The sequence below is a fragment of the Haliotis rufescens genome, unplaced genomic scaffold (assembly GCF_023055435.1).
Source record: "Haliotis rufescens isolate VD_foot unplaced genomic scaffold, xgHalRufe1.0.p SCAF_8, whole genome shotgun sequence".
Classification (NCBI taxonomy): domain Eukaryota; kingdom Metazoa; phylum Mollusca; class Gastropoda; order Lepetellida; family Haliotidae; genus Haliotis; species Haliotis rufescens.
In genome coordinates this window covers 16660969-16733057 of record NW_025964372.1, presented here as the reverse complement: position 1 = coordinate 16733057, position 72089 = coordinate 16660969, and the positions used below count along the sequence as shown (strand labels likewise).

The following is a 72089-nucleotide window of genomic DNA, read 5'->3' as shown; positions in this document are numbered from 1 at the left end:
CTGCTGTTGAAATCGATCCCATAGCCTGGTGATGGTGCTGGGTGCTACATTGAAACCCTGGCTACAGCTGATCGGGATTCCCCTGTCTGCAAGCGGCCTATGACGTTGCTCTTTGCACTTCTGTTAAGGCCCGGGTACGATTCTCCACATGGGTACAATGATAGATAGATAGATATTCTTTATTTCCTCCATTTCATGAAGAGTACAAGGTATACAGTGAAAGGACAACATCTATAGTATAAATGTGCACACACACATACATATATATATATTACATATATGTCAGAAGTAGTTCATATACATAATATCATATTGATTATTTGTGTTATTAGATAGACAACTAGCATGTGTTATTTACAAATGTACACTTGTTTACAATACATACATTGTTTAGTATAAGCAGCTTTGGATGACTTCATCCCACTTTTTTACTGCACCACCAATATTTATCATGCTCTCTGCCCATACATTGTAGTCTAATTCTACTTCAAGTTGTTCAGGTAAACCGCCAAGCAAAAAAGTCAGAAAGGTGTCATCGTCTGCCCAGATTCTCACAAATATTTTAACATCAAGCAAATCAATGATTTTATCAAACATGATATTTCTTTCTTCTAAATTCTTTTGACATGACATGAAAACATGTTTCACTATATCATTCGCAACTGTTCCACAAATACATTCCTTTGATTCCATTGGCATTGAACCTAAGCGAACTAGCCTAGCTAAGGAAGTAAAATATTCTGGTCTATCGAGAGCAAGTTTCCATAATCTATGTTCTCGTCCAGATCGTATTGTTAGATATCTTGACAGAGATAATCTGCTCAGAAACGCATTGTTTAGTAATTGTTTTTCGTGTAGGTGAATCTTTTCTTTCACCAGTTTTGACCATAATCGTTTCTTGATGAAATTTGAACACATTATATAATCATTAACCTCGTCAGATAAATTATATTTGGAGACAAGATGTAGCATGCTAAAGATGGGTGATTTCGTGTCCCACTTGTTCTTATTAACTAGTGTTGTTTTATATTTAAACTGTCCAAGTCGGGCTAGAAACATTTGTTTGAAAATATACATTAGGTTTGAATTACATAGCTTACCAAGGAGCAAAAGCTTTTGTTGATCAATGTATCCTTGTACTGATATAGCACCAATTGTGTCCCTCTCTATTTCTTTAGGCATACGCTTATTAAAACCCTGGAGTTTCTTACAGAAATAGCGTTGAGTGATTTCTAGCATTTCATATTCCTTTAATGATAGTTTTCCCCACACATTACATCCATATAAGCCACAGGGTAATATCACTCGTTGCCAGATGCGCACGGCGGCTATAGGATTAAGTCCACCAAAGTACAGGCCAGAATCATGGTTTACATTTATCAATTTTCGCAGTTTTTCACATGCTAACCTCGTTCTTTCTACCGAAGTTTTAGCAGTACTTATGTACACTCCCGCATAGACAATTGCCTTTTGAACAGGTAATTTTATCTTACCAATGTAAAGATGTTCAGGCGACACTATTTTTTTACTACATCCAAAAGTTAGGACAGCACTTTTGAACACATTGTATTTTAACTGCCACTTGTTACCATAATTTTCTGCAACGTTTAGGAGCATTTGAAGACCTGTTGTGTTACAGCTGATCAAGGTCGTGTCGTCTGCTAACAGTATTCCTGGGCATCGTCCCCATGGGAGACATAGTCCACAATCGGAACTGCTTAGTTCATGAAGCAAATCGTTTATATAAAGAGTAAAGAGCCATGCTGATATGACACGACCCTGACCTACACCCTGTTTAACAGGGAAAACATCAGATTTGAAGCCAGCAAAGCTAACACATGAGTACATAGAATTGTAAGACAAACGTAGAATTCTCCATAATTTACCATTTATACCAAATTTATGTAATTTGTAGAAGAGACCGTCAAGCCAAACACGATCGAAGGCTTTCTCGTTATCGAGGAAGGCACAATATACTGGTGAGTTTCTTTCGTTAAAGTATGAAATACTTTCTAGAAGAGTGAGAGCCGCCGTTTCAGCACCAGCATTTTTTCTAAATCCAAACTGTAGTGGGTGAGGGAAGGTTACATCGTCGCTTGTCCATTTTTCGATTCTGTTGAGAAGCATTCTTTCGAAAAGCTTACTTAGGACTGAAGTTAGTGTTATGCCCCTGTAGTTAGATGGATCACTTTTACTTTTTCCTCGTCCCTTATGTACTGGTAAGATTTCGCCAATATGATACATTTTGGGTATATATACCTTGGCCGATCACGTGTTGCTGCTGTTGAAATCGATCCCATAGCCTGGTGATGGTGCTGGGTGCTACATTGAAACCCTGGCTACAGCTGATCGGGATTCCCCTGTCTGCAAGCGGCCTATGACGTTGCTCTTTGCACTTCTGTTAAGGCCCGGGTACGATTCTCCACATGGGTACAATGTGTGAAGCCCATTTCTGATGTACCCTCCCGTGGCATTGCTTGAGGATTATCTAAACCTCGACGCAAAATCCATACCCACCCACTTACTAATTAAGCAACAGATACCAACTTAGGAAGGTGTCGTTCAATGGTACATATGACCAAGTCCTCACCTATACATGCTCTCAAATAACTTGAATATTCCTGATCTCGGCGTTCATCACCGAAAAACAAAAGTGGGTGTCAGGAATTCCTTCCAGCGATAGAACATAATTATAACATCTTAGGACATGGGGTACCGACTACTTCTGTGTACACTGTTGTAGCTCTCAGTCTACACTGCAGGTATGACAATAGCCAACTATATCAATCAAAATCGCCATGTGTTCTCAAATTTGCCTCTGTTTGATGAGACACTGGACCTTTGCCTTTTTGAATACAATTGATCACCTTTGTGGACCTCTTCTCGCATAGCCTGTTGTGTAGCCCCCCTATACATCTCTACTTCTTTACCTGTCAGGTGATATAGAAATGAATGTGAATATAAGTTAAGAAATGAAATAAGCTCAATGAGAAAGGTAATGAAAATTATTCGTGGTGACGTTTGTTTGTTTGTTGAACGCCTCACTCATCAATATTCCAGCTATATGACGACGGTCTGTAAATAATCGAGTCTGGACCAGACAATCCAGTTACTGACATCATGAGCATCAATCTACGCATTTGGGATACGATTACATGCATCAACCAAGTCAGCGAGCCTGACCACCCGATTCCGTTAGTTGCCTTTTACAGCAAGCATGGGTTGCTGAAGACCTATCCTAACACGGATCTTCAAGGGTGACGTCACAGATCTGCAACAGAAACTAAATATATCAAAGGAAGAACAAAATGTTATTCGACTTGACATTTGTCCTGTAAACAATCAGGTTCATAATGTGTTTTATTATTTCATTGGGTTGGAATCACGAACAGAGGGCCCCGCGAGAAGTGGTAGGAGGTGAGGTGTAATTGGGTTTAACGTCGCGTCCAAGATTATTGCACTTATATAGCGACGTGCATGCACGTGTATGTGTGTGTGTGGCTGCTTGTACTAGTCCGGACTGATGCCGATTTATAGTGCTAGCTCACTGAGATACCATGCCGCAGTTTAACATGAATACCCCACTCAGACACAGTATACTGACTCCGAGCCGACCAGTCCTTGTTTTAGCCCCTTAATGCCGAGCGCCAGACAGGGTAACAACAAGTACAATCTTTTAACGCCTTTTTGTATGACGCGGCCCGGGATCGAACCCTGGACCATCCGCTCTCCGGGCGGACGCTCTACCACAAGACCACGGAGGCGGTCAGAAGTGGTAGGAGAAATAACATTATTATTTATGGAATTCCAGATTGGTCAAATATCTGATGATGCTGTACAGTTCTTGAAAAAGACATTCTAAAAAGCATTGCAATTTGTCAGCAACTCTGTAGCCTGGTGGTTCACTCACTGGGCTGCATCTACAAAGGTTGCGTGTTCGAAACTTTCGTCATTTAGGAGATAAACCTACTGTGTTTTGAAATTTGATGTAGTCCCACTGTAGAATAAATACCTCTATATTATAATTTTGAACCGAGCGCTTTAGCGTGTATTAGAGGAAATATAGATATGTTTTACAGTTCACATGGGGTGATCGATCGGCAGCCATTTTCTGTGAATCGATATGTAGGCTATCTATGTATTCATACGCACGTTTTTTTGTGAAAAGGCTTAATATATTTGAAAGGGGTTTCCGTAGCAAAAAGGAAACCTCTTTTTAACCAATCAGAATCAAGCATTGATCAATGTCATGGTAGGATTGATTTTACATTTCATTACATGTAACAATCTGAATCTGAAGTTGTATTAATAAAATACCAGGGATATTATAAAGCATTATGGAGCATCCTATAAAATCCCTGTTTGTGAGATTAAAACTGACTGGAGAACATTCCCTCACTGGTGGACTGACTGAAGAAACTTGGATTAAGACATTTGAATCAACAGACTCTTTCCCTGATTACATAATGCAGAAGCCAGCATAGCAAGGACTGGAAGATTATCAGGTGGAATATGTGTTTATATACGAAAGTTGCTTAAACGATTTATCATCAATACATGGATGAAAGCGAGTGGCACGCATATTCTGTTTGATAAAACTTTGTACTGATGTGTGTCCATAAAACCAGAAGGTTCAACATGGTATGATACTTGTGCGAACTCTCGCAATGGTATCGCGCTATTCCAGGATGAACTCTTAGATATTCTAACCAAGCAGGTGACATGTCCTGTATATTTTGGCGGAGATTTTAGTTCCAGAACTGGAACAGGGCAATATGGTGTAGAAGACGATATCGTGGAGTATACAGAAGGTCAAGACAACTCACACTGACTTTCTTCTTGACATGTTTGACCTCAAACGATATTCAGCGGATAAAGTTTTTCATGATTTTGGTAAGTGTTTACTTAACTTATGTTCGATATTGAATGTACACACCATGAATTGTCGTTGTGGTAGTGACACGGGCTAAGGAAACTTTATTGGTAATAGAGGAGCTAGTGTAATTTATTATTTTCTAGGTACGGCAGATATGTTTTGACATTTGTAAACATTTCACCAGTCTTGTCATCAGTCACAGCATCTTCCGCTTAGTATGTCGTTACGAGCGCTTCACTCTGCTTCCGTGCCTTCCTCAAATGATAAACCCCGGATCTTTTTTAGATTCAAGTGGGAAAGAAATAAGAAAGATATGTATTTAGCAAATTTATCATCGGAAACGTTATCCTCCCTTTCTTAGAAAGGCTTTTTGAAAGCCTTGTTTTTTTTATACTGAAACTCTTGTGTTTACGGTGAAAATATGTAAAAGCACTGTGAGAGAAAATAACCATTGGCTTGACTGGGAGTGTGAATTACATAAAAAGGAAAGTTGTATCAACTTTTTCAGAAAAAAGAAGGAAAAGGAAGCCCTCTCTGCATATACAAGAGTTCGAAATAAATATACGACTACATGCGGACTGAAGAAGCAATTATTTTTCTATCAATACAGAGAGATGCCAAAAGAAACACTTCTTCGGCAATATTACGAAAAAATAACTTTAAGACGTAGGAAGTAATAGTATAGAAATAGACGATTGGTTGAGAAATTGTTTGATCAAGGTTATAGCATTGCAGGCCTCAGTAAAGCTTTCAAAAAGTTTTATAGTAGACACGTGGAGAACATTTCCAAATTTGACGTATCAGTGACAAAAATGATGTCCGATGAAATTCCCTATTTTGACTTGACTAGATCTATCTATCTATCTATCTATCTATCTATCTATCTATCTATGTATCTATGTATCTATCTAATGAAGGTTTATGTCTTAGGGGAGATAACCCAGTCCTCACCTATAGCTGGTCGACATCCTACAAGTTCCGCTAGTTCGTCCATGAAGTCGACGTAGTCCACCTGGATTGTGTGTCGCTGGGACTCGACATATCTCTCCGCCATGGCCGCCTCCTTCTTCCCAATATCCGCCCACATCTCGTGCTTTGACGGGAGACTGCACGTGCCCTGATGGATAGAGAGCAAGACATGGAATACCATGGAATACACACTTTTCAATACGGTTTGGTTTAACATTCACAGAATATGGTCAGATCAGGTTTGTCCAGACAATATATGAGTGACAAATATTTTCCCGTAAAAACATTTTCCAGTAAGTAACCAGAAAAAAAGAAAATTGCTTACTTTGAATACTCTGGTTGCTAGGCGACACTGCAATTCCACAAGGGGCATAAGGGCGCCGAGAGGTTGAAAACAACCAATCACCACCAATGTCTGTTTCGGCAAGTCAGGTGGAAACATATACTTGAACATCTTGACCTTATTCTTCTGAACATCGATCACAGACTTGTCAATAAACGGGAAGCCGAATATATACCCTGTAGCAAGTATGACAACGTCTATGTTATCTTCCACCGTCCCGTCAACAAACTCCACGCCAGTCTTGGTAAACCTCTTGATGTCAGTCTTAATCTTCAAATGGCCAGTCGCGATTCTGTTGGGCATGTCATCGTTTACTGTAGGATGTTGGGCAAGCACCGAGTGTTTAGGTTTCAAGGAGTATAGCTCGTGGTCGAAACGTTTATTCAGGCGTTTCTGAAGTATACCGTTTACTGTTTCCAGGGACAAGGCGTGTCGAATCTGATTGGTAAAACGTGTTGATAGAATCAAATCGGCAGGGATACCATTGTCAGCAATTCTGTTGAGCACCCAGGTACCGCGCCTCGTGCTAAGAAATACCTGTGGAAACAAGAATCTGGTGTTCATGAATTTTAGAAACGCATACATGGGATCCAATTCTTTTTTTAACCGTACCTTTAAATATTTTGGAGACAACATGGTGAATGAATATCAATCCGCCCACAGCCAGTGTGTGCGTGCGTGTGTGCGTGCGTGCGTGTGTGTGTGTGTGTCATTTAATGTCCTCTCGCACCTGTCCCACCCTGCTCAGCTCCACAGCTGCGTCCCCGCCTGAGTTGCCGATCCCGACAACCACCACCCTCTTCCCAGTGTACCCAGTCCAGTCCTTGTAGTCCTGAGAGTGAAGGATCTCCCCCTGGAAGTCATCTTGGCCTGTAAAGTCCGGCACGTTCTTGCTGGCGTGATGACCGGTGCACACCATCACCGCGTCAAACACCTGCGTCTCCTCACTTCCGGTCTTGTGATCTCTGACCTGCAGATCCCATCTTCCGGTCTGCTCGTAGTCAATCGACTTCTTCACGGACAGGATCTCTTTGTTGTATTGGATATGTTTGTTCAGGTTGAAGGCATCTGCGTACATCTTGAAGTACTGCCATACCTGGAGTCGGAAAATTTTACAATAAAGTCATGAGGTCACCTGAATAGTTTTTCTTTAGCTTTTGGTTTGGTTTGTAGCAAAAAGAACCGCAATTCTTATGATAAGTTCTTTTACACGCAAACCTATAACAGTGCATGAACCCTGATATATATTTTTTAATTTGACAAATAATAATAATAATAATAATAATAATAATAATAATAATAATAGGTCGAGTGTCTGGTGTCTATTACGAGTTATATCCCTTCTTTGTCCCTCCCATCAGGCACCTCTCTTATCCCCTGCCTCGGGAAGATTCACTTGAGAACACAGAGTCATGTGCATAGTATCACAATTGCGTAGATCAATGCTCATGGTGTCAGTCAGGGGAGGCTTGTCTGGTCCAGAATCGATTATTTACATACATATTGACAGGTATTCGTTAACCGTTCGCATGTTTTGTTTGTTTGTTGTTTCACACCACACTCAGCAATATTCCTGCTACATGACGGCGGTCTGAACCAGACAATCCACTGATTGACACTGTTATATGACAGTTTTAATGTTAAACAATGATTGTAACTGTATTACATTGAATCTGTTGACATTCAGTGAAAGTTCATTGACCAATGATTAGTTGTCACGAGTGTAACAGTATTTAATGTCAGCAGTGGTGAGGAGGTTATTATATTTAGATGCTCGAATTATCTTCAAACGTCCGGAAGAGCATGGATGAATGTCAAGCGATTTAGAAACATGTGGATATTCTGTGATGTTCAAATGACACTGGGCTGGTCTGGCACTGCGTAGAAAATGCTGGAAGATGGTTAGATTATATTAGTGGAATGGGCGCGTCCCTGTCTCATCTCACATTTCATCTGACATTACATCAAGACCAGCCTTCGTGTGAAGATCACTTTTCACCATTGGTGTTCAGCCTAGGCCTATCTCGGAAGCTTGACCACTGTTGCGGCAAGGTCATTATTATTCTGGCCATTCTCATTTCCACTGCTCTCACATTTTATACTGCCATTGAATATTGTACTCCCACTCAATTTTGTATTGCCATTGTAATTGATGTGCAGTAATTTGTATTGATTTGTAAACCTAGTTAATTGTGTAATACAATTGTTGATTGTATACCATTTGTTGTTCGTTTGTTGGTTTCACACTAATTTGCGTTAACAGATTGTTTCATTTTGGGAATCGACACGTAACAACTTCCTGAGCATCGAGCTACGCAATTGTGATATGATGCATCAACCAAGTCAGAGAGACGACCTTCCGATTCCGTTATTGCTGCATTTTTACGATATGTTTAGCAATAAAAAGAGCCATCGGGTCCTGTCTAGCATGTATGTATGTATGTATGTATGTATGTATGTATGTATGTATGTATGTATGTATGTATGTATGTATGTATGTATGGATGGATGGATGCATGGATGTATGTATGGATGGATGGATGCATGGATGGATGGATGGATGGATGCATGCATGGGCGCAGGCAGGTTGGCAGGCAGGTAGGTAGTCGAATATATTTTTTTTCTTGTACCAAAGAAAGATGTATGTGCGGTGGTGGTGGTGGTGGTGGTGTGTGTGTGTGTGTGTGTGTGTGTGTGTGTGTGGTCAGACGATCCGCCAGGGGTCAGTCCGTCCGCCAGTGGTCAGTCTGTCCGTTAAGCAGTGAAATCTCCTCTTCTTCAGGTAATATGTTATAAATGTGGCTAGATATAACAAAGAAAAAAAATTGAATTAAATTGAAAATTGTCACCACAGTAGAGCATTTCAAAATGAAAAGTGTTCTAGTGGCAACAAAATATGGTGGCGGTGCAACTTTAGCAGTGGGCGGATGGTGAGAAACACAGAGTTATATTGTATCACGATTATGCATGATGACATGCAACAACCATGTCAGCGAGCCTGAGCACCCGATCCCGTCAGCCGTCTCGTGCCCGTTTGCTTGTCCTGAAGTAGGTTAGTTATCAGTAGATCGTTATGTGGGTCACAAAATAAGTCGAGTCATCATGAAGTGAGATAACGCTTAGCGAACACGTGCTGTGCTGAGTCAGTGAGTGAGTGAGTATTGTTTTACGCCACGTTTAGCAATATCCCAGCAATATCACGGCGGGTGACTCTATCTTTAATATGCTCGTCATAGAAAATATATGTCAGTTTGGAAAAGAGAAGGCACCCTGTAATCATTTACATGAAGTATAAAAACTCAAAGGTTGGTTGGTTGGTTGGTTGGTTGTTTAACGCCGCACTCAGCAATATTCCAGCTATATGACGGCGGTCTGTAAATAATTGAGTCTGGACCAGACAATCCAGTGATTAATGTCATGATTCACGCAATTGGGATCAAGTAGTCAATTCCCTTTCACTGATTTACCTCCTAAACTAGAAATAAAGGAGACCAGTCAGACCACCTCTTCTATTTCATTTTTAGATCTATGTATAAAGATTTAGAGTGAGTGAGTGAGTTGGGTTTAACGCCGCTTTTAACAGTATTTCAGTTATATCAAGGCGTGTCAGCTTAATATGGGAGGAAAGTCCGAAGTGATACAGGTCTCAGACGTTTACCACTTCGGTGAAACCCAAGAGCACGGGTATGGTGCTGACAAACCTAGAAACATAATTCGGGCGAACCGGGATTCGAACCCACAATCATAGGTTTCTTGCGTGCCCAAGGGACGCAACTCTGCAAAGCGAATCGCGGCGCCTTAGACGACTGGGCCCCCCGTGCCCCCAGATTCAGAGTGACAAAACGCTCCCCACAAGACTGTATGACAAGAGGGATGACTTCAACATACCAATAGTCAACTTTCCCTTCATGTCGAGAACATTAGGCATTGCTGCTGTGCATGTGCAGCTCCGGGAAACTAAAGACAAAGCGCCTGAGAAACCCTCTCGATCGTGGTTTGCCCCGCTTGACAGGGAAAATATCTTTGGCGTAAAACGGGCTTATTTGCATAATTTATGCACAGGGAAAATGAGCAAAGAATGCTGATAGTGCCTTATACTGATTGTAAATATGAGAAAAATGTTAATCAGTCCTAGCGCACAAATTGGGATAAACAAATTACTAACAAGTTGCATAACATTCTGCCAATCGGAAATAATAACAAGCTCAGGGTCACCTGTCGTACTGATGATTTTACCATTAATACAATTTCAATAAAATTTGCAATCCATATAGTGCCCCATTCAATGTAAGCAAACATCTGCACATGCGATATAAGCAATGCATTTACCTGCGTGTTATGCATGAAATTGGGGTACTCTTTAGGTATAGGAAAGTCGCTGTAACACATCATCTCCTTGCTGGTGTTGATGACAGTCGACTTCATCACGCATCCCTGATCCTCGCGGGCTTTTTCCGTAAAATTCCATAATCCCCCGAGCTCGTCAGTTCGCTCAAAACAAAACGGCTCCAGCTTTTCGTCAACACAACATTTGATGGCAGTGAGACCGCTACATCCGGCTCCAATGATCGCTACACGCCTAGCCATTTTGAATCTTACCAAGGGTGTGATTGTGTAGAAAGTCACTTTGACTTTGGAAACATGCACTTTGAACAATGTCTACGTGCAGACTGGCACACAAAGGGCAGTTACTCTGAGGGTTTTGTTTGGCGGTAGAGTGCATGTCTGACTTTAATTACTGAAGTTGTCTGCCAACCTCTGTCTGTCTCTCCTTATTTGTCAGATACCTTGAAATCGGTTGAGTTCTCGCAATGTCAAATACACAATGCTCGTTACCCAAGTGTCAGATACCTTGAAATCGGTTGAGATCTCGCTACGTCAAATACACAATGCCCGTTACCCAAGTGTCAGATACCTTGAAATCGGTTGAATTCTCGCAACGTCAAATACACAATGCCCGTTACCCAAGTGTCAGATACCTTGAAATCGGTTGAATTCTCGCAACGTCAAATACACAATGCCCGTTACCCAAGTGTCAGATACCTTGAAATCGGTTGAATTCTCGCAATGTCAAATACACAATTCCCGTTACCCAAGTGTCAGATACCTTGAAATCGATTGAATTCTCGCAACGTCAAATACACAATGCCCGTTACCCAAGTGTCAACTGGTCTTGACCCCATGAGTCAACTGGTCCTTACGTCTGCCAAGACTGTTGTCTATCTCTCAGGAAACATGTCTGCGAGGTGGAGGAACAGCACCAAAGTCCAACTGAACAGTTTCATTTTGTCTGCTTTTTTTATTTCCATCATGATCTCGATGGAAAATGTTTGGATTTCGACTGTTGAAGCCTCCAAGGCTGTTGTTGGTTGTAGGACCGAATGTCTCAGGGTGGTTCCAGAATTCAATAGTGAAGAGTTTCTCATCGTCAAGCCAGGTTTGGACAATGCAGTCATTGAAGCGCACAGCAGACAAATCTGGGGTGGTTTCCATAGCCTCTATCCATCCATCTTGACCTTGAGGGATGGGAAGAAGGGGCAAGGCCGAGGCACGACAAACCCACTTCTCAACCTCGGGATCATCCCAGTAATCCCCCACTAGTCCGAGGGTCTGGACCTTTCTCCACACAGCTTGCGCATATCATTGTGGCAGACATGTCAAAATCTGTCTGGAGAGAAAGGTTGACCTATAATACGCTGAACATGCATCTTGCGGTTACTCAGGAGACGACGACAGGCAACAGTGTTAAGGCTGGGCATCAGGGCATAGACAAGAGGATAACATCATGATCCTACTCTGGCATGAATGATATGAAGTCGATCATGACTGTAGAGCCCGCAGTTGTGCATCAGTCGCAAAGACCCCCATCCTGTCTTCATCACATCCGTCATAATTTATGGCAGCGGTCAGTCCAGGTACCCTAAAACAATCAGCCATGTGCAGGTGTATAGTGTAATGTAACACCATAGCAAGTGACACAAGTCTATACATGTCACTTCATCTTTATAGTGCTATTTCAAGACTGCAACAGGATATATTGTGGTTTGGAGAAAATAAACTAAACAAACATGCGTCCAAGATGGGGATCATCCTGGCTATCTTTGTCACTATTGTCGGTCACATGTCCAAACATGCAGGGGTTCACTTGCACTTCTTCCTCAGAAATCACCAATTCAAATCACCGGGGGCATCCTACTTGTCCGGCACCTTTTGTCTTAGTAGTAAAATCGCCCAGGCGTACTAATTGGTCAAACAATAGAGGGATTAGGGGGGCATCTCAAGATGTGGACAACAAGATTGTTTCCCTTGTGTATGGACTTCTACCGGACAAGAATTAATCAACATACCACACCTTCTTTGACACCATCCGACGTGGAGCAAGTGAACATAACATCAACCTAGCACCAACAACTGTGTTCACTGACTTCGAAACTGCTGCACAAAACGCTGCTTCCCAGTTATTTCAGTGTCAATTGAAAGGATGCCTCTTTCATTTCCGACAGTGTATCTGGAGAAAGGCGCAGCAATTGCGGTCTCCAACAAGCCTTCCAGAACGACAACAACGTGAACATGCTCATAAGACGTGCTGCAGCATTACCCCTGGTGCAGATGTGTGATATCGACGACGTGTAGGTGAAGACCCTTGATGAATCAGATCTGGACAATGAAAACATTGTGAACTTTGCAGACTATGTGACCGAGGAATGGGTGGACAAAAACAACCGTGCTATGTTGAATCACTTCCATACCACTGGTCCACGTACAACCAACCATCTTGAAGGTTGGCACTCCAACCTAAAGAGGCTTGGACACAGTAACCCAAACCTGTAAAAATTCATTGAAATTATCCAATTTTAGCAGGACAGTAATGAGATTGTAATCATGCAGCTGCAGTCTGGTAGTTTGATGCCGCCAAAAAAGAGGCGGTATCTGAATTTGGAACAAGCTCTTGAAACAGAGAAGCGACTTCTGACTACAAATCAGAAATCCAAATACCAGTACCATGACGCAGTGTCGCATCTTGTTGGTTTGTGAATTGTGAATGTATGTACAGAAATCATATTATATATCGAATAAATAAAGAAACTTTTTGTAATACAATGGGAAAAGTATTTCTGGTGATACTCTTGTATTGTATTTTTTGTGCATTTTTATCTAATAAAAGTATAATTTGAAATATATACAAATGTAGTTTGTAAATGTGTATGTATGTGATATTCCACAATTTGTGTATGGATATACTTGAATCTTTATTTTTAAACCAATATCAATGGAAATAAAATGTTGAGCAAAAACACTTTCTTAGTTTCTATGACTGAGGCCGGACTACTGGGGACCATCACTGAGAGACTTATATTTGAGACGACCCCTCGTCTTAAACACACATGGTGGGGATTAACTGTTTGCCGGCTGCCGGACAAGTAGGATATCACCAAATCACCAAATCGCTTCCAAGAAACATTCACATTCCATGATAACTTGTAAACTAGTGTCACTGTCAGGGTTAGTTATATCGGGATGTTGATTTGAGCTAACGATATTCCAAGAAGGAACGAAGTTATTACTATGATTCATCATTTTATATACAGATCAGCCAATAGTTTAAACAAAGAAAAATCTTACAACAAAATAAATGAGATGAGTACTGTAATGTGAACAATATACGCAATTAAAGAAATAGCACGTTTTGCACATAGTTTTCTCACTGAATATTGACCTCAATAAATGATATATTTTAATCCTTTAATCCCACTCATAAGAATGAAAGTGCAGTGTACAAATGGCCATTGCGATTAGTGGAAAGGGGAACGTCTAAGGGTTATAAAGGGTAGAGAATAAGTTAGCTTTGCCGAGACCGTGTGCAGCCGACCATGAACGGAGGCTTGCCTGCAAGAGTGCGATCAGAGGGGCGGCTTGTAGTGCGATCAAGTGTGTAATTCTTGAGGTAGCTTGTGCAATCAAGCGTGTAATTTTGGAGATAATTTCCTCCAAGAAGACCATAATAAGGAGTCTCTGTATATAAAAGCTTTACCTCCATTGCATTTACATTTCAGCCTTTGATATTGATAAACAGGAAAAACGTGCAAATAGACCTTATTTAGGTCGTTTCGAATATGATATTTGCATTAACGAGGTTACGATCTATCCAGTTCTGCAAAGTTGTATATACCCATGAGACTTGCATTTTAAGGATTTATTAGCACGAGGCAATAACAACAAACATAAAGCATTAAGGATTTAAGTACATGATTAACAATTAAACCTGTGTTGTCAAACCATGCATGAGTGGTGTCTCCTTGGCTAAGTGTAATCACTGACCCGTATAATCTGTTTGGAAGAGATTATTAATGGGCAATAGAGTCTATGCGTAGGGAAAACTTAAGATAGTGCTACAATATAGAGTTTAGTACCAGTGTATTCAATCAACTTCTTTTTTTCAATAAAGAAATGTAAGTGAACTAAGATAGTTTGACAATATAGCTATTAATAGCAGATAATAGATTAAATTTTATCAATTATGTGTTATGTCAATCATTAGATTGTCATGCATGGCATCAATATTTATCAAGATACCATCCTATATTGAGCATACAATTTATTCTTAATTTCTTACCAGCACTAGTATCCTAGGTAGACGTTGGTGCTCTACCGGATAATTCTCTTATTACAACACACAAGTCCGTCTGTGGGTCCACAACGTTTATTCGTGTTCTTATGTCTATATAACTACATAGTAGTATGGCCAAGCAGGATCTCTGAGGCGTAATAGAGCCAACCTGCCTAGCCGCTGTCCGAGGGTCAAGTCCCGACTAACATGTACAGAAAGCGTACTATCTTTAACCCTCACTGTCAGACTGCCATGTATATCGTATTACGTTACATACATGGTCAGCCTGCAGTATCCCGCACCTCATCCACAAAGTTAAGCTTCAGTGGCCAACCGGCCATTCTCTGGCATTAACTACAACCAGCTGACCCGCACATGACTCTGTGCTGCTGGCCATGGTAATGATACCCCAGCTGCTGTTATAATTTGTATTGGCAGCACTCTGTTTATTTAAATAGATATAATCAACTTACTTAATTAAGGGAATATATAAAACGTATATACACTCCCTGTTAAAACATATAGACTCCCTGTTAAAACCTATATACCCTGCCAAACTGCCTATGATACTAGCTATAGACATGCTTGGCGTGCTTGTTGTCTCCCCTGTTCTGTGAACATTTTTTGAACGATGGGTCTATGATGCCAATCCACATAAATTTATATTGTTATGCGTTTGTTAGTTTGATTGTTGTTTAACGCCGAACTCAGCAATATTCCAGCTATATGACGGCGGTCTGTAAATAATCGAGCCTGGACTAGACAATCCAGTGCTTGACGCCATGAGCATCGATCCACGCAATTGGGATATGATGACATGCGTCAACCAAGTCAGCGAGCCTGACCACCCGATCCCGTTAGTCGCCTTTTATGACAAGCATGGGTTGCTGAAGACCTATTCTACCCCGGATCTTCACGGGTCATTACTATGCGCCAACACGATATCCTTTACAAATATTATGTGGTACCACATGCCATCATTACTTTGTTGCTATTTTATAAAATAATCTCTAAAGCAATTTTTTAAATAAAATAGTCTCTATTGTTGTTTCTCTCATGCAAACCATTATTTTGGACATATTTATGTTCAATATTTTTTCTAAGTTCTTCGTTTTTTTTACCAGGTGACCAGATTGAATACCCTTTTTCTTTTTCACAAATGTAAAGAAACTATCGATAACCATATTTGGATGGCTTGACAACCATGATAAGATATATGCCTTGTGGTATTTCTCGCCATTTGATAATTTTGACTGGGTGCATAAATTCTTTGGCAGCTTTTTCTTCTTTTGCTGGCTTGTAATTGTTTATTGTTATAGAGGTTATCATGCTTGTGTGTTTTGGGATGGTAAATATCCTGTATTAGGAATAAACATGGTATTTAGCGAGCCTTTGCGATAGTTGGAAACGGTTTAATATTTCCATAACTAATGAATTTCATCAGGCTGATCTGTTATTTCTTCCACATGATAAGGTAAGACGTAACACATATAAATATGCTTTAACTGTAGTAGATGTAACTGGTCCATATAAAGAGGCTGAACCATTGTAACCTCAAAAGTTTCAACTGAAGTAGCTAATGCACTGGCTCGCACAAATAAATGTGGACTCGTATATGTTCGTAGGGATAGATACCCTTTCTCAGCAACAAATGTCGAGTTAACTGATTGGTAACTTGATTTGTTATAACAAAGTCATCAGGATTGTTGCATCAGCTGAACTGTCTAGAGAAGATTACAGAAACTGTAGGCTATATATGAACTTTGTTTTGTTCTCACTATCTCATCTTGTCTCTATAGGATGTATAGTTATTACAAACATGACAACTTGTTGTCTTCTCATCTTGTCTCTATAGGATGTATAGTTATTACAAACATGACAACTTGTTGTCTTCTCATCTTGTCTCTATAGGATGTATAGTTATTACAAACATGACAACTTGTTGTCTTCTCATCTTGTCTCTATAGGATGTATAGTTATTACAAACATGACAACTTGTTGTCTTCTCATCTTGTCTCTATAGGATGTATAGTTATTACAAACATGACAACTTGTTGTCTTCTCATCTTGTCTCTATAGGATGTATAGTTATTACAAACATGACAACTTGTTGCCTTCTCATCTTGTCTCTATAGGATGTATAGTTATTACAAACATGACAACTTGTTGTCTTCTCATCTTGTCTCTATAGGATGTATAGTTATTACAAACATGACAACTTGTTGTCTTCTCATCTTGTCTCTATAGGATGTATAGTTATTACAAACATGACAACTTGTTGCCTTCTCATCTTGTCTCTATAGGATGTATAGTTATTACAAACATGACAACTTGTCTTCTCATCTTGTCTCTATAGGATGTATAGTTATTACAAACATGACAACTTGTTGTCTTCTCATCTTGTCTCTATGGGATGTATAGTTATTACAAACATGACAACTTGTTGTCTTCTCATCTTGTCTCTATAGGATGTATAGTTATTACAAACATGACAACTTGTTGTCTTCTCATCTTGTCTCTATAGGATGTATAGTTATTACAAACATGACAACTTGTTGCCTTCTCATAGGCTCCCCAATCATCCTTTGTCATACACATGGATTTCGTTCGCGATAGATATCCCCTAAATATTCTCTCTTCATTTTGTAGATATTCTGGTAGATTTTCTGTAAGCATATGTTTTTCCATCATACCTAACAACTGCATATCCAAATCATCAAACCTTGAGTTGTTGAGTTTTATATCTGCATTCAGTACTGTGTTCAGGATTTTCAATCTGCATTTTAAGAGCGTCAAAGTCAGTGTAATTAATGTATGGTACTGGCATTTGATTACGATACTGATCAATTTTAATATATTTTTATCCTCTTTCGGCATATCAATGCTTATAATAGTCTGCCTAACGTCTCTACAGTCTTGTTTGTGTGATTCTGAAAGATCTTGTCAACAGTACCAATGCAGACTTCTTTCACAGAAATATTTTTCCTTATGAGTTGTTTGGTTACATAATAGTCTATTTGAACTCTTTATCCATGTATGATGATAATTACCATCTTTTCAACCAGAAATAAATTATTCTGGGAATATTTTCTGGGGCAGAGCGTATGTGGTGTACAACAGCTCTTTTAGAATGTCCAAAAACAATTATTATTATTATTTTTTTGCTTTTCTTCCTTATTAATTTGTGAGATTGGTGTAGGTGCATCTATGCCTTCAAAGTTGAGTCCACCATTTCCGGGATAGGGCAAAGGTCTATCTAGACGGTTTTTTAGAATCCACTGGAAATAAGGCAGACTTAATGCCAATCTTAAAAAGTTATCATCATTATGTTTAACGTTAATTGTGGCTTGCTTTTTCTTATAATATCCTCTTAGGCCATCCTGTTTTGCCAAAGCTTTCAGTTCTCTGACAATTGTCATTGTACATTATAATTATATGCAAAGTCAATCTCAAAATGTTTTTTCTTAAAGTATGATAATACACAACTAGTCAAAACACTTTACGCGTCTAAATATTAATTCTACCCAATAAATTTCGCTCCTGGAGGTACTACCTTTCCTTGCATAAACAATCTGATTTCGTATTTTATCATCTCCATCAGCTTTACATAAACAATACCTTCCTTTGACTCCAATTCCGCATACAGATCATGTCTGGTTTTCGTATTGCCATGAGAGAGAGAGAGAGAGATTCTTTATTTCCTCCAGATGCGATTCCGAAGATTACAATGAATATATATTCAATTACACGCAGTTAACACAATAAAAAAAAGGCACAACATATTTACAATTACACACAGTTTATCAAATTCAGATACCTAAATGATGACAGATTTTCACTAGAAGATATATATCAGAAGATGCTTAGTTTGTACAGATACGAGGAGAACTGAAGTATAATAGTTTCCCAGGTGTGTTGATCCAGATTGTGAGTAAATTTTGTTTCAGCCCCAAATAAGACTGATAACATATCTGTTTCATCTTGCATTTCAAAATCAACATATTTTTGAACGTCAAGTACGTCAATGAGAGAAGAGAAAAACGCATTTCTTTCTGATATCAGCGCTTCACAATGTAAAATAACGTGGCTGTCATAGTCAAAAGCATGCCTATTACAGAGCATGCACTCTTTCGAAAGTTTACTACGTGATGAGACTTTCACACAGAGTTGTAAAGCAGGTCGATATTCCGGGTACAGAAAAGCTAATTGCCAAAGTACATGGTATGTTAATTTCGTATGAATTCTCTTATAACGCAAGCCACAGGTTTTCCCATCAGCACAGACTTGATGATTTTTCCCAATTTTCATTGTTGTACACTATGTGAACATTTATCTCAATGCGTGTTGAGATCTCATAGCCGAGTAGCGCAGTTGCTGTCTAGCCTAGTACAATGAATGTTATCTCGCGACTTTCTTACCCTCTGACGGTGTATAAAACGGAGAGAGCATTGGCTTGAGGCCCACTGGATCCTGTTGCTTTCCGTAAATTAGATTGTATCATGCATGTCAGTTTCAACATCATTAAAAGTTTGAATTGAATGATTTTGTAGACTATGACAGCTTATAAGTAAAACTTTCTGCAAAGACCACTTTGGTTCTTCACACAGTGAACACTGAATTGGTGCAATAGCATCTCCCATAGATAAAGATAATTTGAAAGACATACCAAAACATGCTGAAGAGGCTTCAGATGGGCTTGAAGACCTCTTGGCTACCTATGATGATTCTTCATCCCAGACATCTTTGCAGTACAGTATTAGAGAATTACGAAGTCTTGACAAGGCAATGCAAACAATGCGGGGATCACTCCTCAATAATAATGCTAAGCTAGATGAACTTGACAAGGATATAGCTTCTGAGAAAATATAACTTACATAGGCAGAAGATAATTTTAGTAGTCATATTGCACAAAGATTGCATAGCTTGGAAGACGAAAGATAAGCCCACTTGAAAGCAGCTTCCACTAATAGAGAAGCACTTCGGTCACAAATCAGTCGAATTCCGGTAACTATTGGTCAAGTTCTCAATAGTGATACTGCCCTGGCTGAAAGAATTAAAATATTGTTCAGAGAACAGGGGATTACCATTACCAGTATTTTAACTGCTTTGGGATTTATTATATCAACTTTGGTTCCTGCTGTTACAGGTGGTGGTAGTTCAGCCCCAACACTGCCTTGTGATTGGGATGGCACAAAGGAGTGGATAAAAAAGCATATAAAGTCATTTGGAGAAGCTCTTGGAACAGATATATATATATATATAATAAAATAATAGTCCACGTTAGTCCATCATCTTCATTATATCAGTTTCATACATAGTACAGTTTCATACATACACACTGAAGAGCTGTCATGAGACATCGAAAGTACTATGTATGAAACTGATATAAAGAAGATGATGGACTAACGTGGACTTTATTATTTTATTATATATTGCATGTACACCGAGTGAACATTTACCTCATTTTTGTATATATATATATATATATATATATATATATATATATATATATATATATATGCAGACACACATCATGTTCCCCGAACTGATCCCAACTCCCGCTAATCAATTGATGTGACAGGGGAATAATGCAGTGACTTTGTGAGTTGTGTTTCAAACCGATTAGACTGTATTTCACTCATATCAGGGCGTGTCAGTTTGACGTGGGAGGAAATCCCCAAGTGATGCAGGTCTTAGGGGTTCAACATTTTGGTGAAACCCACGTGTACGGTATGGTGCTCAGACCATAAAAGCTGGGGTTCGAACCTTCGGCCAAACGTTTTTGGCATCCTTAATATACTGATTGTAAATATTAGGCAACATGTTAATCAGTGTTGGCAAACAAACTGGGATATACAAACCACTAACAAGCTGCACAATATTCAGGCTAACATGACTTAGTGAGTGAGTTGGGTTTTTCGCCACTTTTGGCGATATTCCAGCAACACCATAAATTGGACACCAGAAACGGGCTTCACACTTTGAACCCACGTGGGGAATCGAACCCGGGTCTTCGGCATGACGAGCAACCGCTTTAACCACTAGGCTACCCAAGGCGACGAATATAAACAATAACAATATCGGTGTCACCTGTCGTAGAGATGATTTTACGATTAATATATTTTCAATAAAATATGCAACCCATATCATGTTAACAAACACCTGGCCACCGGACAAAAAGCAATATTAACTTGCGTATGATGCATTGAATTGGGGAACTCTTTGGGTGTAGGATAGTCGCTGTAACACATCATCTCCTTGCTTGTGTTGATGACAGTCGACCTCATCACACGCCCCTGATCCTCGCGGATTTGTTCTGTAAAATTACATAATCCCCCGACCCAATCTCGTCATTTCGCTCAAAATAAAATTTCTAGAACTTTTCGTCTACAAAACATTTGACGGCAACGAAACCACAAACCCGGCTCCAATGATCGCCACCCGCTTAGCGGGTCAAGGGCATAGGTATGGCTGGTACTTGGACCACATTCAACAGTGTCTGCTTGTGATCCGACTGTGCATGTCCGATTTTAATTACTAAAGCTGTCTGCATAATCTCTGTGTGTTGGTGCATAGTGCATCTTGTATTTAACATATTGAGGACACTGCAGATCCGTAGTTAATATGTGCAGCCTCGTGCTAACCACGAACCAAGGCACAACGCGGTCAATATTTTTTGCACATGCTCGGGTGACATTATGGTGTTTTTAAGTTATGAAATACTGTATTTATCTGACAATATAAACTCGTTATCTCACTCGAGAAAAATAACACTTAATGCTGGCACTGCTTCACTCAGAAACGCCTCACCCACAACTTGTTTTGTATAGTTTCCTGAAAACAAGGCTTAGGGCCCTTCTTGGAGACCCTAAAAAACTGACTTCCCCAAGCTTGATTTTTCTTGAGTTTTGATTACAAAACCACGAAGAATGACTTGGGTTTTTTTATAACAAATTCCCAGGTTAATTAATTATGACGTCAATCCCAACTGTACTGCAGAGGAGTCGTCGCGTAATTGTCAAGTGCGGGATTGAATACACTCACATGAAATCGAAAAATAAATTAATTAAATAAACAGACCAACCGATTGCATAAAGGCGCATTGACAAAGATAAACCAACCGGTAGCTGAAAGATTTATTAATACTAGGCAATAACAACACAGCGCGAGTTCCACTAACAGGCGAATATACATAAATCAACAACACTGACAGTAATTTGTCAGTTTTAATACACAGCTGACGCGATCTAAATACACGTACAGAGCGTTTTTTTCGATTCTGCACAGGTATAGGTTTCTGCGGCGACATTCTAAACAGATTAACAGACACCGGATCAAGCCACCTGTTGTGTGACCAGCTTCTGTATCCAAAGCTAGACAGCCTCCCCCACCTTTGAACTCCCATCGGTAGTGGTTCGATTTGAGAAAATACGAATTTAAACATGGATCAAAATTTTGTTTGGCGTACATTTCCTTTTCAGATTTTCCTTTAAAATATCACAGTGGAAATCTGAAGCAACTTGGATAAAATATGAAAATTGTGTTGTTGTTCCCATCGTGACATAGTCATTTGAATCACAGTACATACAACACTAGTCCTCTATTGACTTGAAACACACAACAATTTTGTCTTACTGAGTAAACATAATGATAACGCCATGTTGTTACTATTGATTCTGAGCCAGGAATTCACTGGCCGTTGTGAACGTGCATTTTAACAAGTACAACTGACGCAACTCTAGGCCATTTTGCAAAAAAAGAAATGTTTCAACCATCTGGGAAGTCAACAAGTCTGAGAAATCACTCGAAGTTGTTGATTGCGCTGTGCAGAGTTAAGTCCCTTGAACACGGCAGCAACCTATGATCGTGGGTTCGAATCCCGTTTCGCCTCTATTGTTTCTCGTTCTGTCAGCACGACACCCGTGGTCGTGGGTTTCAACACAGTGGTAAATGTCTGAGAGCTACATCACTTAGGACTTTCCTTCAACATTAAGCTGACACGCCGTCATATAACTAGAATACTGTTCAAAGCGGCGTTAAACCAAACAACATATTCGAGTGATATCTCATTCAGAATGAGGTACTCCAGTGGTTGAACTCCATTGACTTACTTTCCCATCGAATGTTTGACAAGTTTAATAGTTTTATTTTGGCACTGATTTCTTCTACAACGACTGCTTTTACCCTCACGATTCCCGAACTTGTAGCTACCCAAAAAGTTAGACGGGCAAGCTACAAAGACATACAGGCATATAAATGCACACAGCACATGCAAAAGTGTGTAAATATAATGTAAAAGTTACTGGTAAATTCAGCAGCATGTTCGTGTATAAAAGGCCGAAGAAACGGTAGTAATGATATTTCCCTGATCTTGATTTCCCAAGTGTAAATATTTGGATGTAAGACTACACACAGCCACTAAACAGCGCTCTACAAACTCCTGACATCGCTTTTAAAAAGTTGGTAAAGGATGGCAATGACCAGCACCAGCAACACCAGTGTGAGGAGTCTGTGGGACGACTGTGTCTCTGTGCCTTCAGGGAGAGGTCTGGTCTTAAAGGGGTACTCCATTCTATCTGTCTGGGTCATGATGGCCTCCCGGGCCCCCGGCCACGTGCCCGGCCCCCTCAGGCGGTATTGGTAGGGGGTGGCGGGGCCGAAGTAGCACTTGAGTCCAAGTTTCGGGTCGGTCAAGAGAAGACGACCTAGAATAGAATTGTTGGATGTATGGAAATCCGAGATGGTGTTCTCTTTCTAATGAAACTCTCATCAACTAACAAGGTCATATTCAAGGTCATTTAAGTAAATTGAAACATTATTTCATTGTTGTCGGATTGTTTGTTGTTTAATGCCACACTCAGCAATATTCCAGCTATATGACGGCGGTCTGTAAATAATCGAATCTGCACCAGACAATCCAGTGATAGATATCATGAGCATCGATCCACGTGAGATCGATCACATGCATCAACCAAGTCAGCGAGCCTGACCACCCGATCCCGTTAGTCGCCTCTTTCGACAAGCATGGGTTGCTGAAGACCTATTCTACCCCGGATCATCACGGGTCTGGATCGATCCTTATGGTTTGTCTGGTCCAGACTCGGTTATTTAAAGGTTGCTGTGAAATAGAAGGAATAATGCCGATGCGACGTTAAAAAAATCCAAAACAATCAAATCTGTCAGTTGTTTTAGTTGGTATAATTCCTTATCTTCGTATTCATGGCATTTGAATCTTAGGAATGTGTGTCAAATATGGATTTCTTCCAGCGATGGTCGATTAGGGCGAGATGGATTGTTAAGGTCAGGTCAGGTCAGGTCAGGTCAGGTCAGGTCAGGTCAGGCACAGCACGGCACGGCACGGCACGGCACGACACGACACGGGCACAATTAGGAGATAAACCTAATGCGTTTTAAAATTTGATATTGTCCCACTGTAGAGTTGAGATAGGTTTATCTCCATTCTACCATGACGGCACCAACGGTTTGAAAACGGTGCTCTCTTGCAACGTGTAACAACACAGTAACGCAGGTCCGCAATCTTAGAATATTCCGAGAAGTGGTCACAGGTAGTTATATATGTAAGAATTATTACTAAAGTTCAAGATTAAAAACACCATAGTCTTAAGTAGTTCAAAATAAGTGTTTAAAACACATAGTTTTTAAAAAAAAGTTGACCCAAAAAAAACACTCAAAACTTAGTCCAAAGACAAATGTGTTAATTTCTACCACCCCGTTCTGCACTGGCGATGTCTTTTATGCGAGAGAGGTCATTTCTTGGAAATCGAACATGCCATTTCCATCGTTGGGGTGACAGGTTGAACAAAAAGGTCTTAAAATGCTAAACGTATATATTTCTACAACAAACTTAATGAATTAACATTATATTATACATTTAACATGTTTAAGTGTTATTAGTTAGTTAGCAATTACCCCCAGTAAACAATAATAACATCAAAATACATGTCTCTCCACCCCGAACTTGGATGTGGCAGAACTTGACCTACATCACAGTTACTCACACCTCACAGCTGTCAATGGCTGACAATCTTGTTTACATTCTCTGTAACTAGTTAAATGAAGCAAGATGACAACCCCGATCTATGATGTGGTTCAGCATTAACGCTTTTTAGCCTTCAGACGAGCCGGACATTTTGACACGAGGTAGGGCCTATTTGCATGGTGTGACCTGTCAATTTCAAGATTTCATGAATTCCAACCCAGAATGTAAATTAAATGAGACATTCGTGGCCCAGACAAAGTGGGTCGTGTATGATTTTCTGAATTGTGCGTGTTCTAAAATGAATTTGATCAAGTTTGACTTCAATGATGTCGGGACATTGGTTTCGTGGCTTTTCGAATGGACGAGTATTTTCTGACTGATGGACTTTCAAATCATCTTCTGCTAAAGCCTTACGGAGATGGCAACGAATATCAATCCTATGAAGGTTTGTGAACAACATGTTGCCATGAATAAAGTTTTGCAAAAAAAATAATTTAATATAATGTTCTATTTTACTTTAATTGTTGGTTGTTTCAATGAGGAAATAGCTTAAATTGCTCCGATTCTGGTCACCATAGAACATTTTCCTAATAGTTTCATAAACATTTCTTTTGTTTGCAAAAGACATGCCTTCGTAAATCTTTTAATGTCATCATCGAAGCAGTCAGGGTTGCGGGATAGAACGCCCAAAACATCCGATATCAAACCACGTGCACCGAATTTCCTCTATTTGACGCTATGTCGTCTATTAATTTCGCGAGAGTACTTGACTCGGCGTGTATCAGAGACCTGGCTGGTGTTAGAGACCAAGCGTGTATAAGAGTAAATATTAGATAGTTTTACAGTTCATATTGGGGTGTTCGATCGGCGGAACATTTTTTATGAATCGATATGCAGGCTATCTATGTATTCATACGCACGTCTCTTGTAAAAAGGCTTAATATATTTAAAAGCGGTTTCCGTAGCAAACGTCTTTTTGACCAATCAGAATCAAGCATTCATCAATGTCATGGTAGAAATAGGACATAAACCTACTGTGTTTTGAAATTTGATGTAGTCCCACTGTCGAGTAGATACCTCTTTATTTTAATTTTGATCCGAGCGCTTTACTCCTGAACTCGCCAACTTACTCACTTCACCCGACATCCCAGGTAAGGTGTTGTACTAGGAAGAAACAACATCACTAACCTATTTATAAGATAATGGAGTGGGGGGGACTTGGGTTTGATTCCTTACAAATGTACAATGTATGAAGCCAATTTTCTTGTGCCCCCTGCCGAGATATTGCTGGAATATTGCTAAATGCGGCGTAAAAATACCATACTTGCTCAGCTACATATATAACAACTGAAGTGTGGTTCTAAAGGGAGATAACCCAGTCCTCACCTATAGCTGGTCGACATCCTACAAGTTCCGCCAGTTCGTCCATGAAGTCGACGTAGTCGACCTGGATTGTGTGTCGCTGGGACTCGACATATTTCGCCGCCATAGCCGCCTCCTTCTTTCCAATGTCCGCCCACATCTCGTATTTTGACGGGAGACTGCAAGTGCCCTTGTGGACGGGGAACAGGACATATGGAATACCATGGAATACACAATCATTAAAACCCCGGATATACATTTTGGGGTAAAAAACATGTTGCAAATGTCTTAGTTTTCTTAACAATGAAACACTACAATACGGGACAAAAATCAGGTTTGTCCAGATAATTTATGAGTGACGCATTTTCCCACATAATTTTTTTTCCAATAATTCATTTTTTTTCTTACTTTGAATACTCTGGTTGCTAGGCGACACTGCAATTCCACAATAGGCATAATGGCGCCGATGGGTTGAAAACAACCAATCACCACCAATGTCTGTTTCGGCAGGTCAGGTGGAAACATATACTTGAACATCTTGACCTTATTCTTCTGCACATCGATCACAGACTTGTCAATAAACGGGAAGCCGAATATATACCCTGTAGCCAATATGACAACGTCTATATTATCTTCCACCGTCCCGTCAACAAACTCCACGCCAGTCTTGGTAAACCTCTTGATGTCAGCCTTAATCTTCAATCGGCCAGTCGCGATTCTATTGGGCATGTCATCGTTTACTGTAGGATGTTGGGCGAACACCGAGTGTTTAGGCTTCAAGGAGTATAACTCGTGGTCGAAACGTTTATTTAGTTGTTTTTGAAGTATACCACTCAGTGTTTCTTGGGGCAAGGTGTGTAGAATCTTTCTTAAAAAACGTGATGCTAGTTGGAAATCGGCAGGGATACCATTGTCAGCAATTCTGTTGAACACCCAGGTACCGCGCCTCGTGCTAAGAAACACCTGGGGAAACAAGAATCTGGTCATCATGCATTGTAGAAACTCATATATGGGATCAAATATGTTTTAACGACTGTACCTTTACATATTTTGGAGACAACATATTGAATCAATATCAATCTCTCACCTGCCCCACCCTGCTCAGCTCCACAGCTGCGTCCCCGCCTGAGTTGCCGACCCCGACAACCACCACCCTCTTCCCAGTGTACCCGGTCCAGTCCTTGTAGTCCTGAGAGTGAAGGATCTTCCCCTGGAAGTCATCTTGACCTGTAAATTCCGGCACGTTCTTGCTGGCGTGATGACCGGTGCACACCATCACCGCGTCAAACACCTGCGTCTCCTCACTTCCGGTCTTGTGATCTCTGACCTGCAGATCCCATCTTCCGGTCTGCTCGTAGTCACGTGACTTCTTCACGGACAGGATCTCTTTGTTGTATTGGATGTGTTTGCTCAGGTTGAAGGCATCTGCGTACATCTTGAAGTACTGCCATACCTGGAGTCAGAAAACTTGACAATAGAGTCATGTAGTTCTGTCAATCACCTGAATAGTTTTCTTTCAGGTTTTGTTTTAGTTTGTAGCAAACTGAACTACAATTCCCAAGATAACTTCTCTTTTATACACAAACCTATTGCAATGTTTTAACTCTGACTTTGCCAATGGATTCAAGTGGGGCTTAACGTCGCGTTCAAGATAATTGCTCATATGTAGAGTCGTGCGTGTGTGTGTCTGTGTGTCAAATTCTATTAGTGCGGACTAAAGGTGGTTTTGTAGTGTTATCCAACTTAGATAGCATGCCGCACCTTAACATGGATACATTGTACTGATTCCGATCTGACTAGTCTCTTCTTTGTCTCCTTAATGCCGAGCGCTAGGCAGGGTAACAACAAGTACCATATTTTAACGTATTTTGGAATGACGTATTTTGGGATCGATTCCCCGAGCCTCTGCTCTCTGGTCGAACGCTCTATCCGCCAGAATACTTTTCATTTTGAAATGCGCTGCTGTGGTGATAATTTTGAATTTATTCTGAAATAATTCAGAAAATAAAAAGCTTACTTTGTTGTGTCTTACGACATGTAGTACATATTAGTATAACGTTAATCATATATTGACATATTTTCAGTAGCAGTGGAGAATTTTTAGTTTCAGGACGGGCTAGCCATGGACAATGGCCATTATCATAAACTCACTTTGCTCTGAACTGAAATGTACTTTAACTTAAACTCAGGGCGCGATCAGCGACATTTGAGGCACATAATGACATATGCATATACATGTACATATAAATATAAAATAAAAACAACATCTGGCGAATGATGCATGTATAGTTATACACATTCACTAAGTAACAGTACCTGTATTCAATAAGGAGAGAGACCGCCTCCGTGGTCTAGTGGTAGAGCGTCCACCCTGAGAGCGTCATAACAAAAGACGTTATAATATGGTACTTGTTGTTACCCTGTCTGGCGCTCGGCATTAAGGAGCTAAAACAAGGACTGGTCCGCCCGGAGTCAGTATTCTGTGTCTGAGTAGGGTATTCATATTAAACTGCGGCATGGCATCTTAGTGAGCTAGCACTATAAATCGGCATCAGTCCGGACTAGTACAAGCACACACACACAGACACACACAGACACACACACACACGTGCATGCACGTCGCTATATAAGTGCAATAACCTTGGACGCGACGTTAAACCCAATTTCACCTCACCTCACCTCAATAGGGAGAGATATATGTTGACTACAGGAACATGCTGTGTTTACAGTGTCTAACATATAAATACTGGTTAAATGTTGATAGAAATATTATGCATGCCAGGATGAATGGTATGGTCTATTACATGTTCAAGTAGAAACTGTATCTGACATACGGACCGCCTCCGTGGTCTAGTGGTAGAGCGTCCGCCCGGAGAGCGAAAAGGCCAGGGCTTCGATCCCCGGCCGCGTCATACCAAAAGTCGTTAAAAGATGGTACTTGTTGTTACCCTGTCTGGCGGTCGACATTAAAGGGCTAAAACAAGGATTGGTCGGCTCGGAGTCAGTATACTGTGTCTGAGTGGGGTATTCATGTTAAACTGCGGCATGGTATCTCAGTGTGCTAGCACTATAAATAGGCATCAGTCCGGACTAGTACAAGCAACCACACACACACACGTGCAATAACCTTGGACGCGACGTTAATCCCCATTTCACCTCACCTGTATCTGACATACAAGTATGAATGGCAGAGAATGTGCACAAAAGTTGGATTCTGGCACAAAACAATTGATTTGAAAAAGACGTTTCTTGACAGAGAGATTTCGTCGCGTTATTATTTCTCTAATAGAGAGACGCACATGTGTGTGGCTGCTTGTACTGGTCCGGACTTGTAAAAACGTTGGGCAGTTAATCTGACTCTGAGCCCACCAGTCCTTGTTTTATCTACGAGCGATGGGCAGCAACAAGTGCCATCTTTTAACGTGTTTTTGGTATAACGAGACCGGGGATCGAACCCCGACCTTCAACACTTAGAAATACTGGGGAGGGGCAAATTTAGGGACGGGTGGGTAGAGAATAACACATTTTATCATAAATGTTTTTCGAATGGACTGGTGTCATATATCAGACCAGACAATGTTAGTGATTGACATCATGAGCATCGATCTACGCAATTGGGATACAATGACATGCATCAACCAAGTCAGCGAGCCTTACCACTCGACCCCGTTAGTAACCTCGTACTCTTTCGCATGTACTAAATTGCGTTATCAGTAGCTCGTTATGGGGGTCGCAAAAATGCTGGGTCATCAAGTTAGATAATGCTTATAGTGAGTGAGTGAGTGAGTATTGTTTTACGTTCAGCAATATGCCAGCAATATCACGGCGGGATACACCATCTTGATCATGATCGTCACTAGATAGCATATGGAAGTTTGGAAAAGAGAGAGCTACGGTAGGTACAGTATGGTCGTTTACATGCAGTATAACGTTTTAGTGAATTTGTGTGTCTAACGAATTGTTGAGAGATTACATCATACATCTGCTTAATGTATGTAAATATCTTTTACTGTAAAAATGTACAGGAGAGAACTACAACACATCATGCGGCCCCGAATCCCCTTCTCCGCCCTTATCTTAATCCATATTGATCCCAATTCCCGCCTAATCAGAAGACGTGGCAGTGAGTGAGTTGGGTTCAACGCTGCTTTTAACAGTATTCCCGTTATAACGCGGCGTGTCAGCTTAATGTGGGAAGAAAGCCCGAAGTGATGCAGGTCTCAGACGTTTACCTCTTCGGTGAAACCCACGAGCACGGGTATGGTGCTGACAAACCTAGAAACATAATTCGGGCGAACCGGGATTCGTAACCACAATCATCGGCTTCTGGAGTGAAAAGGGGACGCAACTCTGCACAGTGAATCGCGGCGCCTTAGACGACTGGGCCACCCGTACCCCTAGACGTGACAGAGATAAAGTGTAGTGAGTTAGTGAGCGAATCGTGATTATCTCCGATTAAACAGTATTTTAGGGATATCATGGTGTGTCAGGTTGGTGTGGGAGGAAAGCCGAGAGCGATGCAAGTCTTAGATGTTCACCGTTTTGGTGAAAGGACGGGCATTGTCCTCAAACAATAGGAACCAGGCTCGGACCCGCGACCATACGTTTCTGGTACGCTTTTAGGGAAAGTAACTCTGACAGGGAATCAAAAGAGGGTGAATGTTGGTTGATGCCGCAGTTAACAGCATCCCAGCTATACCACACTAATCTGAAAGTAATCCAGATTGAACCAGACAAATATATATGGGACCATCCTTTGATATACCTCGGGTGGCCTGTTTTTAATACATTATATTAAACTGAAATAAATTGTCATTAAAAATATGCCCCAATCCACACTGAAAAAACATACACACACACACACAAAAAAAAAATTAAAAATAATAATTTGTTTGATAGGCATTACTTAGAAGTTGACGGATGACAAGATAGACACAATATTTTCATGGATAACAACTTCTTTAATACAGTATTAAAGAAGTTGTTATCCATAAAAATATTGTGTCTATCTAAAAATAAAATGTTATTTCAAACAAAATTCCTACAGACACCGTGATGATTATCATCATATTGTTTTGTTGACTTCTAAGCCATGTTTGTATAAAAAGGTAACAGTAAAGAACACGAGGAAGAGAATAAATTGATGTCAACATATTTATTATGAGGAACACAACGTTTCGGAGTATATGCTTACTCCTTCATCAAGTGAATGAATGCCATGAGGCAGAGAGCATTTATATGTTCATGTAAGGACAACAACATTTATAAGATAACAAAAGGTGGAAAATAACAAAGGGTCCATTGTCTATTGCTAATCACCTATCAAGGCCAATCATCTGTTGGCTTCCTTTGTTAGTTTCTACCCTTTGTTATTTGCCACCTTTTGTTATCTTATTAATTTTGTTGTCCTCACATTAATATCAGTGTCACCCGTCGTAGAGATGATTTTACCATGAATACATTTTAAATAAAATATGCGACCCAATCGATGTGAACAAACACTTAATTGACCACATGATCTACGGTTACCTGCGTGTTGTACATGAAATTGGGGAACTCTTTAGGTATAGGAAAGTCGCTGTAACACATCATCTCCTTGCTGGTGTTGATGACAGTCGACTTCATCACGCACCCCTGATCCTCGCGGACTTTTTCCGTAAAGTTCCATAATCCCCCGAGCTCGTCAGTTCGCTCAAAACAAAACGGCTCCAGCTTTTCGTCAACACAACATTTGATGGCAGTGAGACCGCTACACCCGGCTCCAATGATCGCCACCCGCTTCGCCATTTTGAATCGTTCAAAGGGTATGGCTGGTGCGACAAGCCGCTTGGAATTCCACCTGTCCCACTGTCAACACTGGTTGAGCTTAACCGACATTGATGACCTGTTTCCTCTCTGCGATCTAGCACACAAGGACAGATAACTCCGAGGGCTTCGTTGAGATGACAAATTAGTTTCGCGGTAGAGTGCACGTCCGATTTTCATCACTGAAGCTGTCTGTGTGTTGATACATATTGCGTCTTGTATTTAACGTATTGAGGACACTGCGGATACGTAGTTAATATAAACCTCGTTCTAACTATGACCACTGGACAACGCGAACTTTAAATATTTCTTCTACATGTTAGGGTGACATTTTATGTTTTGTTTGTTTGTTGTATAACGCAGGATATTCCAGCTATATGACAGCGGTCTGTAAATAATCAAGTCTGGACCAGTCGATCCAGTGATTGATAGCACGCACATCGATTCATGCAAATGGTATACGGTGACATGCACCAACAAAGTCAGCGAGCCTGACCACCCTATCCCGTTAGTTGCCTCTTACCACAAGCAAAGTCGCCTCTTACGACAAGCATGGGTTGCTGAAGACCTATTCTATCCCGGATCTTCACCGGTCTTTTGTCATGTACTTCAGAGATGAACTACTGTATTTATGTGACATTATAAAATCGATATCTCACCCGAGAGAAATAGCACTTAATGCTGGGACTGTTTCAGTCAGTAAGGTCTCACCCAAAGTGGAGCCGACTCGTAATTGTCAAAATGTTTTTAAGAGCTTGATGGAAAACACACACGTGAAAGCAACAACTAATAAACTAAGATAAATAAACAAACCGATTGTATTAAGGCGCACTCACAAAGATCAACCTACTGAAAATTTACTTTAGGCAAACGCAACCAAGCTAAAGAATTAAGGATTTAAATACGCAATAAACAGACCCACACAGCGTGAGTAGTGTGTAAGTATGGTTTTATGCCGCTTTTAGCAATATACCAGCAATATCACGGCGGGGGACACAAGAAATGGGCTTCACACATTGTTCCCATGTGGGGAATCGAACCCGGGTCTTCAGCATGACGAGCGAACGCTTTTACTAGGGGTGTTACGATAAATAACAAAATCGACATATTGCAATTGGTAAGCACTTAAAGTCAAAAATCGATTGTTAAATCAGTTTCCGATCAATAGTATCGATTAGAAGACAGTATTTTATGAAATTTACAAATGTTTGATGAAATATGCCACTTCGGTATGTACTTATTTCTCAACAATACATATACCTCGCAATCAAATATGAAATTAAGTTCATGTTCAATGCTAGTAGAATTACACATCCTACAAATTCGGTTAACAGTTATAGCTTCTTTACATCTGATATTACAACGCAACGGCAGTTCATGCAATCTCAACAAACATATATATCTTCTTACTTCCCTGACATGATGTCCCTGATGTTTGTAACATAATAGTACAGTGGACAATGACTAAATAATCGTATGATGTGCAAGTCGATTTGACCTACATGACTTGGACTTGCTGCTGACACTCTGTAATATAATACAGTTCATAGCGGGTTTAAAGGGGCACTGATCTAACGCAATTCCCCGGACTGGTTGTTGCCTTTGTTATTGTTTTTTACCCCGTGAGTACCCGGATGATACGCAACGCAACTGAGCGTGACCAGAGACTGGGCTACCGTCTGCAGGGACAGCTAAATAAACTTGGACGGAGGCTGGAGGGAATATTTGTTTTACGCATTTTTGCATAAACACTGATTGGTTAACTGTGATCTATAAAGATTTCGACAAAGGGCGCATGTTAATTAATTTCTTCAGCCTAAACAAGCAGACAAAGAGAACGGCGGAGCTCATCGGATGTCGTCATTTGAAAATACCCCAGATGGTTATAGTTTAATACTAAAAAAAGTATCCATGCAGTGAAAGCATTTTCGGATTTCGGATTGCGTCGATAATACGATCACTACTCCCTTGTTGACATCCACGTTTTCTCGTATAACCCTACACTTGTGTATTTGTCGTCATTCACTTAATGCTCAGTGAATGAATTTATTACAGGTACAATTAGTGGTAGCACCACTTAGATTACCTGACAAAGGTTCCCATGTGGCATTTATTGTGTCTGGGGGTAATTATTCAATCTAAATCCAGGTTTGAAGTGAGGTGAAATGTGTGTTATGTAATATGCAGGTGGCAGACCAGCAAGAGGTGAATGATCAGTTGATTTACTTTTTTGGTAAATCAACGCATCGCTCCTAGTCATCAAAGGATTAACAGAAAATACGTTGATTGATTAATCACTGTTATCTTGCACAGTGGATATGTCAAAAGTGAGTGTTTACATATCTAGGTTTACTAAAACAAAGGGAATACACTCATATCATGGCGTGAAGTGCCGATGTAAAAACAACATACTTTGTTCAAAGGGTTAACTGATAATAGTTTTTTTTTACGTTGATTGATTGATCATTGTTATCTATTACTCAATGGATTTTTTAGGAACCGTGAAAATAATTGTCAGTGGGCTTTCTCAGCGGACCCTTGAGACTTGACACCTGAAACAATCCACGTGATCAGTTGAGAAAAGAACACGGGTTATAATATCCCGAAACGATATATAACTTTTAAAACATTTGATTGTTACAGAGACACGTGACATCGAATAAGTTTCTTTGTACAGCTGCAGACGAGTGGGATATTGTTCCTTTGTGTGGATATTCACGGATACATTCTTCGAACAAGGAAGCTGCCTAAAATTTATACACATAAATTTGGTAGGTTGTAATTATGGTATTTGCATTTTGTTTTCCTTCATTTGAATCGATTCGTTCTTGTTTCTCTACGTCTTGGTTGGTAAATTCTTCAATGCCCAATAGATGTTGTTTTCACTGGTCTTTTCCTTTGTAAGCGTGTATATATTACCGTCAATTTGTAAAATGTGATTCTCTCAGGCAATTTATAAAATGAGTAAATATTTCAGTCATTTTGACTAAAAAATCTGTCCAGATTGATTAAGACGATCAAAAGGGCCTACACACATCACAACAGATTATTATGTAGGATTAGAAGTTAACAACATAGAAATGTACTTTTCAAGGTAACATTTTCAGTCTCTTGGTGATGACATTACACATCAAATGTTTGGATTTCGTTATCATAATAATACAGATGGAAATGTTATTCAGTCACTTTGTGAAATAACTGAATATTTAGACGTTTGTTACACATTTTGACAGTAAAAAAATATACACACTATAAAAAAAGCAATGCTCAGGTGAAATATTTACTTTGTTTTGCAAGTCAAAATAGTGTAAGCGAAAATCTCAAAATTACCAAGTAAGTGACTTATCAAAACATCGTCACCATTACCGATGCTACCCACAAAGATACCTACATTTCCTTATTATCTCGAAAACTGTGTTTCATTTTGTTGATCAATGTGACCATGCGCCCTTGTTACTACCGGTACCCATAAAAGTGACTAATGCGCTTACGAATGGCGCAGCAGAGGTCGCGAACTAGTCTAGATTTCTGCTACATATCCGGGTACTCACTGGGAAAAAAGGCAACAACCAGTCCCGGGGAATTGCGTTAGATCAGTGCCCCTTTAAACCCACTCACTCACTCACGCTTGTGTCTAGCTGATGCCTAGAACGTGCTAATATTGTAGTGGTTAAATTTGAGCAAATACAAATTAAAACATATATCAAAATTTTGTTTGGTGTACATTTCCATTTTAGATTTTCGTATAAAATATACATGAAATATCTGCAAGCAACTGTTAAGAAAAGAGAAAAAAAAAAGAAGAAGAAGAAGAAAATTGTTTTATTAAAGTGTCACATGCTGCAGTACTAAATATATGGACATATAAACATTTCATTAAAAAACAGCACCCGGCCAGTTGGCCTACGAGACACTAATTACATAATGGTACATTTAAAATATTTAAAAAAAAAAAAAAAAAAAAAAAAAAAAACTACAACAAAATAAAAAATAAAAAAAAAATAAAAAAAAAAAAAAAGAAGAAGAAAAAAAAAGGGAAAATTAGTTGCAACTTTGTATATTACTACACCCACACTCACACCGATACACCCACACACACATCCGCATTAAAATCCCGCTCAAAGCATTCAAACAGGTAAGCATACAGGACGCTCACAGCAATCTCATACAGGACACTCACAGCAGTTTCATACAGAACACTCACAGCAATCTCATTCAGAACACTCACAACAATTTCATACAGAACACTCACAACAATCTCATTCAGAACACTCGCAGCAATCTCATACAAAACACTCACGGCATTCTCATACATGTCATACATTTATACACATATGCGTCCATATACACACAACTTTATACATCAATCGTGTATACTAACCTACATGTATAACTAGCATACATACTAACATACCAACCTACATACATACCTATATCCATCAAACATAAATCAATCCTTATTATACATACACAGGTCCATCCATACCTATGTCCGTTTAAACACACCTCAATCCAAATATACTAACACACATACAACCATACATCCATACCTATATTCATCCATACACATATCGATCCATATATACATACACACATACAACCATACCTATATCCATCCATTCACACCTCAGTCCATATATACATATACATATACACATACAACCATACCTATATCCATCCATTCACACCTCAGTCCATATATACATATACATATACACATACAACCATACAAGTGTCGTACTGAATACAGTATGAACATACATTAAATACAACAGATGATATAAATGAGAGGCACTGTGTACTAACGTACATAAACACACCCGCCTACACACCTACGTGCATATATAAGACAATGCATAACATTATGGATGGGATAAAAAGTAATTAAAAATAAAAGCTAACAGTTTATATAAAGTTTACGGCGCCTGTACATTCTGTAGACAAGGGAGGCTAGGGATTTACTTATACATGTAGTATTCATTAGATAGCAGGTCTGTTGCAGTAGAGAAAAGGTCGGGAAGGAGGGCTCCAAGGAGGCAATATAATTCCATAAATCATATCTTAGATCAGAATAAAAGTTACATTCAGTTAGAAAGTGGATTTCATCTTCGATTGCTTTAGAGTCACACATTTTACATATCCTTTCTTCCAAGGGGACAGTCGGTCGTGAAAATCTACCGGTCTCTATTTCAAGAGGTAAAGTTCCTGTACGTATTTTGGCGAGTGTACTTCGATAAGATCGGTCCATTATAAGTTGAACATATGGTTCAGTGTTAAGCGAGCCCTTAAAGCGTCTATATGTTCTAAGTTTGTTACCGTTTATAAGCCCTCGATCGTTCCACAGCTGACGTAGCCAGTCGTGGTAATCATTGGATATAAGCCAAGTCTTTATGTAGTCCATGTCAGGGGGTGTTAAATTAAATATATCTAAAATAGGTAGTTGCCACGACTTGATAAGTGTAAAAACCTTATTAGTCCATGATTTACGATAATTACGTGACCATAGATGGACTTTACTACTCACTCGAATGTTGTCACAGTTTTGTAGACGATACCATAGTTGTAACATTTCTAACTTTTGCTTGGTATAAGGCGAAGTCCAACCCATATCCCCTCGAACTGACAAGTTTGGTGACTTACAGCCCACTCCGAGAAAGAATCTACATGCTCGATTTTGTACAGCATTGATACAACTGAACTGACGGGTGCCCCACACAGCAGCTCCGTATGAGAGAATCGGTTGCACAAGGTTTTCATATAACTTATTAAATACACCGTAAGCCATTCCTCCACTGGCTTTGAATTTACACACAATCACACCTAAGGCACGATGAGCAGACTTGGCTATTTCCTTGGCTGTAAAATTAAGATCTAGGTGTTCATGAAACCAAACACCAAGATATTTATATGCATGAGTATAACACACTTCATTTTCACCGATAGTGAAAGTAACACCTGATATACTGGAACCTCTTGACCGGAAATGGACAACTTGTGTTTTCTTCAAATTAACAGACATACGCCATTTAGTACACCAGGTATTTACACAATTTAACATCTTCTGTAGACAACTTTCGTCGGGTGCAATTAAGGCAATGTCGTCTGCATACAACAGAACACTTAGTTGATAATTACTTATATTAATCCCACAATTCAGACAGTTGATTTCATCCACAAGATCGTTGATATACACAGAAAAGAGTGTAGGGGAAAGCACACCCCCTTGGCGCACACCAGAGTAGACTGGAAATAGGTTTGTGTACCTATTATTGACACTGACTCTAGACCACGTTGAGGCGTACATTGAATTCACAGCTCTTAGAAAGTTTCCTTTAATTCCGAGTTTGTTGAGCTTGTACCATAAGCAATCACGGTTAACTTTATCAAAGGCCTTTGAAATGTCGATAAAACAAACAAATGTTGATTTTTTGGAGATTTTTCTATTTTCGATTGTTGAATGAAGACTGTAGATATGTTCCTGAGTGCTACGTTCACTTCGGAATCCGTTTTGTTCCTGTGCGAGAATACCGTTATGCTCTAACCATCTGCTGAGGCGAGTGTTACCCCTTGTTACTACCGGTACCCATAAAAGTGACTAATGCGCTTACGAATGGCGCAGCAGAGGTCGCGAACTAGTCTAGATTTCTGCTACATATCCGGGTACTCACTGGGAAAAAAGGCAACAACCAGTCCCGGGGAATTGCGTTAGATCAGTGCCCCTTTAAACCCACTCACTCACTCACGCTTGTGTCTAGCTGATGCCTAGAACGTGCTAATATTGTAGTGGTTAAATTTGAGCAAATACAAATTAAAACATATATCAAAATTTTGTTTGGTGTACATTTCCATTTTAGATTTTCGTATAAAATATAACATGAAATATCTGCAAGCAACTGTTAAGACATAAAAATTGTGGTATCGTCCCAACATAACATAAACATTTTAATCACAGTACATACAGCACATGCCCTCTATTGGCTCGATACACACAACAACTTTATCTTACTGATTAAACATTGTGATAATGTTGTTGCTATTGATTCTGGGCCAGGAATTCACTGGCTATTGTGAACGTGCATTTTAACAAGAAAAACTGACGCAATTGTAGGTCATTATGCAAAATCATAGTATAATGATGTATCAACCATAAGAAGGTTTTAGTCTGAGAAATCGCTCGAAGCTGTTGATTCCGGAAGCAGTTCATAAATATTATTCCGCATATGAAAACATATTTCAGCAGCATTTTTTAATTACAAAACACAGTCGAGGCGTAGAGGTGTTATAACCGATTAAGATTTCAGCAGTAATTCCAGTTGGTTCAGAGATCCCCTTCTCTGACCCTTTCCCTGATGAAGTAAGATTTGACACTGGTCATGTCAAGGGTAAAGGCAACGGTAGTATTGATTTCCCTGATCTTGAATTTCTCAAGTGTAAATATCTGTCAGTGAATATAAGATGATACAACAGCGAGTAAACAGCACTCTACAAACTCGTCACATCTCTTTTAAAAAAACCAGTTGGTAAAGGATGGCAATGACCAGCACCAGCAACACCAGTGTGAGGAGTCTGTGGGACGACTGTGTCTCTGTACCTTCAGGGAGAGGTCTGGTCTTAAAGGGGTACTCCATTCTATCTGTCTGGGTCATGATGGCCTCCCGGGCCCCCGACCACGTGCCCGGCCCCCTCAGGCGGTATTGGTAGGGGGTGGTGGGACCGAAGAAGCACTTGAGTCCAAGTTTCCGATCGGTCAACAGAAGATGACCTTGAACAGAATTAAGAGAGGCAACATTATTTCATTGTGGTCAGATTAAAAAGCGGACCAGGAACGTACGTTTTGTGTCTCTACACAGGGTTATGGAATGGATCATTAAAATTGTATCATTTCTTACTTGGCAAATTCAGCTGTAGCCGTAACTTCTATTAGATGTTTCATAAGGCGACGAAATGGATCCGGTGGGAAGTGAGTGAGTGAGTATGGTTTTACGCTGCCTTTAGCAATATTCCAGCAATATCACGGCGGGGGACACCAGAAATGGGCTTCAGACATTGTACCCATGTCGGGAATCGAACCCGGATCTTCGGCGTGACGAGCGAACGTTTTAACCACTAGGCTACCCGACCATCCCCCGGTGGGAAGGCTCGGTGACTTGGATGACTGGTTTCCCATTTGCGTGGATCGATACTCATGATGTCAATCACCTGTTTGCCTGATCAGACTCGATTATTTAAAGGCATGGGTATTGCTGATCTCCGAGTAAATCAACGATGGGCGATTAGCGCGAGGTGGACAGGTAAGGTCGGTTAAGGTCAGGTGAGGTCAGGTGAGGTCAGGTGAGGTCAGGTAAGGTCAGGTAAGGCTTGGCACGCCGAAGGAACGGGTTCGATGATCTACATGGGTACAATATGTGAAGTGATTTCTGGTGTCCCCTGCCCTCATATTGCTTGAATATTGCATCACGCGGCGCAAAAAACATACTCATTTACTAACTCAATCAGTTACATATAACAACTGAGGAAGGTGTTGTTCAAAGGGTGTATAACCAAGTCCTCACTTATAGTTGCTCTCAAAGCGCTTGAATATTGCTGATCTCGGAGTTCATCAACGAAAAAACAAAACTGGGTGTCATAAATTTTTTAACTTTTTAAGGGGAGAAAACCCAGTCTTCACCTATAGCTGGTCGGCATCCCACAAGTTCCGCCAGTTCGTCCATGAAGTCGACATAGTCAACCTGGATCGTGTGTCGCTGGGACTCGACATATCTCGCCGCCATGGCCGCCTCCTTCTTCCCAATGTCCGCCCACATCTCGTACTTTGACGGGAGACTGCACGTGCCCTGGTGGACGGAGTTCAAAGCATATGGAACACCATGGAATACACACACGAGACGGATATACAAAGTTCTGTTTCCATTTTGAGGTAAAAGGAATCTCTCTCTCTCTCTCTCTCTCTCTCTCTCTCTCTCTCTCTCTCTCTCTCTCTCTCTCTCTCTCTCTCTCTCTCTCTCTGTGTTCTGTGTGTGTGTGTGTCTCTCTCTCTAATGTTCCCAACAAATAACCAGAAAAAAGAAAATTGCTTACATTGAATACTCTAGTTGCTAGGCGACACTGCAATTCCACAATAGGCATAATGGCGCCGAGAGGTTGAAAACAACCAATCACCACCAATGTCTGTTTCGGCAGGTCAGGTGGAAACATATACTTGAACATCTTGACCTTATTCTTCTGAACATCGATCACAGACTTGTCAATAAACGGGAAGCCGAATATATACCCTGTAGCCAGTATGACAACGTCTATGTTATCTTCCACCGTCCCGTCAACAAACTCCACGCCAGTCTTGGTAAACCTCTTGATCATGTCAGCCTTAATCTTCAAAAGGCCAGTCGCGATTCTATTGGGCATATCATCGTTTACTGTAAGATGTTGGGCGAACACCGAGTGTTTCGGCTTCAAGGAGTACAGCTCGTGATCGAAACGTTTATTCAGGCGTTTGTGAATTATACCGCTCAGTGTTTCTTGGGACAAGGAGTGTAGAATCTTGTTGGTAAAACGTGTTGTTAGTTGAAAATCGGCAGGGATACCATTGTCCGAAATTCTGTTGAGCACCCAGGTACCTCGCCTCGTGCTAAGAAACACCTGGAGAAACAAGAATCTGGTCTTCATGCATTGTAGAAACTCATTTGTATGATCCAATATTATTAACAATACCTTCTGATATTTTGGAGACAACATATTGAATACATATCTGGACTAATAGATCCAGGAATAACAATGACACTCCATGAACAAAGTCCCATCTTACAAAATAATGCCATATAGAGGCTAGGCCTTTCAGGTCATCTCACACCTGCCCCACCCTGCTCAGCTCCACAGCTGCGTCCCCGCCTGAGTTGCCGATCCCGACAACCACCACCCTCTTCCCAGTGTACCCGGTCCAGTCCTTGTAGTCCTGAGAGTGAAGGATCTCCCCCTGGAAGTCATCTTGACCTGTAAAGTCCGGCACGTTCTTGCTGGCGTGATGACCGGTGCACACCATCACCGCGTCAAACATCTGCTTCTCCTCACTTCCGGTCTTGTGATCTCTGACCTGCAGATCCCATCTTCCGGTCTGCTCGTAGTAACGTGACTTCTTCACGGACAGGATCTCTTTGTTGTATTGGATGTGTTTGCTTAGATTGAAGGCATCTGCGTACATCTTGAAGTACTGCCATACCTGGAGTCAGAAAACTTGAAAATATTTATGAAATATATGGTATGTTTGATGTTTAACGCCGCAATCAACAATATTCCGGCTATGTGACGGCGGTCTGTAAATAATCAAGCACCATGAGCATCGATATACGAAACTGTAAGAATCACCAACCAAGTCAGCGGGACCCCCCGGTCTCGTTAGTACTGGATTTACTGTACTGCATTATCAGTAGATCGTTATGTGGGTCGCAAAATATGCTGAGTCATCATCAAGTGAGAAGATGCTTGACAGACGCGTACTCTTGATTATGAGTGAGTGAGTGATTATTGTTTTACGACGCGTTTAGCTATAATCTAGTCATGATGTCCTGTCGAACACCTGAAAAGATTTTGTTTTGGTTTGTTACAAAATGAACTGCAATTCTTATGATAACTTATTTTACACACAAACCTATTAAATTGCGTGAGCTCAGATATGAATTCGGTAATTTGACAATTTGACGGGTGTGGGTCAGTAAAATAATCTTGACGAGACGTATAATCCCCCCCCCCCCCCCCCCCCCCGACTTTTTTCAAGTCAAATAAGTGTTTTGTACCAGCCTCGAGAAGTTGTGAACACCCTGGGGCAGAGTAATTAACTGACTTTAAAAGTCAACTTTCTGCCCTTGTCGAAAGAGGCTGGAATTTCGTGGCTCGATCGTAACGCTACCAATGCTTATTTCGAGTCATGTCCCTTTTACGCCAATCCGGCTGACCAATCAGATTCCACCTCTCGTATCCCTTGACTCAGGAAGTTCTCAGGGCTCTTTGTGCACATGTAGTGAGTGAGTGAGTTGGGTTTAACGCCGCTTTTAACAGTATTCCATTTATATCACGGCGTGTCAGCTTAATGTGGGAGGGAAGCCCGAAGTGATGCAGGTCTCAGACGTTTACCACTTCGGTGAAACCCACGAGCAAGGGTATGGTGCTGACAAATCTGGAAATAATTTTCTCAGTGAATCTTTTTCTGAGATTTTTTGTAAACGAACTGCCACACATCATGCGCCAACCGAAGCCCTCGCCCCGCCCTTATCCTTATCCTTGATGATCTCCACTCCTGCTAATCAGTTGACGTGGCAGGGGAATGAGTCAGTGAGCAAGCTGTGGTTAACATCAATTAGACTGTATGTTAGTTATATCACGGTGTGTGATAAGTCTACATGCAAGTCTAAGACGGGTATGGTGCTCAGACCCTAGAATCTAGGGTTCGAACCCGCGATCTTATCTGTCTGGCAAGCTTATAAGGGAAGTAACTCCGACAAGGAATTACAAGTGAGGGAATGATGTTTGACGTCACATGGAACAGCGGCCTGTATTGCTTTTGTTAAGTTAACGGCGTGTCAGCTTGATGCAAGTCTTAGACGGGTATGGTTCTCAAACCCTAGAATCTAGGGTTCGAGCCCGCGATCTTATCTGTCTGGCACGCTTATAAGGGAAGTAACTCCGACAAGGAGTTACATGTGAGTGAATTATTAACACCCTGTTGACTCGATCCTGCTTCAAGCAAACCAATGGCTCGCAGACGCTCATTTTCGGACAGGCCTGGCATTTCGTAATGTTGAATAATTGCGTAATTTTGTTGTTTTTCTGAGTGGTTGTTGTCAGCACGATGCTAAACATGCATATAGAATTCCGTTAATGCACATGTTTTTATACCCATTCTTGGGTAGTGAAATGCATGGGGCCTTCATAAAAGTCCACTTTTGCATGGACGGCATGTTTTTCTGTAGCTGTTGCGTTTCTGTGACTTGTTCCATACATGTACTACAACATTGAAAACCAATTTTTACTTGTTTGAAAAATACACTAAAATATTGGTGTCACAGGAACTTTTGTTGTTGAGTATTTAATATTAATGGACAGTCAAGTCTCGTTAATCCGACATCGTTGGTTGCACATGATTGTGTCGGATTAACGAGTATGTCGGATTAACGAAATTAAGTGATTTGTGATCGAAAATCGGACGTCTTCACGATAGATAATAACCGTGTGTACCTTGTAATAAAATCATTAAAAATGAAATATTAATATTGTTATGTTGTTTATTCATTCATTCCTTAATTTATAATTAATGACTGTGCAAAAGTAATAATAATTTTCCCATTTATACATAACAATAGAGACATTACTCACTGAATTTATCACATGATCAACGACACACGTTTCCTCGTGTAAATGCAAGTGCTACTGTCTTAACAACTTGCTTCATCTACTTAAAATAGTCTGTCAGTGTTTTCTGTTTCTAAAGTGACATTTCACATTAGTTATGTCGACATTAGCATGGGATGGGGCGTTGTCCAACAGTAATACCACGTGGCGTTGCTCAAATCGCATTTGCCGATCCAAGATCAGTAGCCAGGCTTTGAATATTAATGAAGTCATCCATGCTTTCTTGTTTACATACCTTACTTACTTACTTACTTTGGAGATTTAACGTGCGCTTTCCGACTGATGCGTATTTCGCACACGGGCCCGGCCAGGCCATTTAATGTGTTTCCGAAAGGGGCGAAGGTGGTACCAGTCGACCATGTTTTATATACCTGTTCGTATTTTAAACTGGCTTCATGAACATTTATCTGGCTTCAATTTGTAAACTACATTTGTATAGCTTTGTACATACAGGTTTGAATAGCTTTTCCTGTTAATTGTTAAGTTAATCTCTGCAGCCAGTGCGTGTCAAAACGAGGGGTTGTGTACTCGCGGTCAGATGACCACGGAGTACGCTGATCACTGTGTCGGATTAACGAGACTGATTAATGAGTGATTTCGGTAATTCGTTGCAAATTAGGTGTGTCGGAGTCGGAGTGCGAGAATGTCGGATTAACGGGACTAAATAGCACTGAATCAATCGGTTCCCATCATTTGTGTCGGATAAAGCCGAGTGTCGGATTAACGAGTGTCGGATTAACGAGACTTGACTGTATATTGTTCTTGAACAACCACCCGCCTCACACACACACGTGTCGGTGTCAGGCGCAGATGTGTGCACGTGGTGTGGTATATAGTGGGAGTGTTACGAAGACGTAGTTTGTCTACTCTATATATTCCATGTCAGATCTCAAGAAGTCTCACTCATGCCTCACCCATACATGTTCCTTGGCTTCAGATACTGTGTTGGTGTGCTATATTGTCAAATGCACATCAAGTCAAGTGAATTCCATAGATTGAGTGAGTGAGTATGGTATGTACTGGCATACACACAGAACAGGGTAGATATACACATCAGGCAATCAGTGTCACCTGCCGTGGAGATGATTTTACCATGATTATATTTTCAATGAATTTTGCAACCCGAATTGAGCCCATTCCATGTATACAAACATCGGCCCTTGTGACATAAGCAGTACGTTTACCTGCGTATTATGCACGTAATTGGGGAACTCTTTGGGTATAGGAAAGTCGCCCCATTATAGGAAAGTCGCCCCATTGGGCCCCGTTCGATGTGATCGGTTCATTTTGATCCAAGCAATGCGTTTACCTGTGTGTTGTGCATGTAATTGGGGTACTCTTTGGGTATAGGAAAGTCGCTGAAACACATCATCTCCTTGCTGGTGTTGATGACAGTCGACTTCATCACGCATCCCTGATCCTCGCGGACTTTTTCCGTAAAATTCCATAATCCCCCGAGCTCGTCAGTTCGCTCATAACAAAACGGCTCCAGCTTTTCGTCAACACAACATTTGATGGCAGTGAGACCGCTACACCCGGCTCCAATGATCGCAACCCGCTTCGCCATTTTGAATCTTACCAAGGGTGTGGTATGGCTTGTACTTCGACCACACTCACTGTCAACAGTGACTGTGCATATCCGACTTTAAAACACATCTGTGACGTCATTCTATTGTTTGAACGCTCCATTATTTTTCAGGAATGGAGAGTTGCTTGTCAACTCTCATTATCTTGAAGCAGCATTTGAATTTTTCAAATATTTTCAACTACAGAATATTTTGTCAAAGTGTAAAAGTAGGGATGAGTTTTAAGTAGGGGAATATCCTGTGACTCTCCATTCCCCTCTACTTAATTACTGAAGCCGTCTGCCTAACGCGTCTTTGTGTGCTGGTGCATAGAGCATCTCGTATTCAACATATTGAGGACACTGCAGATACGTAGTTATTGTGTGTAGCTTCGTGCCAAGGAACCACAAACCAATGCGATCTTTAAAACTGGATTTCATTATTTCTTCCACATGCTCTAGGAACATTTATGGTGTTTTAAGTTATGAAATACGGTATCTATCTGAAAATATAAAATCGTTATCTCACTCGAGAAAAATAACACTTAATGCTGGCACTGCTTCACCCAGTAACGCCTCTCCCACAACTTCTTTTGTGTAGTTTTCTGAAAACAAGGCTCAGGGCCCTTCTTGGAGACCCTCAAAAACTGATTTTCCCAAGCTTGATTTTTCTTGTTTTTTTTACACAACCAGGACACCTTGACATAATTAGATCAACCTCTTACGTTGACATAAACGTTCACATTGCAACATATACCCACATCCTGACATACTCACACCCTGACATACTCACACAATGACATATTCACACCCTGACATACTCACACCATGACATACTCACACCCTGACCTATTCACAACCTGAGATACCCACACCCTGACATACTCACATCCTGACATACTCACATCCTGACATATTCACATCCTGACATACTCACATCCTGACATATTCACACCCTGACATACTCACATCCTGACATACTCACATCCTGACATACTCACACCCTGACATACTCACACCCTGACATACTCACATCCTGACATACTCACACCCTGACATACTCACACCCTGACATACTCACATCCTGACATACTCACAACCTGACATACTCACATCCCGATACACTCACACCCTGAGATACACACACCCTGACATACTCACATCCTGACATACTCACACCCTGACATACTCACATCCTGAGATACCCACACCCTGACATGCTCACATCCTGACATACTCACATCCCAATATACTCACACCCTGACATACCCACATCCTGACATACGCGTATCCTGACAAACTCACAATCTGACATACTCACATCCTGACATACTCACATCCTGACATACTCACATCCTGACATACCAATATCCTGACATACTCACATCCTGACATACTCACATCCCGATATACTCACACCCTGACATACGCACATCCTGACATACTCACATCCTGACATACCAATATCCTGACATACTCACATCCTGACATACTCACATCCTGACATACTCACATCTTGACATACTCACATCCTGACATACTCACACCCTGACATACTCACATCCTGAGATACCCACACCCTGACATACTCACATCCTGACATACCCACACCCTGACATACTCACATCCTGAGATACTCACACCCTGACATTCTCACACCCTGACATTCTCACACCCTGACATACTCACATCCTGACATACTCACATCCTGACATACTCACAACCTGACATACTCACACCCTGACATACTCACATCCTGACATACTCACATCCTGACATACTCACACCCTGACATACTCACATCCTGACATACTCACACTCTGACATACTCACACCCTGACATACTCACATCCTGACATACTCACAACCTGACATACTCACATCCTGTCATACTCACATCCTGACATACTCACACCCTGACATACTCACATCCTTACATACTCACATCCTGACATACTCACACCCTGACATACTCACACCCTGACATACTCACACCCTGACATACTCACATCCTGACATACTCACAACCTGACATAATTACATCCTGACATACTCATATCCTGACATACTCACATCCTGACATACTCACATCCCGACATACTCACAACCTGACATACTCACACCCTGACATACTCACACCCTGACATACTCACATCCTGACATACTCACATCCTGAGATACTCACATCCTGACATACTCACATCCTGACATACTCACATCCCGATATACTCACACCCTGACATACTCACATCCTGACATACTCACACCCTGACATACTCACATCCTGACATACTCACATCCTGACATACTCACATCCCGATATACTCACACCCTGACATACGCACATCCTGACATACTCACATCCTGACATACCAATATCCTGACATACTCACATCCTGACATACTCACATCCTGACATACTCACATCCTGACATACTCACATCCTGAGATACCCACACCCTGACATACTCACATCCTGACATGCCCACATCCTGACATACTCACATCCTGACATACTCACACCCTGACATACTCACATCCTGAGATACTCACATCCTGACATACCAATATCCTGACATACTCACAGCCTGACATACCCACAAACGCACATCCTGACATACTCACAACCTGACATACCAATATCCTGACATACTCACACCCTGACATACTCACACCCTGACATACTCACACCCTGACATAATCACATCCTGACATACTCACAACCTGACATACTCACATCCTGACATACCAATATCCTGACGTACTCACATCCTGACATACTCACAACCTGACAACCTCACAACCTGACATGCCGACAAACGCACATCCTGACATACTCACATCCTGACATTCTCACAAACGCACATCCTGACATACGCACATCCTGACATACTCACATCCTGACTTACTCACACTCTGACATACTCACACTCTGACATACTCACACCCTGACATACTCACATCCTGACATACTCACATCCCAATATACTCACACCCTGACATACCCACATCCTGACATACGCGTATCCTGACAAACTCACAACCTGACATACTCACATCCTGCGGACTCACATCCTGACATACTCACATCCTGACATACCAATATCCTGACATACTCACATCCTGACATACTCACACCCTGACATACTCACACCCTGACATACTCACACCCTGACATACTCACATCCTGAGATACTCACATCCTGACATACTCACATCCTGACATACTCACATCCCGATATACTCACACCCTGACATACGCACATCCTGACATACTCACATCCTGACATACCAATATCCTGACATACTCACATCCTGACATACTCACAGCCTGACATACTCACAGCCTGACATACCCACACACGCACATCCTGACATACTCGTGTCCTGACATACTCACAACCTGACATACCCACAAACGCACATCCTGACATACTCACATCCTGACATACTCACAACCTGACATACCCACAAACGCACATCCTGACATACCCACATCCTGACATTCTCACAAACGCACATCCTGACATACTCGTATCCTGACATCCTGACACACTTACACACTGCCTAACATCAAAAGATCACCAGGTCGGCCACAGTGGTCTGATACAGAGATACTACACGAGTGTCTGTCAGATATCATTGATCTTACAACAATTTGTTTCAAAACGTATCTAACGAGCGAAAGCACGGTTCTGTGGTTCAATACAGACGTAGGTGAACATTCGACTGAAGCAGACCGCCTCCGTGGTCTAGTGGTAGAGCGTCCGCCCGGAGGGCGGAAGGTCCGGGGTTCGATCCCTGGTAGCGTCATACCAAAAGACGTTAAAATATGGTACTTGTTGTTACCCTGTCTGGCGCTCGGCATTAAGGAGCTAAAACAAAGACTGGTCGGCTCGGAGTCAGTATACTGTGTCTGAGTGGGGTATTCATGTTAAACTGCGGCAGTGGGCTAGCAATATAAATCGGCATCAGTCCCGACTAGTACAAGCAGCCACACACACATACACAAACACACACGTGCATGCACGTCGCTATATAAGTGCAATAATCTTGGACGCGACGTTAAACCCAATTTCACCTCACCTCACCATCAAAATATGGCCTTAACATTTAGATAGTTTACTAAATGACATTATAAAGCCAGTTCTCGAGCTTGAGAATGTAGGATTTGGCCATGCTTACCTTATTTTGACATGTTTATTTGTTTGTATTTAACTTCTATCAAACGACTTTTAGAGTTTTCTGGTAAAGACTTGTCACACCGACCTTTCATAGTTTTATAAGCTGAATGTGTGTCCACGGGAGCGTAGTCAATTTCATCGTCATGACCTGCACGTACACAACATGCGGACACCCTCTCCACCTGTAACACGCCAAACATGTTTGCCCAAATTCTGCGCACCGCCTCCTTGTCTCAAACGCGTTTTGTGAGTTGGTTCAACTTATACATGCTTACCAGTAACTCCCTTAACTTAATGTCACTTGCATTCAAACATTCGACGCTTTAAAAATTCAATAACTTTATTTTTGGCACGGATTTATTCGATCTTAAACGCTTCCCGATCTTGAAGCTTTCCAAAAGGTAAGACAAGCAAGCTACAAAGACATATATACATGCATATGAAATACAAACATCACATACAAAACTGTGTAAAAATAATGTTACCGACCGATTCAAAAGGCCGGAGCAGACCTTCCAATAGCCATGCAACATGGACAGCGAACATCTTGTTTCTGGAAAAACTGGAGGCAAATATCCCCAAGTACAATACAATTTGGTGTAGAGGAGCGAACCTCAAATGCTTTTTTTCAAAACAATCTCATTTTCCATAACCACAAATTTTGACATTATCTTTTTTGTAAACAGTTTGAAAGAAAACTTTACAGGGCAGATTTTCTATTTTAACTCATTTCTCTTCAACAGATGCAGGTTCTTGATGTGTATTCCAACTCCAGGTTCTAGTAAACGAAATTTCAGGGTAAATATAAGATAAAACTACCTTTACACAGGGATTTTTGTATATCCGTTTCTATAATTTGAATAATTTCCCATTGTTTTTAAAAACTTTTATTTGGACAGTGACCGCGTGTAAAAATAAGTTTCCAAAATGTTGACTTTGACGTTGAAGGCCATTTACCGAATCAGAGAAAAAGAAAATATCATCAGCATTAAAGACATGAAAATGGTGTATTTTTCCGCATAATCTCCTTGATACGCTTTTGCCAACAATGTTGGAGGGATTTTATCCAAGTTTCGTGGAAGTCCTCCTCTTGGCTGTCCACATCCTATGACGTCACCGTTCGAGTCGAAATAGGGTTGGTTGGTTGGTTGGTTTGTTGTTTAACGCCGCACTCAGCAATATTCCAGCTATATGACGGCGGTCTGTAAATAATCGAGTTTGGACCAGACAATCCAGTGATTGATATCATGAGCATCGATCCACCCAATTGGGATCGATGACATGCATCAACCAAGTCAGCGAGCCTGACCACCCGATCCCGTTAGTCGCCTTTTACGACAAGCATAGTCACCTTTTTACGGCAAGCATGGGTTGCTGAAGACCTATTCTACCCCGGAATCTTCACGGACCGACAAGAGCTTTTTATGTATAATAACAGATAGAAGTCTAACTGAGCCAGATCAGGTGGGTGCTGAGGGAGTGCAAAGCCACACTCGTAGATTGTAGCCATGGCAATGACTGGGCGAACAGGGATTCGAACTCACGACCGTATTTGTGCACTGGCGCATTGTCCTGATGGAAGACCAAACCTTTGCTCAGCTTCCCGAGTCTCTTTGTCTTACTTTCACCCCGTAATTGCTCAAAAGTGCAGCAACCAATGCTTGCCGTAAAAAGGCGACTTTGCTTGTCGTAAGAGGCAACTAACAGGATAGGGTGGTCAGGCTCGCTGACTTGATTGAACCATGTCATCGATCCCAATTGCATGGATCGATGCTCATGCTATCAATCACAATCCACCGTGATGAAACCATCAGCATCCACCGTTAAGAAACCCTCAGCGTCCACCGTTAAGAAACCCTGAGCGTCCACCGTGATGAAACCCTCAGCGTCCACCGTGATGAAACCCTCAGCATCCACCGGGATGAATCCCTCAGCATCCACCGTTAAGAAACCCTCAGCGTCCACCGTGATGAAACCCTCAGTGTCCACCATGATGAAACCCTCAGCGTCCACCGTGATGAAACCCTCAGCGTCCACCATGATGAAACCCTCAGCGTCCACCGTGATGAAACCCTCAGCGTCCACCATGATGAAACCCTCAGTGTCCACCGTGATGAAACCCTCAGCGTCCACCATGATGAAACCCTTAGTGTCCACCGTTAAGAAACCCTCAGCGTCCACCGTGATGAAACTCTCAGCATCCACAGTGGTGACACCCTCAGCATCCACAAAGGCCATAACATTTCCCGCTCATGCGAAGTTCTTTGATGCTGGTGATGTAAAATGCTTCCAACATTTTCATTGTTGTTTGGCCAATGGTGAACCCAGGTTTCATTCATAGTTACAAATCATTGCAAGAACCTTTCTGATTCAGCATCAAACAGAGCTAGATTATCACGAGACATGTGCCTGATGCATTTTTTATCAGATGTCAGAAGGCGTGAAACACAATGGGGTGAGACTTTCTGTCATTTTTAAATCATGCTGCCCACCTCGTTTCAGATTCCTAATGAGTGTGTGAGTATGGTTTTACGCCGCTTTTAGCAATAATCCAGCAATATCACGGCGGGGGACAATACGCCGCTTTTAGCAATATTCCAGCAATATCACGGTGGGGGCCTCCAGAAATGAGGTTCACACATTGTACCCATGTCGGGAATCGATCCGGGATGTTCGGCGTGACGAGCGAACGCTTTAACCACTAGGCTACCCGACATCCCCTTCAGCGTGACGAGCGAACGCTATTACCACTAGACTACCCAACCGCCCCAGCTTAATGTTGAAAAAAGCCCGAAGTGACGAAGATCATTGATGCTTACCACTTTGGTGAAACCCAAGAGCACGAGTTGATGTTGACAAACCAAGAATCATACCCATGGCGAATCTCGGACTCGAACCCATGGTCATGGGCTTCTGGCAAGACTTGGAGATATCGTTGGACCACCTGTGTCATCTGGAAGGAATGGTCTTGCTAGTATAGAGCATTGGTGTTAAGTTCTCAGATTCCTAGATTTGATTGTAATGACTTGTTCCAGCTGTTCACTATGATTAACGTGTGGGATATATTATATCACGGCGTGTCTGCTTGATGTGGGAGGAAAGTCCGAAGTGACACAGGTCGTAGTAGACGTTTACCACTTTGATGAAATCTACGAACAGGGTTTTACGGAAGGCTTTTAGGGCCATTTGTTTTTTATCTATTTAGTTAGTATCTTGAAATTTCAATATGTTATGTGGGGGCGGTCGGGTAGCCTAGTGGTTAAAGCGTTCGCTCGTCACGCCGAAGACCAGGGTTCGATTCCCGACATGGGTACAATGTGTGAAGCCCATTTCGGGTGTCCCCCGCCGTCATATTGCTGGAATATTGCTAAAAGCGGCGTAAAATCAAACTCACTCACTCAATATGTTATGTTACAATTTCAAGATACTAACTTGAAATCTCAACTAAGTATCTTGAAATTCCAACTTATGTATCTTCAAATTTCAAGTTATTACCTTCAAATTCACCATTATCTTGAAACTACAAGATAAATAGATAAATAAATAAAAAAACAAATGTCACTAAAAGGCATCCGTAGGGTTTGGTGCTGACAAAGGTAGTAACAGATTAAGGGCGAACAGGGATTCGAACTCACGACCGTATGTTTCAGGCACACCTAAGGGACGCAACTCTGCACAGCTAATTGCATCACCTAAGAGGACAGATATTTAGTGGGTCCCCTACATGTTTTCACAAAGAAATATGTGAATTACACGTGTTTCCATTTTGTTAAGGCTTTGTATTTCAGATGTTTAACAGCTTGTCGACTTCTTGTAAAGGGTCCTCAGCCAGACATGTTCCCGTTCTAGTGGATAAAGCGCCTACCCGGGGAGCGGAAGGTCAGTGGTTCGATCCCCATTCGCGTCTTTCTAAAAGACGTTAAAATATGGTACTTGTTGTTATCCTGCCTGGTGCTCGGCATTGAGGGGATAAAACTGTGTCCGAGTGGGGTATCCATTTTGAATCGCAGCATGGTATCTCACTGTGCTAGAACCTAGTCTGTCTCGCAGACCTTGGAGAATTAAGCAAAAGAGGAGTCCAACTCAAGTCTAGAATGATGAATAAAGGATGAATCTGTTCTCTGTTTGGACTTTTATGTTTAGAAGATAGAGGTTTTTAAAATAGGAGAACCCTATTTCTGGGACTAAATATTAGTCTAGGCTAGAACCATAAGACCAGGAGTAGTACAAGCAGACACACCCAAACTTACACACACACACACACACACACACACACACACACACACACACACACACACACACACACACACACACACACACACACACACACACACACACACACACACACACACACACACACACACACACTCAAACACACACACTCAAACACACTCAAACACACACACTCAAACACACACGTACACACACACTCAAACACGGAGGCACGGTGTTATATAAGTGCAATAATCTTGAACAGACCTTAGACTCGCCTACCAAGGATTCCTAGCGGTTAACTGAGGACAAAGTCATCACTGCTCTCTCGACGCATGCCTATCACTGTTCAATGCCTGGTATTTAACATACTAGAGTTTTAGTGACATCTTCGACACAACTTAACCGTTCCATTTCCATTTGCCACTAAATACCACCAAAAACGGGGATTTATCTGGACCTGCTCCGATATTCGGTACCCCGTGAAGATCCGGGTTAGAATTGATCTTCAGCATCCCATGCTTCTAGTAGGTAAGGTGAAATGGGGTTTGTCGTCGCGTCAAAGAGTATAGCGGCGTGCGCGCGTGCGTGCGTGCGTGCGTGCGTGCGTGCGTGTTTGTTTGTGTGTGTGTGTGTGAATGTGTGAGTGTGTGGCTGCTCGTACTTGCCGGACTGATGCCGATTTTTAATGCCAGCTCACTGAGATACCATGCCGTAGTTTAACATGAACACCCTTATCAGAGACAGTATACTGACTTCGAGCCGACCAGTCCTTGTTTTAGCCCCTTAATGCCAAGCGCCAGACAGGGTAACAACAAGTACCTTTTAACGGCTTTTTGGTATGACGCGGCCGGGGATCGAACCCCGGACCTTCCGCTCTCCGGGGGGACGCTCTACCGCTAGTCCACGGAGGCAGTCTTCGGAATAGTTAGATCATGAGGACCTGTTGTCTAATCGTTGAAATGGTTAGTTCGACCACGAGCGCGAGTTGACAAGTTATTTAATCAACTAATGCTTTATTTATAATTTGCTCGAGAACTATATTGTGGCAAAACGCACACATCAGTTGAAACTGTCTCTGTGCAGAAGAGTTATGAAGCTCGCACATGCTGTGCGAATGGGAATCACACGCTGCACGTGCAGTGTCTCGGCGAAGACATGCGCAGTTCGAAACCACATGGTCAGTTGGGGAAGCAATTTGCCTTGGAAGCAGCAACATGAGTAGTTCCGACGAAAGGAAATCCACTTCCTTGCCCCAGTACAGTGATATCAGTGATTTTGAGACCGATACGGTAAACTATTGGATTCGAATGACGACGAACTGAATTATTGTACCTGTCGGTTTATCCTCGAGGTTCGGAAGCAGGATGGTACGGATTATCCACCAAAGACTGTTTGTCAACTTGTTTTACTCATACAAATGCACTTCAACAACAACAATCGTGATGTCCAGTTTCTTTCCGAAACAGTGTATACAGAGGTTCGAGTGACATTGGACAATATTATGAGACAGGGCAAGCAAGGGAAAGGCATTGCGCTCACGCCAAGCTAGCGTCATTACCGTGCAACAAGAACATGATTCTGTGAGAAAAGGGATTTCTCGGATCAACATGCCCTTAAGCACACTTGTACGATGGTGTATTTGGTTGAATTAAATTTTGCACTGCGGTCGGGCTATCAACATAGAATGTAGAGTGTCCACCAGTTCGAATTTGGATCGAATGATTGATCAAGGAGATTATTAACGTTACGCCGAATGCATCAGTAAATGTAATCAACGAGGACTGAAAGGTGTAGAGTTCCACCTAAGTGTGTTACTGCATACACTAGTACTGACCCTAACAAGTGTATTGAGTCTACGACCTTCGGACGCCCTAGATGCCTTCTACTTGCGTCCATTAGTGAAGCCCCGGCAGGAAACGTGGTACCCCTGCAGTCCCATTGGTCAAAATACTGTAGCGAAGACAGTGAGTCGATTGTGTGCCGCTGCTGGATTTACTTGTGAGTACATTGTACATAATGTTTCAGTAATAGTTTCCAAACCGTAAATCAAAATGTATGATTTTCAAATGTTTGTGGATTTGCTTAAATCATTTTACAGTATAATTTAGATCAGTGACATGAGCGTGGTGGCGGCATGATTCTGTTTATATCATAAAGTCGTTTCTTATCGCACAGGAAATCATTTGAGACCATTAACATCAACTGAATAGATTCTGGAGAAAGTTTATTTTTTAAGTTGTGGCGTCATATTTGATTACCAAATCAAGCGCGTAATCGGATTCATCAATTACTTACATTTTAACGTTTGTTTACTTCGTAATCCCTCTAACCTAAAATAAAAAAAAGCTGTTTATTTTGTAGGTTTTTACACTAACCACTCTTTGTGTGCTACACGCCTCTACCAGTCAGGTGTTGACGAGCAGTTGATAGCGTTACTGCGATGCCCAGTCCGTTTTGCTATCAGGTCATACAAGAGTGACTAGCAGGAGGATTACGTAAGCAAGATTGTACAGGGTCTGCGCAAGCGTACAATTGCAAGTACTGCAACTTCGCCATCCACAGAAATGGCAAAGCATGCGGCGATGGATGTCAGAGGTTCTCGACCTGTCAAGGTGGAGTTCAACATCAACATCACGTGACATGGTTATTAACTTCAAGGGATCGCCTATTCCGTGTCGCCCTGTGAGATCAACTGTAAGTTTAAGTGAATATGAAGAGATTCAGTTTATCTATGACCTTGTTCTTTTCTTATTCTATTTCTGGTCAGTTGTAGTCTCTTAAATACTACCTGTATGGCTAGAAGTAGAATATGCATCCAGTCAGAAATTTCCTCACACGACTGGAGCTACTTTGCTTGGAAAAAGTAGTTCCGTCCGTGGTCTAACTGAAAATGACGTTGGTTAGACCACGTTTATAACAAAGGAGCTATGGTCTAATTGTAGTAAGAGGCGAAACAACAAACAAACAAAAAGATATTCGGCCCAAAAATCTGCAGCAAATGTCAGTTCAAATTCCAAAATGGAATTAAACACACCCGAATGCTTGTTATTGTGGTGATAATTAATGTTATGGTTTGAGAATAATACATTAATAAAAACGACAAAACCTGACAATAATCACGTCAGTGTCCCGTCTGCATCACAAGCACGTTTACAATGGGGTTTTGTATTTCACTGATAACTGGGAGAGCTGCAGAAGTCTGAAGGGTTCAATAACGTATCACACATTATTGCATGGAATGTTTAAACACGTCTTGATTTGAACATAACTCGGACTGTAATTATCCCAATTTTCAAAAAAACATAATGATTCTTTGTAATCTGCCTGTCAAGGGCAGTAAGTTCAGAATTCTCGATAAATCCTGCCTACTTTGAATTCACATGTTATCTCCTAATGTTAATGGTCCACAAGTGGTTTACTGACCTTTATCTCAAGGGTCTGGGCGACAGAGTACTCCAGCAGCCACAGAGAGCCCTGGCTGTTGGCCTCTTCTATAAATAGCTGTTTTTGGGCGATGGCTCATTCCCCGAGAATTGTTGAATGTGGGAAAACCAGTCGCTTGTTTGAGATCTGGATTTCCAGGAAATCGTAGCGGAGTCTTATATAAAATACTCGAATGTGTTTCACGTGACATTTCTCATATTCCTCGCTTCACAACAGACCGTAAGTACACTCACTCGCTACCAAATAGTTATTTTATTTGCGTAAACCCTGCCCCTATATACATATACCCTGCCTCTACATACATACACCCTGCCTCACATACATATACCCTGCCTCTACAACATATACCCTGCCTCTACATACATATACCCTGCCTCTACATACATATACCCTGCCTCCACATACTCATACCCTGCGTCTACATACATATACCCTGCCTCACATACATAGACCCTGCCTCTATATACATATACCCTGCTTATACATACATATACCCTGCATCTACATATATATACCCTGCATCTACATACATATACCCTGCATCTACATACATATACCCTGCCTCCACATACTCATACCCTGCCTCTACATACATATACCCTTCCTCTACATACATACACCCTGCCTCGACATACTCATACCCTGCCTCTACATATATATACCCTGCCTCTACATACACACACCCTGCCTCTACATACATATACCCTGCCTCTACATACATACACCCTGCCTCAACATACATATACCCTGCTTCTACATACACTCACCCTCCCTCTACATACACACCCTGCCTCTACATACATAGAACCTGCCTCTACATACATACACCCTGCCTCTACATACATATACCCTACCTCTACATACATACACCCTGCCTCTACATACATACAACCTGCCTTTATATACATATACCCTGCCTCTACATACATGCACCCTGCCTCTACATACATATACCCTGCCTCTACATACATATACCCTGCATCTACGTACATATACCCTGCCTCTACATACATATACCATGCCTCTACATACATATACCCTGCCTCTACATACATATACCCTGCCTCTAAATACATAAATACACCCTGCCTCTACATACATATACCCTTCCTCTACATACATACACCCTGTCCCTACATACATACACCCTGCCTCTACATACATATACCCTGGCCCAATATACATATACCCTGCCTTTACATACACACACTCTGCCTCTCCATACATACACCCTGCCTCTACATACACACACCCTGCCTCTACATACATATACCCTGCCTCTACATACATACACCCTGCCTCAACATACATATACCCTGCTTCTACATACACTCACCCTCCCTCTACATACACACCCTGCCTCTACATACATAGAACCTGCCTCTACATACATACACCCTGCCTCTACATACATATACCCTACCTCTACATACATACACCCTGCCTCTACATACATACAACCTGCCTTTATATACATATACCCTGCCTCTACATACATGCACCCTGCCTCTACATACATATACCCTGCCTCTACATGCATATACCCTGCATCTACGTACATATACCCTGCCTCTACATACATATACCATGCCTCTACATACATATACCCTGCCTCTACATACATATACCCTGCCTCTAAATACATAAATACACCCTGCCTCTACATACATATACCCTTCCTCTACATACATACACCCTGTCCCTACATACATACACCCTGCCTCTACATACATATACCCTGGCCCAATATACATATACCCTGCCTTTACATACACACACTCTGCCTCTCCATACATACACCCTGCCTCTACATACACACACCCTGCCTCTACATACATATACCCTGCCTCTACATACATACACCCTGCCTCAACATACATATACCCTGCTTCTACATACACTCACCCTCCCTCTACATACACACCCTGCCTCTACATACATAGAACCTGCCTCTACATACATACACCCTGCCTCTACATACATATACCCTGCCTCTACATACATACACCCTGCCTCTACATACATACAACCTGCCTTTATATACATATACCCTGCCTCTACATACATATACCCTGCCTCTACATACATATACCCTGCCTCTACATGCATATACCCTGCATCTACGTACATATACCCTGCCTCTACATACATATACCATGCCTCTACATACATATACCCTGCCTCTACATACATATACCCTGCCTCTAAATACATACATACACCCTGCCTCTACATACATATACCCTTCCTCTACATACATACACCCTGTCCCTACATACATACACCCTGCCTCTACATACATATACCCTGGCCCAATATACATATACCCTGCCTTTACATACACACACTCTGCCTCTCCATACATACACCCTGCCTCTACATACATATACCCTGCCTCTACATACATATACCCTGCCTCCACATACATACACCCTGCCTCTACATACATATACCCTTCCTCTACATACATACACCCTGTCCCTACATACATACACCCTGCCTCTACATACATATACCCTGTCCCTACATACATATACCTTGCCTCTACATACATATACCATGCCTCTACATACATACACCCTGCCTCTACATACATAGAATCTGCCTCTACATACACACCCTGCATCTACATACATATACCCTGGCCCAATATACATATACCCTGCCTTTACATACACACAATCTGCCTCTCAATACATACACCCTGCCTCTCCATACATACACCCTGCCTCTCCATACATACACCCTGCCTCTCCATACATACACCCTGCATCTACATACATATACCCTACCTCTACAAACATACACCATACCTCTACATACATACACCCTGCCTCTACATACACACACCCTGCATCTACATACGTATACCCTGGCCCAATATACATATACCCTGCCTTTACATACATACACCCTGCCTCTACATACATTGAACCTGCCTCTACATACACATGCCCTGCCTCTACATACATACACCCTGCCTCTACATACATATACCCTACCTCTACATACATACACCCTGCCTCTGCATACACACACCCTGCCTCTACATATATATACCCCGCCTCTACATACACACACCCTGGGTGTGTGTGTGTGGGGGGGTGGTTGGTAGGTGTGTGTGTGTGTGTGTGTGTGTGTGTGTGTGTGTGTGTGTGTGTGTGTGTTGGTGTGGGTGTGAGGGTGTGTGGGTGTGTGGGTGTGTGGGTGTGTTGGTGGGTGGTGGGTGTGGTGGTGGGTGTTGGTGTGGGTGGTGGGTGTGGGTGTGGTGGTGGGTGTGTGTGTGGGTGTGGTGGTGGGTGGGTGGGTGGGTGGGTGTTTGGGTTGGGGGTTGTGTGTGTGTTGGTGGGATGGGTAGGGGAGGGGTGGACGAATGTAGGGGAGGGAATCACGAATGGAGGGGAGGGGTGGACGAATGTAGGGGAAGGGTGGACGAATGTAGGGGAAGGGTGGACGAATGTAGGGGAGGGGTGGACGAATGTAGGGGAGGGGTGGACGAATGTAGGGGAACGGTGGACGAATGTAGGGGAAGGGTGGACGAATGTAGGGGAGGGAATTACGAATGGAGGGGAGGGGTGGACGAATGTAGGGGAAGGGTGGACGAATGTACATGTAGGGGAAGGGTGGACGAATGTAGGGGAGGGATGGACGAATGTAGGGGAGGGGTGGACGAATGTAGGGGAAGGGTGGACGAATGTAGGGGAAGGGTGGACGAATGTAGGGGAAGGGTGGGCGAATGTAGGGGAAGGGTGGGCGAATGTAGGGGAAGGGTAGGCGAATGTAGGGGAAGGGTGGACGAATGTAGGGGAGGGAATTACGAATGGAGGGGAGGGGTGGACGAATGTAGGGGAGGGAATTACGAATGGAGGGGAGGGGTGGACGAATGTAGGGGAAGGGTGGACGAATGTACATGTAGGGGAAGGGTGGACGAATGTAGGGGAGGGATGGACGAATGTAGGGGAGGGGTGGACGAATGTAGGGGAAGGGTGGACGAATGTAGGGGAAGGGTGGACGAATGTAGGGGAAGGGTGGGCGAATGTAGGGGAAGGGTGGGCGAATGTAGGGGAAGGGTGGGCGAATGTAGGGGAAGGGTGGGCGAATGTAGGGGAAGGGTGGACGAATGTAGGGGAGGGATGGACGAATGTAGGGGAGGGGTGGACGAATGTAGGGGAAGGGTGGACGAATGTAGGGGAGGGATGGACGAATGTAGGGGAGGGGTGGACGAATGTAGGGGAAGGGTGGACGAATGTAGGGGAAGGGTGGACGAATGTAAGGGAAGGGTGGGCGAATGTAGGGGAAGGGTGGGCGAATGTAGGGGAAGGGTGGACGAATGTAGGGGAAGGGTGGACGAATGTAGGGGAGGGAATTACGAATGGAGGGGAGGGGTGGACGAATGTAGGGGAAGGGTGGACGAATGTACATGTAGGGGAAGGGTGGACGAATGTAGGGGAGGGATGGACGAATGTAGGGGAGGGGTGGACGAATGTAGGGGAAAGGTGGACGAATGTAGGGGAAGGGTGGGCGAATGTAGGGGAAGGGTGGGCGAATGTAGGGGAAGGGTGGGCGAATGTAGGGGAAGGGTGGACGAATGTAGGGGAGGGATGGACGAATGTAGGGGAAGGGTGGGCGAATGTAGGGGAAGGGTGGACGAATGTAGGGGAGGGATGGACGAATGTAGGGGAAGGGTGGGCGAATGTAGGGGAAGGGTGGACGAATGTAGGGGAGGGATGGACGAATGTAGGGGAAGGGTGGGCGAATGTAGGGGAAGGGTGGACGAATGTAGGGGAAGGCAAACAACAACTGAAAATTCATTCAGCTCCTCCTTTTTAGAAGATGGCGATGGTATCGTTTGGAGGATGTGAGCGACAAGTGCCCAGTTTGGTCGTGTCGCAGTTCCAGATGGGTCTCGAGTTCATTGACAAACTAATGGCTGGATTACAGGTGACCCAGTTCAAGACTGGTATCCAATTCATTGACCAACTAATTGCTGCATTGCAGTTTAGATATTACAATGTCAAACGAAACATAGAAAATGCTAGTGCAGCTTTCTCACAGGCTGAATGTGAGTTAGAAAACCATATCCGTCATCAAACCAAAAAGTGTCGGGAAGAGGAAGCAGAACTATCAAACATGCATAGAAGACACCAAGAAATTCTTAAATCTCTGGCAGGCTTGAACGATTCACTGGAGACATTATCAAAAACACTCAAGGAACTGAGAAAGAAGGTTGAAAGTGCTCAAAAGGATGTGGAGGAATCGAAGAAAAGTGTCGCAAAGGCAACAAGGGAGTACGAACTGGCCAGTGTAACTAGAGAAGCAGTTCGGGTGGCAGGAAAGGCGACGAGTTGGATACCTTTTGTCGGATCCACACTCTTGGAAGTTTCTGAGACGACACTCAAACAACATGTTGATAATGCAGAATATCGCCTTGACTCTGCCAAATCAGCTTTATCCAGTGCTGAAGACACTGTATGTGAGATGGCAAAAGCTCGTGAAAATGCTCAAGGTGATATCAAGAGACGTGAAATAGAAAAGATTAAAATGGAAGAAGAAATGAAATTGACTCAGAAGAATATTTCTACATACAGGAAGGACATTAACGAGCAAAATCGATCCTTAACAGCGTTGAGGAAGGTGATGACTCGTCTGGGTAAAGTGTCGGGACGAGCAGAGGTACTAAATGATGCCACGGCCATCATGCATGATATAGCAGAGATCGGGATACCTCTTAAGAGTTTGCTTGACAGTTTTGAGGAGTTCATTACGCAACCAGATCTCTGGAAGAAGGTGCTTTCTCGTCCTGAATTTCTGGCCGTTTGCGATGATGACGATGGAGACTGGTGAATGAAAACAGAAATGATACCTTGACAATGTTGCTAAGATTGTTGTCTCCATCACGTGAAGAGGATAATCAAGTTCTTAAAGTGTTCGCTGATCAGGTTTTATTTGAGAACGATTGGCATTGGATTCATGTAGATCATTGTCAATGTATGTTTGGACACTGACAAATAGGCCGTCTGTTATGTTTTGTGTGTTTCCCGTCTCAAGGCGGGCCTAAAATACTTTTGCCCGCATGACCATTATTCATTCTGCTCTGACAAGCAATATACGAATTTCCCATTCATAAATAGATTTTGTACTTTACTTTTTATCTTGAGAATAATCGAGAGTGGAAATATATGAAGCTTTTTCCTCTTTCGAAGTCTCCCTCTTTTCCGTCTTCAAAGCTTTGACGACGACACAGCATTCGTTGTAATTCGACCGTACACGAAGTAACGATGCACTCTTTCTAAAAATTAGTAAAAAAGTTGTCACCAGTTTTGAATCAATAATTCAAATTGAATTATTTGATAGGCATTACTTTGAAGTTGACGGGTGATAAAGTAGACACAATTTATGGATAAATACTAAGAGCCAACGGCAGAAACGCAACCAAACGCCAAGAACCTGAATATGTAGTTTATAGATTTGACTGTGGACAAGCATTGGTGTGGTGCAACTGTGGTAAAACATTCCGCCCCATGAACACCGGAATCAAAGAGCACAAAGCTTCAACCATCAAATCAGACAGTAAATCAGCCATCTTGGACCATATCAGCAACTGCCTCAATCACAACATCAACTGGGACAACCTCAATGATTTCATCAAAAGAAAACTAACTGAAGCAGTCCACATTCGCCGCCACAAGCAACCAATCAACAGAGATCCAGGCTATTTCATCCTATCCGCCTACTATAAACTCACTGAGCAATAATCACCATTTCCATGTAAACCTATCCTGTTTAATTAGCTTCCTGACTGACGGGCTTTCACCTCGTCTGTTCTCTGTCTATCAAGTTGTTATAGTATGTTATCCTTCTGTTGTCATTACTTAACCTACTCATGTTATCCCCACTCATGGATGCATTTGTTCTCTGTCCATCAAGTTGTTATAGTATGTTATCCTTCTGTTGTCATTACTTAACCTGCTCATGTTATCCCCACTCATGGATGCATTTGTTGCTACTGTTAATCCTCCACCTACTATATATATTCTGTACCATCTTAATCTTACAGTCTTGCATGACAACTGTATAAGGGTCTATTCCGAAATGTCTCCTTTACAGTAATTAAAGAAGTTGTTTTCCATACATTTTGTCTACTTTATTAATTCAAAATGTCAACCAACCAACACCCAACCAAAGGAAAGTTTTAATGAATTTGTGTAGTTTCCTTCACTAACTCCCCTGATCAAACAGAGGAAGCAATGGTAAGGGTAGTCAAATACCTTATTGCCCTAGTCGCAAAACATGACATTAGATCATCAAGTAAATGTCACTCTATCAAAAACAAAAACTCATATGTTTTGTCAGACAATTAATGCAAGGTACCATCTTTATAAAAGTGCTTCATTATATGGGAATATATCGATTTTTTTCTGTTTTACAAACTGAAGGTGTTAAAACAATTGACGATGTGACGTATTGGTTCATCTTGTGAGTGACACATGTAGTTGTTGTACTCCCGAATAGAGGGGTAACATCATCAGACCGGAAGTGCTTAGAACTTCCTTTGGCTGGACAAAGTGAATGGACAGTCTGACGTTAAATTATATCACAAGAACATGTGCTTTCCAAGACCAGATGTCACATATCGGAAGGTTTTTCTTTTCCTTATGAGGCTAGGTGGAGAAACGCGGTTTCTTATTTGAACTATATATGGGAAAGCACGACTTTCCCAATACTGCAAAATACGAATGTTGGATTTGAAGATCATGTTATGAATTGGAATTATTGTATTTCAACAAAAGTGCACCTGGAAAAAAATTAAGCGGCATTCCTAGTTTTCGTACATTTCCGAACTTTCTTTTATCTTTTTGAAATATCTGCATAAAACACGAGTCTCACATGGCTTCGATACCACCGATGGCTAGTTGATAGGGCGTCAGCCTGGAGAGCGGAAAGTCGGGAGTTCGATCCCCGGCCCCTTCCTGGCGCTTGGCATTAAGGGGATAAAACAAGGACTGGTCGGCTCAGAGTCTGTACAGTGTGTCTGAGTGGGGTATTCGTGTTAAATTGGGGCATGGTATCTCAGCGGGCTAGCACTGTACCATAGGCATTAGTTTTGAAGCCAGTAGACGGCAAATGATGAACGTGATTTCACGATTTGATATAACATATCAGCCGAATCATACATAGTAACCATCAGATCAAAATTAAAGTGAGTTCTACAAGCGCACCATTCAAGCTGAGTCGCTTCATATGAGTGAATGTTGTTTTGAGCCACGACGAGTTCAATGATGAACAGTTATGTCAGTTATGCAAAAACGCGTCAGGGAGGATAACCCGAAGTAATGCAGGTATCAGAATTTTCTTTTTAACACGAAGCCAAATAATGTTTCCAGTAATTTCGGAGCCTATATATTATATTATGTAAAGCTGACATCAGGTACTCGTACGTGCTTGAAGTTGCCTCAATGTCAGGCAGTATTATAGGTCACACAAATATGCATGGAGTAGGGCTCCTTAGCTTACTCAAACTAATCACATGTTACTACTATGTATACATCACAAATCGGCCGTATGTGAAAGCCGGAGGAAAATGTATGCAAATGTATGCAACCACATGACTTATCGACATAGTCACTGTACACTGTACATCATGGCGGATGTCAGCAAGAGGACGATTGCCAAGGCAGAGAAAGACCTGATGAGCCCCAAAGATGCTGAGGTACTGTATGCCAAAAGAACACGAAACAGGATTTTTGTTTGTTGTATATCTCTCGCTCAGCAATATTCAAGCTGTATGGAGGTGGCTTGTACATAATTGACTCTGGACCAGACAATCCAGTGAGTGATATTGTGAACAATGATCCACCCCGTCGGGGTGGTTGACACGAAATCTACCAAGTCACCAAGCTTGACTACCCGATCCCTTAAGTCCGTTGGTTGTTGGGAGCTATCTGACAAGGAATCCTCACTGGGTCAAAACAAATACAGATCAGTCTACTTCAAAAGTCTACTTCAAAATTCCTTAAGCCTAAGACGATTGGAAGAATGTGTATTTGCGAGGTAGTGTCCTTGGTAGAGTTAGTGGTATTTTGAGGTAGGAGTAGTGAGGAGGTTGTGGTATTTGGAGGTAATGGTATTGGGGAGTTGATGGTATTGAGGAGCTAGTGGTTTTCAGAACAGAACAGAACAGAAGTTTATTCAATATTTTAGGCCATATGACCTATAGTACAGTAGTGTTTGTTTTTTGTATGAACATTGTACAGTCACGTGTAGGTAATAATAAGTTTACATAAAATATTACCGTCTAATTTCAAAAATCTTCTTCAGGAATATTGACAGAGATGATATTGTATTTGCATTGCAGGAGTTCAACAAATTTCTCATCAGTTGTTCATCTTTGTACATAGTTGAAATCAGAGGGAGGTATCTATTTCTAAGAAACTGATAATATTTACAAATGAGAAGTACATGAAACTCATCCTCAACATAGCCTTCATTACAATAACGGCATAAACTACTTTCTTTATCTTGTACATTTTTCGGAGGTAGGGGTATTGTTGAGGTGCTGTCATGGGGGAGGTGGTGCTAGGGGTATTGTTGATCGGAGGTAGAGTTATTGGGAGTAGTCAATGCTTTTTGAAAGGTAGCGATATTGGTAATGTGTTGATATTGGGGAGGTAGTGGTGTTGGAATTAGGAGGAGGTGGTGTTGGAATAGGGAGGTAGTGGTATTTAGGGGGTATTAGTATTGGGGAGGTAGTGTTAATCGGGAGGTGGTGGTTTGGGGGAAATCGTTGAAGACATTAGGGACGTAGTGGTGAGGTCGTGAGGGAGTGACATGCTGGGAAATAGAGATGTTGGGGAGATGGTAGTATTTGGGAGGTGGCGGTATTGTTAAGCAGTGGCATTTGGGAGGTGGCATTATAAGAAGTTAGCGGGTTTGGGGAGGTATTGGTATTGGGAGGTATCCGTATTTGGGAGGTAGTGATATTTTGGTAGTATTGAGATCTTATGTTATTAGGGAGGTCATGGTGTTTGGGAGGAGGTGTATTGGGGAGGTCCTGGTTTTGTGGAGGTGGTGGTATTGATGAGTTGCCAGACTTGGAATGTATTGGGAGATGCTGGCATTTGGGAATGGGTGATATTGGGAAGGAAGTGGTATTGGGGAGGCGGGGTAGTTTGTATTGAAGAGATAGTATTATTTGGATTTAGTACATTTAGGGAGGTAACTGTAATTAAGAGCTAAGTAGTCGTATCTGGGGAGGTAGGTGTACTTGGACACGTTAGGCGGTACTTGATTGAGTAGAGGGGTTGGAGAAGTAGCTGTATTGTGTTAATGGAGAGAGTGGGTTTTAGCATTTTTTCGGCTCTTTTTAACATAAAGCATACTCAGAGTACCATGTCCTGTAAATAATGGAGCCTTGCCCAAGTATTGCATGAGGAACGACCCAGACCGTTTTTGTTAAGATAACACAAGTCATACATTGGTTCAATCTGATCTGTATTCAAGTCAAGACAAATGGTTACTTCACTGTGACCATGTCAGAGCCCCCGATTCATTGAGTGGCCTACTTCGAGCAGCGTAAGATGCTGGGGACAAATTCCATCCGAGAATCCACACAAGGCTTCACCAAGTCATGTAGAAAAACGCCTAATGTCATATTCAACTGTTGCTGATTTCAGGAGGACATGATGTTGGTCCTCGGGCCTCACATGAACTGGCAGGAGATGCTGTGCCCCGCCCCTCTCTCGGTGTGTCTCCTGAGGCAACTGGTCCTCGTCACACTGGACAACGACGTGTCTCTTGTGTCAGAACACATGACTAGGGATCACTTCAAACACACCGAGTACCTGGAGTCTCTGCTGACCAGCATCCTTCAAGTTGCCGATGAGGGATGGAATGCTTTCAACCTGGCCAACAAAAACATAGATCAAGTACGGCTGCTGACACTGCAGATTCCTCAACACATCAAGAATGCTGTCAAGGTAATTATTTTGACATTGAATATGGATTAAGGAGTGACTAAATTTTAGTATACGCTTCAGTCTACCAGGAAACTTGATGCTCTTGAACGCCTGATTTTCTACTAGAAACCCCGGGTCTCTCTGAGACAACATGAATCGCATTAAGGAATCCTCCAAGGGCAAGCAGGTACAGAAAGAAGAAGACAAGGAAGCTCTTCTGATGATGAAACTCCCACAACTATCGCTTTGTGTGAAGACCCTCATAACAGATTTCGATCAGATTATGCAGGGAACGGAAGTGTATCATCTCATGATGGTCGAGGCAACATTTCAGGATATTGTTCAGGCTTTGAAGTCCTACTCAGGAGTCTGTAAGCAGAAAGTGAACGACAATGTAGATGACGGTTATCAACTCATCAGGATAATGAAGACTGCTGGTAAACAGCTTGCCAAGGAACAATCACAAAAAGAGATGCGAAGCTTGTAGCAGGAAGGCTGGAAGGAAGAATGAAAGCACTGGAGACATTCTGTACACATGCATTTGGACAGTCGCTGCAAACACCAACACCCATATTGTCAACAAAAGAGCAGGATAGTTCCAGTTCAGCTACAGCAAGATATAGTGAACAGTGTAGAATCAAGGTTGAACAAACTGCCTCTTGTCTTGAATCAATCGGAGAGGACTTCAAGAGCAAAAGCAAATCATTACAGGAAACCAATGCCCATGTGACGTCAGTCATTGAAGAGCTTGCACACATTTACCTTGACAAGGTCAACTTTGATGAAATAAAACAGCTGTTGCAGAGAGGTATCAACGCTCTTGGACAGTTTCGAACACAATGGGGAAAGTTGGTGAGATTTTTCACAACAATTTCAAACATCATCAAATGCTCCATGGATGAAAATGTGAAGAAGTTCGTCCAGGGCGCCGAGCGAGGGGCAGAGTTTCGTCTTGAGTACACGATGTCGGACATGATGAGGGACATGATCTATGTCCAAGCATCTGAAGCCAACAAGCTATCGTACATGGTAAACAACTTGGCAGAGATGTATGTTGAAGTGTCCGAGAAGCATCTGATGGATCAAGTGGCTAGTCTTGGAGAGCTGCTTACATTGGGTGGAGAGAACGACAAAGGGGCCGTCGCCCTAAAGATTTCCCAGTTGAAGAGACAGGCACAGGACACCACGGTGTCGATTGGTTTCATTGTTGCCCAGAAGCAGCTGGAGTTCGACACAAAGGTGCAGAGGAGGATAGAGAGGATTCAAAGGGAGATGAAAGCAGTCTTACCTCCTCCTCCGCCAGAAGATCCAACAATCAAACAGCAGAAGAAAGAAGCAATTAAAGAAGCTGAGAAGTTCAAGGCAGAACACAAAGTGGTGGATGAAGATGATTGGGCGTGATCTCCTCCTTTAAATCCCCATATAGTTTTGAGGACAGTTGGGTAGCCTCGTCACGCAGAATGCCCATGTTCAATGGATATGTTGAGATCCATTTCTACTGCCACGCGCTTGATATTGCTTCAATATTGCAAAAAGCGAAGTAAATGTATGTATTCTGCAGGTCTAATAACTCACCTTTCGGTATTGCTATATGTCCATCGCTTCCAAGATAAACTGAACCACATGTATTTGAATGTTTTTTGATGTGTCGTGATCAGGCAATTTATAACCTTTGTATTTTCTTGGCTTTTGATGTATCTACTATTATGATATATAGTTATGAAGTCAAAATCCCTCACAATCAAACACTGCTGTGCCAAACTTTAATGTGTCAAACTTATGGTTGTCTCAAAGTAAAAGCTTGGCTGCTGCGTATTTTTTCTTTATTCATCATTTTCGTTTGTGTCGAACCTCGGATCACTCGATGTATATTCGTGGGTCCCTTCAACTTCGATGCAAGGGTGTTTGACTAAATTAAAGATGGATTTTTGGGTTTTGTATAAAGTCACATATGTTCTTTATTGTATAATACTGAAATTATCCGCTTTTCTGTTCATCTAGGACCAGTCCCTGAGTCTTTTTTTTCTCAATTTTCAAGACCGATCTACATTCTAAGATGTATGTTCTACATGCTTACTTAAAATGGTCTGTTTTCTTTACTTGGATATTTTCAACCTTGAGTTTATGTTTTTTTCATTTGACGCTCGAAAAACGTTTGGAGGAATATCACACTCATTAGATATTCAAAAGTTTAAAATGCAAAAACTGTTAACCAAAGCCTTCAGTGTACAATATACGCGCTCAGCTGTTAATGTTTTACATCTGTATCACCGCCTGATGATTCTGGTCCCCATCACCTTTGCTTGCCGTAAAGGACCCAGATGGAGGAGGATTGGTTGGGACAATGTGCGACACAGGTGATTAGGGTTTGTTTGTTTGTTGTTTAACGTCGCACTCAGCAATATTCCAGCTATATGACGGCGGTCTGTAAATAATCGAGTCTGGACCACACAATCCGGTCAGTGACATCATAAGCATCGATCCACCAATTGGGATACGATGACATGCATCAACCAGGTCAGCGAGCCTGAGGTGATTAGGTGCATTGTACCTGGAGATATGCACGATTACGTTTTCACCACTGACTTGCCTGGATCAGATTTTATAATTCACGTCGATTATATTACTTAAGTGTAAACACACCATGTATAATCCTGTTTTCAAATACAACTATTTCGTTGCGATTATATACTTGAGGAAACGATTTTGAGTATTAAACATTAGTATTGTTACAGAACATCGCTCTTCATATTTGCTGTTATTCTCCTCTGTGGAGGTCCGTAACTTGAAATCTATATACTTAAGAACAATGTTTTTCTTATTTAGGCACATACTCATGTGTATTGTACTGTATATAATGTTCATCCATTGTCAAAACATCATGTATAACCAGGGTTTGTATTAAAGCTACTTCGTTGTGAGAGCAGATACATGGGTGGGTCACCGTGTTCAACTCCTGAGCGTTTTGAGGATTCTGGTGTTCCCCCACTCTAAAACATCACTCTCTGTTCAGCCGGTAGAATAAGATGATAATGTGACTGTTAGAAGTCTGGGTTTTCACCAAGGCTCCCAGGAGCTAACATTAAAATACAATAGGCGGATCCAGAAATGGGGGATGGGGTGTCCAGGGGGCCCAGGATTCTGGCACACTTAAGGGACGCAACTCTGCACAACACTTTGACCAAATAATGGGTCAAGGTATCCAAATACGTGAAAATGTTCAGTACGGCCTAAAATATTAATATACAAATCTGCTGTGGTATCCCTCAGCAGTGTATCTGATTTAAACTTTCATATTGAGGGATGCGTTATGAAGTAAATTTAGTATTAAAATAAGGCCAAAGATGGCAAGCGCATGTTTTTGG

At 41.7% G+C, this 72089-nt stretch overlaps 4 protein-coding genes across 7 annotated transcripts in view; 1 reads left to right on the top strand and 3 right to left on the bottom strand.

The window, feature by feature from the left end:
• Positions 1 to 10827, bottom strand: part of LOC124144814 (flavin-containing monooxygenase 5-like) — a 24580-nt gene extending 13753 nt beyond the window's left edge. The window contains exons 1-4 of one of the 2 annotated variants that reach the window (XM_046514395.2): positions 10518 to 10826; positions 6919 to 7284; positions 6171 to 6725; positions 5828 to 5993 (exon numbers count right to left, since the gene is read on the bottom strand). In XM_046514395.2, the coding sequence (XP_046370351.2) occupies positions 5828 to 5993; positions 6171 to 6725; positions 6919 to 7284; positions 10518 to 10775 (1345 nt within the window). In that variant the 5' untranslated portion in view covers positions 10776 to 10826. Of the gene's footprint in view, positions 1 to 5827; positions 5994 to 6170; positions 6726 to 6918; positions 7285 to 10517 lie in introns of both variants that reach the window. The other variant, XM_046514397.2, reaches the window with a different exon arrangement.
• An 11092-nt stretch (positions 10828 to 21919) lies between these two features.
• Positions 21920 to 45968, bottom strand: LOC124144813 (flavin-containing monooxygenase 5-like). 3 transcript variants are annotated; one of them, XM_048388861.1, is made up of 5 exons: positions 45672 to 45960; positions 27246 to 27611; positions 26567 to 27121; positions 26183 to 26348; positions 21920 to 23501 (listed from the first exon to the last, which is right to left on the bottom strand). In XM_048388861.1, exons 1-5 carry the CDS (start codon positions 45927 to 45929, stop codon positions 23227 to 23229), a joined length of 1620 nt encoding a protein of 539 aa, XP_048244818.1. In that variant the 5' UTR covers positions 45930 to 45960; the 3' UTR covers positions 21920 to 23226. The 3 variants fall into 3 exon arrangements, with proteins under 3 accessions (XP_048244818.1, XP_046370349.2, XP_048244819.1); XM_046514393.2 differs by lacking the exon at positions 45672 to 45960 and adding an exon at positions 31688 to 32050; XM_048388862.1 differs by lacking the exons at positions 21920 to 23501; positions 26183 to 26348; positions 26567 to 27121; positions 27246 to 27611 and adding exons at positions 38731 to 39725; positions 40632 to 40797; positions 41042 to 41599; positions 41811 to 42176 and having other exon boundaries at positions 45672 to 45968.
• Positions 45969 to 56816: 10848 nt separating this feature from the next.
• Positions 56817 to 62581, bottom strand: LOC125376975 (extensin-2-like). Its single transcript, XM_048389724.1, has 2 exons — positions 61162 to 62581; positions 56817 to 56929 (listed from the first exon to the last, which is right to left on the bottom strand). Exons 1-2 carry the CDS (start codon positions 62579 to 62581, stop codon positions 56817 to 56819), a joined length of 1533 nt encoding a protein of 510 aa, XP_048245681.1.
• On the top strand, positions 57803 to 64900 carry LOC124144812. Its single transcript, XM_046514392.2, has 2 exons — positions 57803 to 57988; positions 62600 to 64900. Exon 2 carries the CDS (start codon positions 62603 to 62605, stop codon positions 63611 to 63613), a length of 1011 nt encoding a protein of 336 aa, XP_046370348.2. The 5' UTR covers positions 57803 to 57988; positions 62600 to 62602; the 3' UTR covers positions 63614 to 64900.
• Positions 64901 to 72089: the final 7189 nt, after the last annotated feature.

Bases quoted from the DNA above. Each gene is read 5' to 3' on its own strand.
- LOC124144813 (XM_048388861.1), bottom strand. From the start codon at position 45,929: ATGGCGAAGCGGGTTGCGATCATTGGAGCCGGGTGTAGCGGTCTCACT. The intron at 27,122-27,245 runs GTGAGAGATTGA...TTGTTTCCCCAG, and splicing joins AGCTGAGCAGGGTGGGGCAG to GTGTTTCTTAGCACGAGGCG. The intron at 26,349-26,566 runs GTAAGAAAAAAA...CCCGTCCACAAG, and splicing joins TAGCAACCAGAGTATTCAAA to GGCACTTGCAGTCTCCCGTC.
- LOC125376975 (XM_048389724.1), bottom strand. From the start codon at position 62,581: ATGAATTTTCAGTTGTTGTTTGCCTTCCCCTACATTCGTCCACCCTTC. The intron at 56,930-61,161 runs GTGATTCCCTCC...CCACCTTGACAG, and splicing joins TCCACCCCTCCCCTCCATTC to GTCGAGAACCTCTGACATCC.
- LOC124144812 (XM_046514392.2), top strand. From the start codon at position 62,603: ATGGCGATGGTATCGTTTGGAGGATGTGAGCGACAAGTGCCCAGTTTG.